This window comes from Polypterus senegalus, chromosome 4, assembly GCF_016835505.1.
Source record: "Polypterus senegalus isolate Bchr_013 chromosome 4, ASM1683550v1, whole genome shotgun sequence".
Taxonomy (NCBI): Eukaryota; Metazoa; Chordata; class Cladistia; order Polypteriformes; family Polypteridae; genus Polypterus; species Polypterus senegalus.
Window position 1 is genome coordinate 253,679,981 of NC_053157.1, and position 72,089 is coordinate 253,752,069.

General features: G+C 43.4%; 2 protein-coding genes across 3 annotated transcripts in view; both read left to right on the top strand.

Annotated features, from left to right (window-relative positions):
* Positions 1 to 13,776: 13,776 nt before the first annotated feature.
* LOC120528507 (tripartite motif-containing protein 16-like) lies at positions 13,777 to 41,168 on the top strand. 2 transcript variants are annotated; one of them, XM_039752683.1, is made up of 6 exons: positions 13,777 to 14,376; positions 16,222 to 16,317; positions 17,986 to 18,219; positions 24,760 to 24,919; positions 29,282 to 29,347; positions 39,331 to 41,168. In XM_039752683.1, the coding sequence occupies exons 1-6, from the start codon at positions 13,798 to 13,800 to the stop codon at positions 39,870 to 39,872; spliced, it is 1,677 nt and encodes a 558-aa protein (XP_039608617.1). In that variant the 5' UTR covers positions 13,777 to 13,797; the 3' UTR covers positions 39,873 to 41,168. The 2 variants fall into 2 exon arrangements, with proteins under 2 accessions (XP_039608617.1, XP_039608618.1); XM_039752684.1 differs by lacking the exon at positions 29,282 to 29,347.
* A 26,129-nt stretch (positions 41,169 to 67,297) lies between these two features.
* Positions 67,298 to 72,089, top strand: part of LOC120529054 (E3 ubiquitin/ISG15 ligase TRIM25-like) — a 15,646-nt gene continuing 10,854 nt past the window's right edge. Inside the window, exon 1 of the mRNA XM_039753114.1 lies at positions 67,298 to 67,902. Within this exon, the coding sequence (XP_039609048.1) occupies positions 67,321 to 67,902 (582 nt within the window). The 5' untranslated portion in view covers positions 67,298 to 67,320. The remainder of the gene's footprint in view (positions 67,903 to 72,089) is intronic.

Genomic DNA, 72,089 nt, shown 5'->3' on the forward strand with positions numbered 1-72,089 from the left:
CTCCAGCTCAGTCTGCTTCCTCCCGACTTCCACCAATGACTGGAGGGAGGCGCCCTAAATAAGGCTCCCGGATGAGCCCCAGGTGTTCGTCTTTAGCCACGCCCAGCGTGGTGGAAGTGTCGGCTGTCTTCCTGGCAACCTCCGGTGCCACACAGTTTCCCCGCACTTCCTGGTGTGGCGGAAGTGCCGGGCTCCCGGATAATTAGGCACCGGGCGCCGCCTGGCGGTGGCCACGGGTCCCTACAGGGCTGGGCTTCAAAGCCCTGTACCCGAGGCCCCCTGCCTAACCAGGACGGACGACCCCACTCTGTCTGGAGGAGGCACTCGCCTCCTCCGTCCTCCAGGCGCCCCGCCGGGCTCCTGCCCCGACCGCAACCGCGACGGGATAAACCGCATCGGGCGCCGCCTGGCGGTGACCACGGGCCCCTACAGGGAAGGGCTTCCATGCCCTCAACCCGTGGCCCCCAACAGAACCAGGACGGACGCCTCGCGGTCTGGAGGAGGCACAAGCCCTCCTCACGCCTCCTACGCCCCGCCGGCTCCAGCCCGCCGGGGCCACAGTGCCCCACCGCTAGCGAGGACACGTGGGTCCAACGGCACAACCCGAAAGGGCAGCACGCCCCCAGCGAGGGTCCTACTATGTCCCCAGGGCCCAACACGCACCCTGGGACATCTGTTCGCGCACCCCGGGCGCAAACGCCCCTGTGGTCTGCGCCGCTCCGCCTCGCTGTTCCCCAGCGGGTCACCGTAGTCCTCCCGGCGTGGAGCACTCCCGCTGAACGCCCGCTCCAGGAGGGCAGGTCCCTGTCGACGCCGGCCTCAGCGCCGCCGGGCTGTGCCTGTAAAATAAAGGAACAGAGGGCCAGAAGCACAGCCAGGACACTCACCCCGAGCCCCGGCCGGTCTCCGTGACGACCGTGCTCCTGCCCCTCCGACAGCCCCCAACTTGCCTGCTGAAGTCCTCCGCCGCAGGTTCCATGCCCGTCCGCTCTTCGCCTCGCACTGCTCTCGCAGGCAGCTCGCCCAGCCGCCCAGGGGATCTCCTCTGTCCATCCAGAGGACGGCCCTTCTCCGACGCCGCACACCAGCGCGCGTCCTTCCTATCGGAGGAACCGCATTCACCCTTCGTTCCTCCTTCTTTCTTGACGCGCTGACGGTCTGGGTCTGAGCACAGCTTAAAGCTCAAATCCAGCCCCGCTGCGCCCAGGCAGAGCGACAGGAGACAGCTGCAGGCTTGAGCGCAGGGCGCCAGGACCCAGGGCACTCAGCAGCCCCGATCCTACCAGCCCCTGCATATTCGGCTCCTCGCGCGCTAGCCGCCTGCACCGCTGGCGCCTGCTGTCGGGAGGTTGCTTACTTGAGCTGATCGTCCCGTGAACGGTCACAGCCATGTTCGGCAAACCCCCCCACTTGCTTTACGGGGACGGTAATACTCACCACCCCCGCCGTGTTCTGCCGCCTCCGGTTCCAGCGCCGCGCCGATCCTCCGCCTCACGCGGGCGTCTCCCGACGCGACCGCTTTCCCGTCAGCTGCTCACACTGAGCGGCGAGAACACGTAGCAGCTCTCTAAGGACGGCTTGACGGGCCGAGGGACTCCTCCGACACACGCCGAGCCGCTGGTGGAGAGAGAGAGACAGACGTCGGTGGGCTTACCTGTCCATCAGCTCCACGCGACGCCTGCCTCCTCTGGGCCACTCCCTCTGGCCCAATCGGGTCTCGGTTTGGCACGAGACTGGCGTTCCTTGGGCCCGCCTTCTATCCAATCATCGGCGGGCACACAAGACACACCGCCAATCCCGTGCCTGTCAGCGGCGGGACCTCCGCCCGCCCATCTTGCCTCCCCTGCTCCGAGTGCGGAGACGCGCTCTTCGCCACGCTGTGGTTGCGGCGATTCTTGAGCCGCAGCGCTCACTCCGCAGCCTTCTTTGCTGCCGCCGCCGCCGCGCTGCCGACAGCCCGTGGCCCGGCGTGCTCTGCCACGGACGCGATCCGCTCCGCCCCTCCCTGTAGGAATGAAGGTAAGACCACCCGAGGGCCGGCGATTGCAGGGCAGGGCACTTACCTCCCGGATCCCGTCATGCCGCAGGCCCCGCCGGTGTGGCCTTCGTGCTGCCACGCCGCCTGGCTGTCCGCCTCGACAGCGCGACTGGAGCCCGCTGCGCCCGGCGATGTCGGGTTCTCCTCCGCACTGGGAAAGCTATTCCGCTGTCCGGGCGGCGGTTTCTGTAAACGCCCCCGCTGGTTGTGTAAACGCGCCCCGCTGCCAAAGTGTGGGTCCGCTGCTGCGCCGGGCCGCTCACAGAATATTTTGATTTAATAACACAGGTCCCTCGCTTTGAACCAGGCGGAGCATCCTGCCGACTACGCCACTGTGAACGCTGGCCCCGGCACAGACAGACGGACATCATGTTTGCACCCACACACCGTTTATTTACACTTATTTACAATATACAAATGTCACGTGCACTCACGAACCCCAGTGCCTCTAGCACTGATTCCCCCAAGTCCAGGGCCCACAGTCTCTGTGCCTTTGTCCTGGCCGCCTCCTGTCCTCGCTCTCCAGCTCAGTCTGCTTCCTCCCGACTTCCACCAATGACTGGAGGGAGGCGGCCCTAAATAAGGCTCCCGGATGAGCCCCAGGTGTTCGTCTTAGCCACGCCAAGCGTGGCGGAAGTGTCGGCTGTCTTCCTGGCAACCTCCGGGTGCCACACAAAGCCTTCCGCACTTCCTGGTGTGGCGGAAGTGCCGGCTCCCGGATAATTAGGCACCGGGCGCCGCCTGGCGGTGGCCACGGGTCCTCTACAGGGCTGGGCTTCAAAGCCCTGTACCCGAGGCCCCCTGCCTAACCAGGACGGACGCCCCACTCTGTCTGGAGGAGGCACTCGCCCTCCTCCGTCCTCCAAGCGCCCCGCCGGGCTCCTGCCCCCACCGCAACCGCACGGGATAAACCGCATCGGGCGCCGCCTGGCGGTGACCACGGGCCCCTACAGGAAGGGCTTCCATGCCTCAACCCGTGGCCCCAACAGAACCAGGACGGACGCCCCTCGGGTCTGGAGGAGGCACAAGCCCTCCTCACGCCCTTCCTACGCCCCGCCGGCTCCAGCCCCGGCCGGGGGCCACAATATATATATATATATTTACACACACACACACATATATATACACACAAATACACATATATATATACATACACACACACATATATAAACATATATATACATATACATACATATCTACATATATACACACACAGCTATTTCGTATCAGTGCAATACGCTGTTTGTTAAAACGGATGACACCCGCTCTTACGCAAGTCTGCGTGGATATTATGAACTATCAGATTTGTTCAAGTTCTATTTAAATTTTAAATAGAAGGAATTTTTATTTAGTCGACAGAAATATCTTTGGTAGGAATGGTAAAACAGACAGGAATATTATTCCTGAATAAATCAACTCAAACCTTAAACAACTTATAATATTTTGCTCTCCATAAAAATATATCCTGTCTAAATTATACAAGTTAGAAATAAAGTAAACGTTAAAAGAACAAACATTCAAATTTCTTTACTCTTATGTAATTTTATATAAAAAATAAACTTAGATTTTAAATATCCCAAAAGATTTTGCTCTCCATAAAAATATATCCTGTCAAAATGATACAAATTCAAATATGAACATGCTGCATAACAAAACCTGGAAATATAAATAAAATGTGTTCCTTTCAGCAATAACAAATCAAATCATTCAGTTGTCTTTGCTCAGATGTCATTTTAGAGCTGGACGCCTGCCATCTTTTTTTGGCCACAGGTTCGTTTGTGTTTGGTGTGAAGTTCTGTGTTGTGGAGATTCTCAGGATGGACTGCAGGTGCTCATCAGTGAGGCGACTCCTGTGTGCTGTTTTGTTAGTCTTTATCACTGAGAAGAGCTTCTCACACAGATATGTGCTACCAAACATGCACAAGGTTCGAGCCGCATGTAGACGTACTTTTTTTGTTCTTCAAAGTCACCAAAGCGCCGTGCAAACTCAGTGCGCTCAGTTTATCAGCAAAGTGCGTATTTGGGAACACCATAGTGACGACTTGGTTTAACATTACTGGGCAACAGGGAAAGTGGGGCAAGGTGAACTGGTGCATTTGTGTCTCCCATAAAAGCAGCTTCACTTGAAATCACTTTGTGATTGTGCACGGGTAAAAACGTCCGCTGAAGTGTCAGATTCTTATTTAATTCTTCTGCTTTCTGTATCTTCTGCATTGCATTCAGGTTACCCTGATGTTTTGTCTCATAGTGCCGTCTTAGATTAAATTCTGTAATTACAGCCACATTAGCTCCACAAATGAGACACACGGGTTCAGTAAACATATACTCAGCCTCCCATCGGTTTTTAAAGGCTCTATTTTCAGAATCAACTTTTCTCTTCAGCATCGTGTGAGCTAGCTTCGCAATAACTTGCAGCATCATAAGCTAGACTTGATTAACACGGTAAGTGTTTGGCAAGGCAGCTGAAGCGCTGCATTATGGGATCTGTAGTTTATTGTGTTACCAGCGCTTCATATACCCGGCTTTAATAACAATAATACAGTATATAAAATGATCTCGGGCGGATATAATTACACGCCGGCGGATGTGGCCCGGCCCTTGAGTTTGACACATATGGAGTAAATAGAACTTGAAAAGATATATTTTTTAAATGTGATCGCTAATTTAGATAGAGTTGACGCCAAGACTACAGCCTGCATGCCTCAATGAGTCATCCTCCCCTCGCTCTTACTTTTTTACCGTTCATCTAATGAATACACTGAGTATGGCTTTACCAAAACAATCATTGATGGCGAATAAAGTATCCATTATTCGAGTATGTAGTTCGGGATATATATATACATATATATATACCCGCGTATCGCAGCGGAGAAGTAGTGTGTTAAAAAAGCTAGAAAAAGAAAAGGGAACATTTTAAAAATAGCGTAACATGACTGTCAATATACAGTATACTGTGACAATATGGCATTTCTCGTAATTCTAGAATTTTGTTTTTAACAGTAGAATCTCTGAAGCCTGCACATGTTTTTGTGGTCCCGGACCACCTTATCACCGCTTCATGCCAGGCTGTTACAGACTCAAATCAAATGTGTGTTTTAATTATATAATAATAACATCTCACTACTCAAAGCACTAAATTCAGAGAAGACCCAGGATTCAAACCTGAAACCTTTTCACTGCAAAGCAGCAGCTCTACCTCTGCACCAGCTGAGTGGATCTACGAGGCAGGCGCGACCGCCAAATCAGCAAACACACACACGCATTCAAACGTCTAGCTATGCAATGCCCTACAACCCATCACCACCTGAGTGGTGAGAATTTTACTGTGCGGTGACTTCATCTGGCTGAATGGAGGACGGACCAGTGAGCGCATTCTGCACAACAAAAGTGCTCATAACTGGGCAGAGGGTGCGGTGATCAGGAGCTGAAAGGAAAATGAAGGTGGTCTGTGAAGATTTGCAGACTTCAGGGATTCTAGTGTTAATTCCAAAAGATTCTGTCCAATCAAATGAGCTCTTTACTATTAGTTTCTCATCAGCGCAGTTCCTGATTGGTTCTTGTTAATTGTGTTGTGCTCCGCCCCCAGTCCCGTTACACATTCCCAGATTTCCTCACTTGTTTTTTCTCTCCTTTCAGACTTCTGTCCCCTCACACTGGACATCAACACGGCAAACAGATGGCTCCGTCTGTCTGAAGGGAACAAGAAAGTGAGATGGCGGAGGACAAAAGCCGAATATCCTGATCATCCTGACAGATTTGACGAGTGGGAAGAGGTTCTGTGCAGAGAGGCTCTGACTGGGACTCGCTGTTACTGGGAGGTGGAGTGGAGTGGACACCTCATAAGGATTGGAGTCGCATATAAAGGACTGAGCAGGAAAAGAGTGGAGAGCGGCCTTGGATACAACGACAAGTCCTGGAGTTTGCAGTGCTCTCCATCCCAGTACTCTGTGTGGCACAATAACAAGAAGACTGTAATCAGCGCCCCCTACAGCCCCACAATAGGTGTGTATCTGGACTGGCCTGCTGGCTCTCTGTCATTTTATAGCGTCTCACACACAATGACCCTCCTGCACAGGTTCAACACCTCCTTCACTGAGCCCCTCTATCCAGGGTTTAGGGTTGATATTCACTCCAGTGTAACAATCAGCCATCTGACACCATGTGACCACTGACCAGTACTCTCCACCGGTCACTTGATGTCCCCACAAGCTCAGGTCCTCTTTTTAATATTAGTAGTTTTGGTTCAATACACTTTTGAATTTGGAGATAAAAAAGCAGGGAGAGTGCCGCCATTATATTTTTAGTTTGAATATTCAGTCGTGGAGAGAGAGAGGCTGACATGTGTGGCTTATGAGGGCCAATGAGATGCCAGGGGTCCTTCTGGAATGTACCCGTTGAAAAAAATGTAGATGTAGATTACCGTGTATACTCAACGTATAAGTCGGGTCTTGAAACCTGAAAAAATCGATCATAAAATCAGACCCTGGCTTATACACCCGTTCAAAAATGCAACGCTTACATTTTCTGTTTTTACATCATCTCGCCTCCTCCAATCTCGTATCAGTTTCTCAGGCGCATGAAATTTTGTTGCAGTTACCAATTTCTTTCGCTACTTCAACGATGTTTAATTTAAAACCAGCTTCATATTTTCTTGTCATAGATAAGAGATGCTCTTACGATAAAAGTGTATGAAGGTGTGAGATACAAAAAACACAAAACAGTGCAAAAGTTGTTTTGGAATAGTTCGGGTATTACTGTGTGGTGACGTAGGCACAATAGAGAGAAGACAAAAGGCCGTGTGCTGCCCTCTCTCAGGTGGGCGTTAGCATGTCGTAATATTTTGGACCAATAGCATGAGTTTTCGCATTTGCATTATAAAATACCAGAAATTATACGATCAAATCAAGTCTCGACTTATCCACGGGAGAGCTTATCCGCGAGTATATACGATATGTATCCTAAGTCATTCTCAAGTGTCCACACCTGAATGTAAAAGCACAGAAGTGACGTCTCTAGAGATCACTTAAGGGGTCTGCAGCTTCTGAAGTAATTCTTTCCAACTGTTTGAACATGAAGACTCACAAGTTAGTTAACACTAGAATTACCAGAGCCTACGAAAAAACTCGTAATTCCGTCCCACCTTAAATCGCTTCTTAAAATCGTTCACAGCTCTCCACAAGCGTCTTTTGTCATCTAAATGTGCTGATAAAAATCAGGCTGCAAGCAGCCGGCTATTCCATCCCCCCACCAACTTAGAACGTGCACAGACTTCTCTCAGCTCAGGCCTTGATTGATTATCTGGGAGTGAAGTGGAGTTTTAGAGTGGAAATAATAGATCATTATTTGGAACACACGCATTTCACGTGTGTTCCGTTTCTACAGTAATCCGTGTAAACACATTTTTAAAACAGAAACGTTTTTCATATTGTAGTAGTAAATGACAAAATGTAAGCATAAACTATATAATGTATGAAGCCTGAAGTCCAAATATCAAACACTTTCACAAAAGGTACACATATAACAGAACAAGTATGCTTTTATTCAAAAATATAACTGCAGAAAAGCCACCTTAGCATGCCACATTCACACATATTTACTACAGCTGCCACGATAGTGTAATGGTATCAGCTGCTGACTAGTATCCAAATCGTCGTGTGTTCGATTCCACATGGTTCAGTTTTGAGAAGTAAACTGCTCTTATTCTTACTATTTTAGAATAAAAACATGCATTTGATTTCAGTGTGTAACAGCCAGTAATTTATGATACTTGTAAAGGTTAGTTTTTTTTTTTTTATTCACTTTTCATTCTCAGTCTCAGTCGTATTCAGGATCCTTCCCTACCCCCATCTGAGAATGCTGTTTTCACATAAAGACGCGCTGTAGCTCTGCAGCGTACTTGTGACTGTATTCTCATACCAATGATTGCAAACTGAAGTGCCTGCGTGCACTTTTCGTGGCATTACACGTCTATTTTTTTGAGCATGCCCGTGTCGCTCAAACACGGGAACATATGTTGGTGTACAAGAATAAAAAACAAGTGCACTTTTATTCTAGACTATAAGTGAAGAAAAAATAAAGCAAGTTACAGTAGGCGGTTGATACGACAGCTTGCGGGGTGCAATGCTAAGAACTGCTGATTTCTGATCCGTGCTATATAAAATCATCACATTCAAATATTAACAATTTCCACACACCCTTCCTACATTCACGACACGTGTACTTGTTGCAGTGTACACATCTCTCTGTGCTATGGTTCCTATTACACTGAATGAGCACCTGACATTGTACTTTCTTCCCTATATAAATAACATTCGAGTATAGCGCGTCTCCAAATAAATCACAGCAGTTTCAACGCACAGTACATGCAATATTATTTGAAAACGAACAGCGTCAGATTGAGCACATATTCAAACCCGATCTGACACTGTTCATTTTCAAATAATATTGCATTAGTTCGATGATGTTTTTACATATATTGTCTCTTTCATTCATCTTGCGGTTTGTAATCAGTGACCGCGTGTTTTTTTCCCGATCTTGCCAGTTCGCACATGTTGCTGTAACGGTGGTGTTTCTTTGTACTCCAGGACATGCAGAGGACAGAATAGTACAGAGCAGTAAGTTCAGCGCTATATGCAATCAGACAGACAGACAGACAGGCAGAGAAGACACTAGATTTATAAATAGACAGGGAAGGCACTGTATAATAGATATATAAAAAACAGCTAAGGGGATAGATATATAGATAGGTAGGAATATAATAATAAAATTATATATCTATCATATAGGAGCTTCCCTGTTTGCCTATCATATAGTGCCTTTCCTTCCTACCTATCTATATATCTATCCCCTTAGCTGTTTTTTATATAGCGGTCACTGATTACAAACTGCAAGATGAATGAAAGAGACAATATATGTAAAAACATCATTAGATTATCGTAATATTATTTGAAATGAACAGCGTCAGATCGGGTTTGAATATGCGCCCGATCTGACGCTGTTCATTTTCAAATAATATTGCATGTACTGTGCGTTGAAACTGCTGTGATTTATTTGGAGACGCGCTATACTCGAATGTTATTTATATAGGGAAGAAAGTACAATGTCAGGTGCTCATTCAGTGTAATAGGAACCATAGCACAGAGAGATGTGTACACTGCAACAAGTACACGTGTCGTGAATGTAGGAAGGGTGTGTGGAAATTGTTAATATTTGAATGTGATGATTTTATATAGCACGGATCAGAAATCAGCAGTTCTTAGCATTGCACCCCGCAAGCTGTCAGTATCAACCGCCTACTGTAACTTGCTTTATTTTTTCTTCACTTATAGTCTAGAATAAAAGTGCACTTGTTTTTTATTCTTGTACACCAACATATGTTCCCTGGTTTGAGCCGTGCATTACACGGCATGCTCAAAAAATAGACGTGTAATGCCACGAAAAGTGCACGCAGGCACTTCAGTTTGCAATCATTGGTATGAGAATACAGTCACAAGTACGCTGCAGAGCTACAGCGCGTCTTTATGTGAAAACAGCATTCTCAGATAGGGGGTAGGGAAGGATCCTGAACACGACTGAGAATGAAAAGTGAATAAAAAAACAAAAAACTAACCTTTACAAGTATCATAAATTACTGGCTGTTACACACTGAAATCAAATGCAAGTTTTTATTCTAAAATAGTAAGAATAAGAGCAGTTTACTTCTCAAAACTGAACCATGTGGAATCGAACTCATGACCTTTTGGATACTAGTCAGCAGCTGATACCATTACACTATCGTGGCAGCTGTAGTAAATATGTGTGAATGTGGCATGCTAAGGTGGCTTTTTTCTGCAGTTATATTTTTGAATAAAAGCATACTTGTTCTGTTATATGTGTACCTTTTGTGGAAGTGTTTAATATTTGGACTTCAGGCTTCATACATTATATAGTTTATGCTTACATTTTGTCATTTACTACTACAATATGAAAACGTTTCTGTTTTAAAAATGTGTTTACACGGATTATTGTAGAAACGGAACACACGTGAAATGCGTGTATTCCAAATAATGATCTATTATTTCCACTCTAAAACTCCACTTCACTCCCAGATAATCAATCAAGGCCTGAGCTGGGAGAAGTTTGTGCACGTTCTAAGTCGGTGGGGGGATGGAATAGCCAGCTGCTTGCAGCCTGGTTTTTATCAGCACATTTAGATGACAAAAGACGCTGGTGGAGAGCTGTGAACGATTTTAAGAAGCGATTTAAGGTGGGACGGAATTCCGAGTTTTTTCGTAGGCTCTGGTAATTCTAGTGTTAAATGTCTGCAGAGCTCTGACGCAGTTTGGTGTTGTACACTGGGAGGCAACTCGTGTCACATTAGAAATGAAAACTTCTCCCCTCCTTCCTGATCTCATTTGTGTTTCCTTCGCCATTTTGACGAAAGCAGATGGATTTCACTGTCAGGATTTACAATGGAAATCGCAGTTTATGTTGCCGTTCCGCTGACACACACACACATTCCTCTACTGATTTCCTGGCCCAACAAGACCTCTGAAGGAGTGGCATTGTCAACCTGACATCAGAGTGAATGGCCAGCTTGACGGCCTCTCCGTCGTGCATTACAATCTTCACCAGCAGGTCATGTCACATGTGTAGATGTGACCCCAAGAGAAATTCCTGTTGTCTGGTGATAAAGTTCAATAAATTCAATTCATCTCAATACAGCAGTCATCCTGGTGGACCCCGAGTTGTTAAAAACTCTCAGCATCCGGGAGAGTTGGAGTTGGAATAGTTACTCAAAGAAAGCAGTCTGTTAGAAATGGTCGACTGCTTCTGTCAAATTTTAACAGGGTCACTTGTTGTTTCCTGGAAAAAGGTCATCCCACTTCTCATTACTGTACCTTTACCACACTCTGTAAATCGTTCAGATATGTGACAAACACAAGGTGACACAGCACAGGTTCTGGAATTTTTAATGAAAGCTGTTGTGGAAGAGAAGATGGTGGCAAAATTGGCAAAAACCCCTCCAGGAGGTGCTGTCTTGGAGCACTTCTAGCCACTGGCTCATCCCACCATGTTGTGCAGAGATGCACCGCTGGGGGGAGTTTTTGCCCACAGCTGTCAGGCAATTCATTGCTTCCTCCTGGCATCCAAACTTAATACTTAATAATCTTTGAGTTAACTTGTCCTGCTTGTACTATCTCCTGACATCTGACCCCTGCTCTGGTTTGAAGTTGCTATACCTATTGCTGGTCATTTGTCCCTGCTGTAATATTTTGAATCCTAATAAACGTTTGAATATTAAAAACACCTCTGTTTAGTTTTCTTGGGCCACGTTTTGTTTTTTCATTTTTCATTTTTTTCTCTTCTCAATTTTTGGGCCTGTGCAGACTCTAAGCCGCCTTTTGAGTTTGGGGCCAGGCTGCCTTTGATAGTGAGGCCTACTCTGTGGAGTGCTGGCCTGCAACAGTTTTTGAGATTTTATTGCCAATAAATAAAGGCCTTTATTTCACTAAAATGATTATTAATACAAAATTGTTACTTGAATACTAGCCAATTGTGAGTTGGTAAATGATAAAATTATTGTATATTGAGTGGAAGCAGTGATCTGCAGTAGCAGCAGCAATATGTCCCTCCCATCTTGGTGTTCTTTACATTATCTAAAAAGGCAGGTAACAATTCAAAAGAAATCTGTTATATTTTGAAATAACCTCTCTTACATTCACTGACAATTTTGGTAAAAACCAACTCTAACCAACCGTGCACAGATTCCTTTGTTTTTGAGGCAATTTTAAGGGGATGTGACAAAAGGAAAAAATGCAAATCAAAACGCCCATTGAGATGCGGCACTGTTGCATGTCTTTAGATTTGTAGATTGAACTCCTTAACACTAGAATTACTAGAGTCTACAAAAAACTTAAACCTTAAATCTGTTGGCACCTCTCCATCGGTGCCTTTTGTCCTCTAAATGTGCTGATAAAGACAAGCAGCAAGCAGCTGGCTATTCCATCCCCCTACTAACTTGGGATTTTCACGAACTTCTCCCAGTTATGCCTTGATTGGGTGAAGAGGAGTTTTAGAGTGGAAATAATAGATTGCTATTCAAGTGTGTTCTGTTTCTACAGTAATCTGTGTAAACACATTTTTAAAACAGAAATGTATTTCATATTTTAGTAGTAAATGACAAAATGTAGGTATAAACTATATAACGTATGAAGCCTAAAGTCCAAAGATCAAGTAAACACTTTCACAAAAGCAAAAGACATCAGCTTCCGTGGCATAGCAGTAAGATTTGCTGATTTGTAATCCAGAGTCCCCGGTTCGGTCCTGACTGTTTCCTATATATGCTGTTTTTCAAATATCATATAATATACCTACATCTGGTTTTTGAATTTTTTTTTTTACATCATAGGTGCATACTAATTTTGCATGAGCAGTAACACTCAATAAAACTGAATAAAAAAAAACAAAGTGACAGTGAGATACGAAGAAGGAAGATTCACCAGCGTTTGTGTGTCAGCTTTTATCTCTCCAGATCAGAGAATGTCAACAACAACAACATTTATTTCTGTCGCACATTTTCATACAAACAGTAGCTCAAAGTGCTTTACATAATAAAGAATAGAAAAATAAAAGACACAATAAGAAAACAGTCAACATTAATTAACATCGAATAAGAGTAAGGTCCAATGGCCAAGGGTTACAGAAAAACCAAAAAAAAACTTCAGACGGCTGGAGAAAAAAAATTAAATCTGTAGGGATTCCAGACCACATCTCCAGTTATTCCCAGTTTCAAATAAATACTTACAGTGTCAGATCCCTAGGGCAGTAGTATGTATGGTGATCGTGACTTGAGAGAATAAACGTGAAAAAAAGGTAACTTTTACAAGTACAGTACTATAAATGCTACAGACGCAAACCAAATGTATGTGTGTACTGTATAATATTAACAGAGCAGCTCACTACTGAAAATGGCAAATATAGAAGGCAGTCAGGATCAAACTCTTGCTTACAAGTCAGCAAATCTTACCGCTACACCACAGAAGCTGTTGTATCGTCCTTGAACCTTTTATGAAAGTGTTTATTTGATCTTTGGACTTCAGGCTTCACACATTCTATAGTTTATGCTTACATTTTGTAACATTTATTACTAAAATATGAAAAAGTTTCCATTTTAACAATGTGTTTACAAAGATTACTGTAGAAACAGAACACACATGAAATGCATGTGTTCCAAATAATGATCTCTTATTTCCACTCTAAAACACACTTCACTCCCAGATAATCAAACAAGGAATGAGCTGGGAGAACATTGTGAATGTTCTGCGATGGTGGGGGAATGGAATCGCAGGCTGCTTGCTGCTTGTCTTCATCAGCACATTTACAGGACAAAAGATGCTGATGGAGAGGTGCAAATCTGTTTTCTTTTAATTTAATTTAATTTGTAAATGTGCACTGAGCTCTGAGTCTGTCTAATATGGACTGCAGTGTATGATAAATAAATAAGAAATACTGATGTGAATTAAACTTTAGCGCACCCCCCTGTGAGAGGTCATCACTTCTGTCACTTTGTGGTCTTCACTCTGAGTGAAGCTCCTGAGCTCCTTTCTGACATTAACTGTTCACCTTCAGTGTCTCCTCAGATGTTCTCTCTGTGAGCGCTCAGCTTCCTCTTTCAATCTCCTCACTAACCACACACAAACTTTCACTTTCGTTTCTTCACAAGTCACTTCCTTGTTTGTCTGACTGATTCTCTCTGCCTGCCTCTCCTTAGATTGAAGATGGCTGAGGCCCAGCTGTTTGTGTCACAGGACGAGTTCACCTGCTCGGTGTGTCTGGACACCCTGACTGACCCAGTGTCACTGCATTGTGGTCACAGTTTCTGTCTGAAGTGCCTCACAGACTGCTGGGATCAGAGCCAAGTGTGCAGCTGTCCTCAGTGCAGACACACCTTCACCACAAGGCCTGAGCTGAACAGAAACACTCTGCTGAATGAAGTCATCAAGAAATTAAAGAAGACGGCACTCAGTCCTCCTTTGTCTCAGAATTATGCTGGTTCTGGAGACGTGGAGTGTGACTTCTGTACTGGGAAGAAGTTCAGAGCGGTGAAGTCCTGTCTCACCTGCTTGGCCTCTTTCTGTCCGACTCACCTGCAACCTCACCTTGAAGGAGACGCCCTGAAGCACCACAAGCTGGTTGATCCTGATGGAAATCTGAAGGAGAAACTCTGTGAGAAACATCAGAAAAGTCTGGAGATGTTTTGCATAACTGATGATTCCTTTATCTGCATGATGTGTGCTGTGACTGGACATAAAAATCATGAAATGCTCGAGCTGGAGGCTGAAAGAGAAGAAAAACAGGTGAGTGGAGTTTAATATTTAATAGAAAATAACTAAATTACAGGAGTTAAGGTGTTTGTAAATATGGATGGATGGAGACATCTGTTCATCCATCTTATAACCTGACTTTCAAGTACAGGAGAGTCCTAAGCTGGAGGATATCCTGCTGACACGGATAATTTTATTTTATTGTAGAATCAACTCTTGGCAGCAGGGTGGTGTATGTGTATGGGCACCGTTCTCATTTCCTACCAGCTTCACCATCACTTCCTCCACCTCTTCATATCATAAATCATTCTTGAGGCAGATTGACGACTTAAGCCCCAGCTTAAATGAAAAAAAATTAAAGAAACCGTACAAACTGCAACAAAAACATGGACTTTGTCAGTTTTAACGTGAAAAGATGCTGACAGAAGAAGAGAAGAAGGGCTGCTCAGGAAGTAGACAGGCAGGCTTTCTTTGGCCTCCTCAGAAAGTAAAGTTGTTGTTGCACATTTTTAAATAGACTGGAAGTGTTTATTGTCCAAGAAAGGTCCTCTGAGATTTGGACATCCCAGGAATGTGAAGCTAGAAAGCGCACTCCACCTCAGCCCCGTTTACATGGACAGTAGCGTGTCTGCTGCCTTTAGTGTTCTGGTAATCCACAATGAGCTCTTTAGTTTTATTGGTGTTGAGGGTGAGGTTATTGTCAGCACATCAAGTTGCCAGGTGCTTAACATCCTCTCCGTAGGCTGACTCGTCATTGTCACTGATCAGTCCTGTTACCGTAGTGTCGCCTGTGAACTTTATCATGAAACTGGAGCCATATAACACACAGACCTGTGGAACATCAATATTCAGGATCAGGGTGGAGAATGTCTGGTTGTTTAACCTGACAGACTGGGGATCAGTGTCCACTTACAAAGAGAGGTGATGATGCTGAGGTTGCTGAGTTTAGTTACCAGATTGGAGGGGATGATGGTGTTAAATGGGGAGCTAAAAGTAACAGATAGAACCCTGACATAGCAGTTGTTGTCATCCATGTGTGTCAGGGAAGAGTGACGAGCCGAGGATATGGCATCCTCCGCTGACCTATCGGGATGAAAGGCAAACTGGTAGGGATCTAGTGTGGAAGGTAAACTGGATTTGAGGTGGGCCAGAACCAGTCTCTCACAGCACTTGGTGATGATAGGGATGAGTGCAACAGAGAGGTAGTCTTTCAGAATTTAAGGCAGGCAGAGACAACAGCCTGGGCCAAAGACTGACTGAAGATGTCATTGACGACCTCAGGTAGTTGCCCAGTGCAGGTCTTAAGCACTCGCCCAGGTATGGCAGCAGGACCAGCAGCACTGTGTGCATTCACTTTTCACAGTGCAGATTAAACAGTGGAGGTGGTAAGTCTGAACGGCTGGTCGTCTGCCAGAGGGGCAGTTCTGGTTATAAGTGTTTTATTATAAAAGTTGTTTAGATCATCAGAAAGGCAGACATTACTTGATGTTGAAGTTGTATTTACCTTCCTGTATTCTCTGATGGTCTGGATGCCTTACCACATATGTCTGGGGTCTGAGTTTCGAAATGATCCTCAATTTGTTGTTTGTATTTCTGTTCGGTTCACCTGATGTCCTTTTTCAGGTTGACCCTGGATGTGCTGTGGTGGTCAGGGTCACCAGATCTGAATGCTTTGTGCAGGAGTTTAACCTCTCTCTTCATCCAAGGCTTCTGGCTTTAGAACGTCTTCACCTGTTTGTGATTTCATTAACGCTTGTATTGATGTATTCTACGACAGGAGAGGTGTACTTCATTACTTTTCACCAATGAGAGTAAAAATCCCAAAGTGGAAGTGAATTCTGATAAGACCCCCATGTGTCCTCTTGTGTGTCCAAACAGAAACATCTGGGAGTGACGCTGAGTGAAATCAGGAGGAGACTTGAGAAGAGAGAGAAGAAACTGAAGGAGACGAGGAGGGTAGTGGAGCAGATGAAGGTGAGTGGAAAATTAAAGAAATGAGAAATAAAACTAGAAGAGCCGACAGAACTTCACTGGTGATGACATGTAGGGGCAGGAAAAGGTAGAAGACATTTTATTATATCCTTCATGACAATTCACTGTCAACGGTGTTTCTTGTTATTTCATTACAGATTCAGTTAAATTAGTGAAACATCAGCTCATCGGTGTAAACCCATGCTGACTGCTCACTGAGACTTCTTTTCTTGACTTGTGGTGCTCAATCTTTTCCTTAATAATTTAATTATTGTTCCTATGATACGTGTTAAGCTTACACCTCTGGTTGAAATGTAATTCACTTTATCCTACCCCATTATTTCAGGTATGCGTTAAGCGTTCTGATCTCCTCAGTTTTATCCGAAGTGCAGCATCACACAAGAGGACCTCCTGAGATGATCACTTTGTCAGTTCTGTTCCTCAACTTTGCTCTTCTTTAGTCTTTGAGTTTATACAATAGGTCTGGCACACTCACCTTACTTATGTCACTTGTTCAGTGGCAAGTAAAGAACAATAAGAGGTGTGTGGCAGGAAAGTAACACACCATCTGAGTCTCTGGAGCAAACTGTAATCTCAGTTCCCCTACTAACTGAATCCCTGATCAGCACTTCTTCCCTTTTCCTGGAGAATGAGGTCAACCTTTATGGTGTTCCATTCCTGCCTAGTATGTCAGAGTTATAAGAGTCACCACACGGCTAATAAAGGTTCTAAAAACAGGTGGACATTTACAGCTTTGGGGTTGATGACCGTGGGCACCTCACACTTACATCAGACTGTGACACACCTGTCACTACCCCTAGCTGCTCTCTTGGCCCAGGCCACTTTGGGTTCAAACTAATTCCCCGACACCCACGAAACCAGAATGAGCCATACAAATAAAAGCCATAAGAGCAATGCTAGAGTTAACAGTCACAGTGAAAAATGAATGAATTAGAAATACAGCAACATGGGAAATGAAGACTCACAACACTAATTATGACATTAGATTAAAGATGGGGGACAATAAATAAAAAAAAAAAATAGTTAATGAATTTAAATGAAATCAGAACATACTCATATGTGATAACTCAATTTAACATCTGGCATTTTGACCGATGGGTTTGACATTGTGTCCAGTTGGTCTCCCACCAAACTAGAACACAGCTACGAACTCTTTTGTTTTCCCACATCTGCCTTACAGCACAGATGCTTTTTTCGAAAAACTCATCTTATTCTTCTTTTTCTCCTGCCACCTTCCTCCTCCTTTTTAATCCTAAGCCCATTTCACAGGAGAGACTGTTTTTAATAACAGACCCAGCACATGATAGAAACACCACACATGCTTTTCTGGGTTAAAGTCCTCATGGGATAATGGAGTAGACCCCCCTGTAAATACTTCTAAAGCACCTCAAAAGGCTTATCCTTCAAACTGCATATCCCATCCACCTTTGGTGGCACACAATTGGGAGCACTGGCAGAGAGAATCTGACACCCAGGATACTAAATGATCGTATTGCCCCATCTCTCACTAACCCTCCATTACTCTGGTCTCCTGTTTGGGTGAGGTACCAGCAAACTATCCTTTACAACTTCAAAATGGCAACAAAATTATCTAATGACCTGTAAGTCTTATTAGGTGAATCAATTCAATGTCTTTCTTCATTCAATCAGATTTCAGTGAAAAGAGAGGTAGAGGAAAACGAGAAGAGCTTCACTACTCTGATACGGCGCATTGAGGAAGCCCACAGAAAAATGACTGAGAGGATCAGAGAACAAGAAAAGAGAGAAACGGAGAAGGCTGAAGGAGTCATTGAGCAACTAGAGAAGGAGATTGAGGAGCTGAGGAGGAGAGATGCTCAGCTGAAGGAGCTTTCAGAGACCAAGGACCATCTCCACTTCCTACAGGTGAGAGCGACACTTCACATGGAGATTGATCAGACTGGGGTGTGTGGGACCTGAGAAACATTAGAGTCAAATTTAAAAGATCTGAGGAGTTTGTACAACATGACAAGAATGGGCCATTTAGCCCAACACAGAATGTCTTTTCATATTCCCCTAATATTTTCAAAGGTACAGTACCAAGTCTCTGAGTTTCTGCTTCCATTTGCACTTTTTTCATGTATCTACCCTTGTCTGTGTAAGGAAGTCAAAATGTTTGAAATTTACACTCAACTATTCATCTCCCAACCCGCTGACCCTAACTACAGGGTCACGGGTGTCTGCTGGAGGCAATCCTAGCCAAAACAGGGCAGGAAACAATCCTGGGCAAGGTGCCAACCCACCGCAGGACACACACAAACACACCAAGCACACACTAGGGCCAATTTAGAATCGCCAATCCACCTAACCCACCTAAGTACTTCGAAGACCTCCTCAATCCCACTAACATGCCTTCCAATGAGGAAGCAGAGCCTGGGGACTCTGAGGTGGGCTCTCCCATCTCTGGGACTGAAGTCACTGAGGTGGTCAAAAAACTCCTTGATGGCAGGGCCCCAGGGGTGGATGAGATACGCCCGGAGTTCCTTAGGGCTCTGGATGTTGTAGGACTGTCTTGGTTGACACGTCTCTGCAACATCGCATGGACATCGGGGACAGTGCCTCTGGATTGGCAGACCGGGGTGGTGTTCCCCCTCTTTAAAAAGGGGGACCAAAGGGTGTGTTCCAACTATAGAGGGATCACACTCCTCAGCTTCCCTGGAAAAGTCTATTCGGGGGTTCTGGAGAGGAGGGTCCGTCGGATAGTCGAACCTCGGATTCAGGAGGAACAGTGTGGTTTCCGGCCCTGGTCGCGGAACAGTGGACCAGCTCTTCACCCTTAGCAGAGTCCTGGAGGGTGCATGGGAGTTTGCCTGACCGGTCTACATGTGTTTTGTGGACTTGGAAAAGGCATTCGACCGTGTCCCTCGGGGAATCCTGTGGGGGGTGCTCCGGGAGTATGGGGTACCGGACCCCCTGATAAGAGCTGTTCGGTCTCTGTACAACCGGTGTCAGAGCTTGGTCCGCATACCGCAGTAAGTCGAGCCCGTTTCCAGTGAGAGTTGGACTCCGCCAGGGCTGCCCTTTGTCACCGATTCTGTTCATAACTTTTATGGACAGAATTTCTAGGTGCAGCCAGGGTGTTGAAGGGGTCCGCTTTGGTGGACTCAGGATTGGGTCACTGCTTTTTGCAGATGATGTTGTCCTGTTTGCTTCATCAGGCCGTGATCTTCAGCTCCTCTGGATCAGTTCGCAGCTGAGTGTGAAGCGGCTGGGATGAGAATCAGCACCTCCAAATCCAAGACCATGGTCCTCAGCCGGAAAAGTGTGGAGTGCCTTCTTAGGGTTGGGGGAGAGATCCTGCCCCAAGTGGAGGAGTTCAAGTATCTCGGGGTCTTGTTCACGAGTGAGGGAAGAATGGAGCGTGAGATCGACAGGCGGATCGGTGCAGCACCCGCAGTGATGCGGGCTCTGCATCGGTCTGTCGTGGTGAAAAAGGAGCTGAGCCGTAAGGCAAAGCTCTCAATTTACCAGTCGATCTACGCTCCTACCCTCTCCTATGGTCATGAGCTATGGGTAGTGACCGAAAGAACGAGATCGCGAATACAAGCGGCTGAAATGAGTTTCCTTCTCAGGGTGTCTGGGCTTTCCCTTAAAGATAGGGTGAGAAGCTCAGTCATCCGGGAGGGGCTCAGAGTAGAGCCGCTGCTCCTCCGCATCGAGAGGAGTCAGATGAGGTGGTTCGGGCATCTGATCAGGATGCCTCCTGGACGCCTCCCTGGTGAGGTGTTCTGGGCACGTAAAACCGGGAGGAGGCCCCGGGGAAAACCCAGGACACGCTGGAGGGACTATGTCTCCCGGCTGGCCTGGGAACGCCTTGGGATTCTCCCGAAGAGCTGGAAGAAGTGGCCGGGAGAGGGAAGTCTGGGCCTTTCTGCTTAAGCTGCTGCTCCCGCGACCCGACCCCGGATAAGCGGAAGATGATGGATGGATGGAATCCACCTAACCTGCATGTCTTTGGACTGTGGGAGGTAACCCACCCAGACACGGGGAGAACATGCAAACTCCACGCAGGGAGGACCCGGGAAGCGAACCCAAGTGTCCTAACTGCGAGGCAGCAGCGCTATCACTGCGCCACCATGCCGCCCTACACTCAACTAACTTTATTTTAAAAGATGCCACCTGACAATTGGTGACATAGACTCCCTTTATATTATTAAACACCAGTAAAACTTGAGGGTTGGTGGCCTGATTGGCACTCCAGCCACTGTAAAAACTTGACACTGTACCAGTGTTGTGCTGAGATGTCACCCACTGCACTCAGGTCCCAATCCAGGTGGTGGGAGTAGCACTGTGCCATCAGTGTATGCTCCCAAACTGTCTCTTTGTCTGTCAGGTCACCTCCTAATGTGTCTTGTCTCTCGTCTCTCGACCTTCTCTTGTGCTGTCAGGTCATTTCGCTAATATGGAGAGCAACAAGTCAAGCTGGGAAGCATGCACTGGTACAGTGCATTGCTGCTCCCACTACATGTTGAAACAGCTCGGGATCCCGGTTGACAACACCCCAGACAGATACACGGTCCACTCCTACCCTCCAGAAGTGACCCTCTATCTGCCACAGCCAGGTGTTACGTGGGAGACCCCTTGGCCTGGTCCAGCCACTCGGGTCCCCAACAATGAGGATCTTAAGAGCTGGATCACTAACAGGGAAATGCGCCACATGGCCGTAGTGCCGTAACTGACGCTCCCTCACAGTGCAGGTAATGTGCCTCATTCAAGACTCCATGAGCAATTCTCATTCGACACAAAGTCAAACCAATGGTACCCAAGGATTTTCTGGAGAGACACAGTACCAAAGGAGTCCAGTCTTCGTCTCAGGTCACTGGTTAGCGTTAATGTCTCCCAACCATGTAGTAAGACAGGAAGCACCAGGACTCTAAAGACTTGGACCTTCATCCTTTTGTAGAGATATCAGGAGCACCACACACCCCTTTCCAGCGACCTCATGACCCACCATGCTCTCCCAATCTGTCTACTGACTTCACAAGAAGAGTCACCAGAGAAATGAATATCACTGCCAAGGTAAGTAAACCTCTCAACAAGGTCAACACTCTCTCTGTAAAAAGACACACTGCTGATGGCCGTGCCCAAGAGGTCACCTCACACAATATTCTTGATGTGGACTCACAAGTGTGTTCTTCAGGTTATGGAGATTCTCTTCTTGATTTTTACTTTGCAGGCGCTATATAACTCCTCTCCCCTCTAGCCTTCTCTACTCTATCTGGTTGAGGATGATGATTAGCACACAAAGGAGTACACGTCTTCATCAGAAGTTAACACTTTCTAGTGCAGACCTTCCATTGTGTAATTATACTGAAGAGCTTTCTTGCTACGTATATAACTGTTGATATTTAATTGAATTAATTTAATGTCCATAAAGAGCACAATGTCTTGCTCTCTGTGCCAAGTCAGTTGGTTATCATGTGCCCGTTGTACCCTGAGCCCCCTTATCTACAGTCTGATGAGTCAACTGTTATGCAGGAAATGCTTATATAAACTCATGTTGATGACGTGTCCCACTGCACTGAAATACTCTGTCATTACTAACCAATAAATGAATGAACGGTGATCTCGCCATTTAAATCATCCTGTTTCAGGGAAACATATAAATAATTGGAAGGAATAAAACAATAGTGAGGACCTTGGAGCAGTACAGTCAGTTGGGATGATTTCTGGGAGGTCGCCATGGTGATAGATGGGGTGGCTCTGAGGCTAGGGATCTGCACTGGCTATCGGAAGGTTGCCAGTTCAAGTCCCATAAATGCCAAAAGGGACTCTGCTCTGTTGGGCCCTTGAGCAAGACGGCCCTTAACCTGCAATTGCTGAGCGCTTTGAGTTGTGAGAAAAGTGTTATAGAAATGCAAAGAATTATAAATGGCGACTTACAGTTCAATAAGGAACACGAAAAAGAAAGAAGGAGCAAAAGGAAACGCAAAGTTGACGGTACATGAAACAGCGGCAGACCATCTAAGACCGGAGAGAAGATTGCCTCACTTGTGTAATTTTGGAGATGGCCACCTCAAAGAAATTCCCAGTAGGGCTGTTTCTGAGCTGAGGCAGCACATCAAGTTATGAACGGGACAGTTTGAAGGATTGAGACTGGCTGAGATGGACACAGTGTTTTTATTATGGGACTGGGGAAGGATTAGTGATGGGAATCGAAAACGGTTGCCACTGTTTCAATTCCTTGGAAATGTTTGCCATTTTTGCAAACGATTCCCCTATCGATTCCAGTTGCCTCGAATGATGTCACCACGTAGCATAGCGTCATTTACCCAGCAGGAAACATGGCGCCTAAGTGGCACAAATGCTCAAAAGTTTGGTTATACTTTACGAGAAAGGATGACAACAGGGCAACTTGCAATAGTTGCAAAGTAGATATTTCATCAACGGGAGGAAACACTACGAATATGCAAAAGCATTTCCTCACAAAACACGAGATAACCTTAAATGAATGTCGTGTTTTTGATCCGCTCCGGACTAGTGCATCTCCACCCAGCAGCAACGGTAATGTTTGCACGTCCTCTCCCATTAATATGGCAGGTAACTAATCAACTAACATTGCATATTATGTTAGCGCAATTTGCCTTATTGCAAAACCTGCTATTACTGTGCATTGCATTTAGATGACCACGACGAGAGAGACAGACAGAGTCTGGTTGGCTCAGATGCTAGCAGTTCTCGCTGCAGTCTACCGGTAGCTTGTCCTTTCACAGAGTGTGTGCAGGCGTCCTCCACCCCATCTGAGAGGGTGTTCTCCACAGCTGGAGAGACCATAAGTCCAGAAAGATCACGAATCCTTCCTGAAAAAGCAGATACAGTATGCTCATATTTCTGCAAAAGAATTGTTAATTCTCCATAGTTGATGGTTGCAAAATTGCACAGTGCACAGTTCCATTGGACTTGAGTTGATTGTATTTGTTGCTGGCTGATGTAGTTTTATTTTTGAGTTCCCAGCTCATATATACTTTTAAGAAGGAGAGTGTAAATGTTACTGGACATTCTTGTGTAATTGCCACAGAATAAATTATGTTATACTTTGTTATTGCTACAGAAGAATATTTATTTAATTATTATTTTACATTTACAAATTTTTTTCTGGGGACCCCATGGCACCCCATTGAGGAGCCGTAGGCTGTGGGTCTCTTAAGATCTCACTGTTAGGTTTGCAAGGTCATGCTACTCCTAAATTTCTATGTTGTTCAAAGATAAGATATAAAACAAAGTTCTAAGCTAATCGACCTGTGTGTTCTCCTTTTTTAAAAATAAGAATCGATAGGAGAATCGATAGGAGAATCGAATTGTTAAACAGAATCGAAAATAGAATTGGAATCGTGAAAATCTTATCAATTCCCATCCCTAGTAAGGATGGTCTGCAACACAAAGGCTGAGGATATTTCGTTTAATCAGTAAATATGTCAATAAGATGGAGCAACTGACCATTTAGGGCTCCACTCGGGCTCTGGCTGTTCAGTCAACAAAAAGACCACCAGTTGGTATCAGAAAAGATAAAACTGTGGGGACGTGGTGTGTTGTCTATTGTCTAACGTTTTTATGTACGTGTTTATTTGTATATTTCATGTGTTGGGGGTGTGGGCTACAGATCTGATTATGTCCATTTATTTTTATGACTATTGTTTTCAATGTATTTATTACATTAAATCTGAGTTTTACAGGAAGTGGTCTGTAAGAGCCAAGTGTTTTAAATGAATATGAATAGTAAATGTACATAAATATAAGTGTAATTTAAATAGAATGTAGCCTTCACATAGATAATCAAATATTCTGCATAACCCGTAAGCTAACAATTTAATGGGATGTTCTTAATGCTCTGCTTTATTTCTGTATTTAGACAATCGAATGCTTTCAGACTGAAGTAAGACGGCCAGAAAGAAACATGAAGTGTTAGACAGAAAGGCATTAGGGGCTCTGAGTGTTCTGACTGTACGTGTGTATGTCTGCAGGTCTTAGTGGAGGTGATGACAGACTTTAACAAATGTAACCTGGACACGTAAACGGAATATTATACCGTAGACAAGAGCTTGTGAGTGTGTGTGTGTGTGTGTGTGTGTGTGTGTGTGTTATCAGCTATCTGTTTATTATCGGTGAGAACTGTCCGCTTTGAATTTCACTAAAACATTTAAAACGATGACACTTGGACTTTCTGTTTGAACAACGAGTCCTAACAACTGCTTGAATATCCTTCTTGTCGCTGAAAACCCTCGACAAGCGCAGTTACAGGGTCTGAGCTCAGTTTGAGGTTAACTTGTGGTTCAAATCGAATGCATCACCTAAAGGGTGGTGTATTATAGTGTCGTCGTCCAGGATGGAGCAAAGTATGGAGTGCTGATTCATTAAAGATCTGTGGGTCCTCTCTGAAATCTCGTCTCCTCTTCTCTCCTGATGCAGACTTTCTCATCTCGCTGTGTCCTTCCTGCTGATGGAGACTCACTGAGTTTCACTGTCACTGCTGATTTCTCATCTGAGGACCTGAGAAAGGAGCTGTCAGGTCTGACAAAGACTGTGGAGAAGATCAGCCAGTGGGACATCATGACAAGGACTCCATCAGGTAAGTGTGAGAGTCTGGTGACATTGTGTCTGCTATTGAGGAGGACCAGAGTGACAATAAGAGGACATTAAGAGGTGAGACGCATGAAGATGACTGACTCGTTAACATGTATCTATTGAGGATGATGTATTATATATCCGCCATTTTATGGTGACTGTCAGAGTGATATCACACGCTCAGGGCACACAGTTGCTGCTAAACGAGAATGTTGACATTTTCAGTAGAATATTATAATTCTTACACTTTTTCTTTATAGTCTCTCTAAAAGTATTTTTATATGACATCATGATATTATTAGTTTGCTTTTTTATTAAATAATAATTAACACAAATTTGATTCAAACCACTCAAGTCCTTTACATTGTGGCCAGTGGATTCCACATTCCACCAGTTGAGCTCCACATTTATAAAGAAGGATGGTCTCCAACACAAAGGCTGAGGATATTTCACTTTATGAGAAAATATATCAATAAGATGGTGTGATTGACCATTTAGGGCTCCACTCGGGCTCCGGCTGTTCAGTCCATAATTGCAGTCAGTTTGTTATGCCAGCCGTCATTTCACTCCAACTTAAACACCTAATCACAGTGAAGGAGCTTAAAACTCAAAATGAATTACAAAAAACAGTTGTGAGGAGAACTCCATGTAGGGTCAGGTCTGCTGCTGAAATCAGTGCCGTTATGATGACAGACCCTCTTGAAAGTATTGAGCCCTTTGTCCTTTAACAACGCACTACTATGTGTGACTCCAGCAGAGCTTGAAAATGGAGCTCAGTGTGACTTGTCAGTGATGAAAACTGAGTAAGGAAAACTCCTACAAGATATTGGAAAATTGAGGAATATCCTGAACCATCAGGACAAACAGATCTGATCCTCAGAAGACCACGTTACATCTGTCAATGCCAAACCTAACCTTGTAAATAGCGGAGCACAAGAGCAGGAGATTTTAGAAGCCATCAGTGACTCAGCATGTTAAAGCACCAACACGGGGTGAAGTCTGTCTGGGTTTAGTATTCTGTGATAATCAGGACAGAACTGAGGGTGTCGAGGTGATTGGACCATCAGGGTCACGTGACCAGAATACGACACAATTCTCAGGGTTTTGGAAAAGTGCGAGTGCAAAGACTAAAATTGTTAAGTTGAACTTTGGTAGGGCAAATTTTGAGGAGATAATAATAATAATAATAATAATAATAATAATAATACATTTTATTTATTTGTAGGTGCCTTTTCTAAACACTCAAGGACACCGAACAATAGATAAAACACACATTATAAACAAAACTAAAATAGAAAAATTTAAATCAGACATAGCAATTGTAATCAAAGAGAAAAAGAATTCTGAAACAAATGAGTTTTAAGTTTAGATTTGAGAAGTGAGAATGATTCAATATTTCTAAGCACAGATGGTAGTGAGCTCCAGAGCTGGCGAGCAGAGCATTCAGTTGGTAGTTTTAAGACAGACGAAGGGGACAGTCAAGTGGATGGAGGACGAGGATCTAAGGGTGTAGGAGTGAATGGCAACATGGAGGAGGTCAGACAGATATGGAGGGGCGAGAGTGTGGAGAGCCTTAAAAGTTAGCAGGAGAATTTTGAATTGAATGTGGAACTTAACTGGAAGCCGGTGAAGCTGCTGCAAGACAGGAGTGATATGGTGAATAGAGGGGTCTAGTAATGATGTGACAAAGTCTAAGGAGGATGGACTGGGATAAGCTTTTAAGTGTGGAGACAGTCGAGGAGCAGTCGTACAGGTTTAAAAAACATTTTAAAATATTACATAGGACAGGTACATATCAATTCAGCAGGAAATTGAAAAAATAAAAACTCCACAGTTTTTTAGTAAAGAGTTGAAAAAGAAGTGGCAAAGGAAAAAACAAATGGATAAGGTGTAAAGGACAAATAACTCCATTGTGAATATGAGAGCATCTGCTAACACTAGAATTATGAAAGCCTATGAAAAACTCGTAAATCCGTCAAACCTAAATCCCTTCGCACCTCTCCGTCAGCGTCTTTTGTCCTGTAAATGTGTCAATAAGCAGCAAGCAGCCTGCTATCACACACCCCCCACCGCCACACAGTTTTCTCAGCTCAAGTCTGTTTACCTGTGTGTCAGTTGCTTAGAGTTGTATAGAGTGAGAAGTCAAGTAAAATGACACCTTTTATAAATACTATATCATATCTATATCATGTGTGTTCTGTGTCTACAACAATCTATGTAAACACATTGTTAAAACAGAAATGTTTTTCATGTTTTAGTAATAATTGACAAAATGTAGACATGAAGTGCATAACATGTGAAGCCTGAAGTCCAAATATCAAAGAAACACATTCATGAAACTATAGACCAGTAACTTTAATGTGCAGGTGCCACATGAGAGTCTGTGCATCAAACTAAATGAATTTGGGAGTTCATGGTGATGTTTTTAGATGGGTGCAGAATTGTCTCAGACACAGTAAGCAGAGGGTGATGGTGCGAGGAATCTTCTCAGAATATGCTGATGTTAAGAGTGGTGACCACCAGGGGGCAGTGCTGGGGCTGCTGATATCTATATCCATCCTTTATCCAACAAGCTATATCCTAACTACAGGGTCTTGGGGATCTGCTGGAGCCAATCCCAGCCAACACAGGGCACAAGGCAGGAAACAAACCCTGAGCTGGGCACGCGCGCGCACACACGCAGGACAATTTAGAATCGCCAATGCACCTAATCAGCATGTCTTTGGACTGTGGGAGGAAACCCACGCAGACACAGTGAGAACATGCAAACTCCATGCATGGAGGACCCGGAAAGCGAACCCAGGTCTCCTAACTGCGAGGCAACAGCGCTACCCATGGTGCTACTGTGTCACCTATATATATCCAAACTGTATATATTTATAATATCCAACGTCTGTCTGTCTATCCGTCCACTTATCACGAGAGAACTACTTCACAAATTTAGATCGGGTTTATTTCTATAATTTGCTTGAACATTCCGGTTGATTTTGCGACTTCTCTCATCACAGTTCACTTGCAGCAGTGATTTATACGTGCAAAGTGAAGAGAGAGGCTGAGGGTCGAGGGGAGGGGAAGGCATAAAATGAATCAATTGGTGCTCAAATTATTTGACATGCTGTCTACACTTCAATAAATGCCATTTTAGAACACAATGAATAAGTTATTCCTACAGAATTATTAAATTCCATTAATTCTCCAGGCATGCCGCCCCACAACTTTAGCATTGAAAGTAGGAGCACCTTTTGAGAAATCTGAGCCCACCCAAACTTTGCAATGGTGCCCGTCTCCAGGTCTGTCAGCTTCAGAACAGCATCATAGAGGTGATAATCATCACAGGATGTGACTCTGGCCAGAGGCTTTTAATCCCTCACATTCCTCTAATCGCGACAGACTTACTCCTTCAATGCAAGAGATTACAGTTCCTGGTGAAACTTTGCTTTGCAATGCCAATTAACGAGGCGCAGGGACAGACCTTCAAGTTGGCTGTGGTTGATCTTCGCTCACCAGACTTCTCGCATGGTCAGCTTTATGTTGCTTTCTCCTGAGTTAGTTCCCAAGAAACCTCAATGTCCTCGCCCCTGATAAAACCAAAAATATTGTATGCCCTCGGATAGGAAACCTATAAATACAAATTGTTCTCAGTACAAATTACATTTTTAACTGATTTTTAAAGTTTGTCCTGTTTCACCACGACCAGGGGTTATTTAATTGTAGAGGTTTATACTGATTGATGGAATGCTGCTGAGATGGTTGTCCTTCCTACAGATCTTCCAATCACAGCAGAGGACTTTGGGATATTTGTTAGAGTTACCGTTGGGTTGTTAGTCAGTTCCCTGACCAAGGCCCCTTCTTGCCCGGTCAATTAGTTTGACAATTCTTGAGACCAGTGTGTTTCTGGGAACACTCAAAGCTTTAGAAATGGTGTGATCCCATTTCCCTGATCTGTGCCTTAACACCATTTTATTGTGGAGGTCTAAAGGGAGTTCCTTGGACGTCATGGCTTAGTTTTTTTCCTGACATACAGTGTAAACTGTGGGACCTTCTATACACAGGTACACGTGGGACTTTCTGAATGATATCTAATCATGTTGGCACAAGTGGGCTCTAATCAAGTTCTAGAGACATCAGAAGGATAATTAAAGCAAACAGGATGAACCTCAGCATTATCTGGAGTGCCACAGTAAAGGTTCCGAGTACTTCTAAGAAGGAGAGACTTTAGTGTAGTGGTAAATTTCATTACCTTTCAGAAAACATGTCCTCACTTGGCACATTTAGCTATTTAACATTTGCCTACATGCTTTAAGTTGCTAGTGAAAATCTTGCCATCTTCACAGTTTCTAATCTTCTCTTTTCTTTTTCTTTTCAGGTTGTAAAGCTCAAAATTTCACCCTACACCCTGCTGAACCTCAGAGCAGAGAGGAGTTCTTGCAATGTAAGTTTGTGCTTTGACTGAATAGATTGAAGAAATAATTTATCTTTAACACTAGAATTACCAGAGTCTACGAAAAAACTCCCAACCCAACTTTAATCCGTTCGCACCTCTCTGCCAGCGTCATTTGTCCTGTAAATGTGCCGATAAAGACAAGCTGCAAGCAGCCTGCTATTCCATCCCCCCACCAACTCAGAACGTGCTCAAACTTCTCCTAGCTCATGTCTTGATTGATTATCTGGGAGTGAAGTGGAGTTTTAGAGTGGATATAATAGATTGTTGTTTGGAACACACGCATTTCATGTGTGTTCCGTTTCTACAGTAATCTGTGTAAACACATTGTTAAAATAGAAACTTTTTCATATTTTAGTAATAAATGTTACAAAATGTAGGCATAAACTATAGAATGTGTGAAGCCTGAAGTCAAAAGATCAAATAAACTCTTTCACAAAAGGTTCAAGAACACTACAAGAGCTTTTGTGGTGTAACACTAAGATTTGCTGACTCAGAGTGCAGCAGCCCTGCCATGTCTCAGAGACCCGCATTCTATTCCCCGCTGGGGAGAAGGTGTTTATTTTTTTGTTTCTTTTTAACCTCAAACGGTCATAAAATGTATATATTGGTATGCAAGGTAAATCGTTAAGTTTAAAATGTCGATTGCGGTCATATTCTGTTGATTAATTCATGCTTTTAACATAAGAGTTTGAACAGGAGCTTATTCAGTGCGTGCAATAACATGCAGGTGGCCATTTGCTGTTGCAGTTGCTCCACTGTGGACCTTCTGTAGACAGGTGTGTGCCTTTCCTAATCTGGTACAATCAAGAGAATTGACCACTGGTGGACTCCAAACAAGGTGTAGAAACATCTCAACGATGACTGAAACAATAGGATGCACCTGAGTCAAAGTTCAGGGGCCTCATGTATAACGCCGTGCGTAGAACTCGCACTATAAAATGACATAAGCACAAAAGCTGAAATGTGCTTACACACAGAAAAATCCAGATGCAGGAATTTGTGCGTACTCCAACTTCCAAGTTCTTCCGCTACATAAATCCCAATCAGCATGAAAAGTAACGCTCGTACACGCGCTTTATGTAATGCTCCAACTCCTCCCAGAATTACGTCTCTTTGAATATGCAAATCAATATAAATAGCCCTTAAGCTCAGCCTTCAGTGAAAAGACAATGGGAAAAGCACGGGGAAAAATATACGAATTTCAGCGAATGTGAAGGCAAAGGAAAAACATACAATTTGTTCAAATAAACCGTGGTATAATCAACAAAAGGAAGTTGATCGAGTGACATAGCGTGTTGGAGAAACTTGAAAGCTCACATTCACAAAATCGCATAGTGCCGGAAATAAAAAAGAAGTCACATATCAAAGTCGCCGTGAAAAGAAGAGTTGTAAGCCCACTGTCTGAGTGTCATATGAAAGCTTATTAGGGTACAGAGAAAAAAGGCACACAGTGAGGAAAAAGCACGAAATGTCAACTTCAATCTCGACATTTCCACTTTAATCACGTAGTTTATTTTGTCATTAAAGTAGAACATCATAAACTTCATCTTAAAATTGTTTAATTAACCAGTTTCTCAAATCACATCGTAATTAAAGTAGCACGTTAAATGCTTTGTTTTGTATTTGATCTTCTATGTGCTCTATGTGTGTGAATCACTACTTGCTTCTTAAACCGGCTCTCTTCCTCCGACTGCACAAAGAATCCATTACATTCGTGATATTACAGCTATCTGAATAACTAAAATACTGAGATGTATACGTGATATAATTTTCATGATGATAGGAGTTAAAGCACGTTATTAAACATGGGAACATGGTGATTGTGTGCGACCTTCATTGAAATAATTTATTGCAGCAGTACTCAGGGGCGGCTCTAGGCTTTTGGTGGCACTGGGCAGAGGAAGAATCGGTGTCTCCTTCGCCCGCCAATGTCAGTGAGGTAGCTTATCACGGTGCATAGCCGCCTCGTGCTCATGACACAAGCATTTAACTTTTGCCGAAATTTGTCGCTGCGTTTTTAGCTGTGTTGTTATTTTCTCTTTCTGTTTTATATTCAATATATATTGGCGTGGCCACCCCAAGAGTCCTTGCTTTTCTTTCTCCAAGCAACCGATCGCCACACAATCAGCTCTGTAATAGATGTTAAGCCATCTATAAGCTTAGAGCGCCGATTCTTCAAAACGTTTAAGGAACATTGAAATATCTTCGTAGTACATGTTTAATTATTCTATCCTTAACGACAGTCCCAGTGAAGAATATAGATTATTTAAATGAAGTTAAAGTTTTATCTGTATAATATAATAAACATATTTTGCTGCATTTCACCTTAAAAATGATATCGTCATCATATTTAAATACACGCTTTATAAAGTGGCACTGGTTGTGCGATATTATAACTGTAGTGCAAGTTTACAGTGAGGTGATTGTACTTTTAAGTCCTAACAGATCTACAAGGAGCACTTGATTGACTGCATTTAAAGTTCTTGGGATGAAACTGTTTCTGAACCGTGAGGTCCGTACAGGAAAGGCTTTGAAACGTTTTGCAGTGGCTGAGACAGCGTGTCCTTAAAGCTGTATACCGATAATTCTCTTTCCGATCAGCTGCTGCTGTGATTCACACTCAGATACAGTGATATAAATACTCCGAGTGGTGCAGTGAGAGTAATATGGAAAAAGATGATCCGCTGTGGCAACTCCTAACGGGAGCAGCTGAAAAAAGAAGAAGAAGAATAAGAAGTAGAAGAAGAAGAAGGTGCAGTAAAAGTAACAACACTGAAGCAGTTATGGTATTTGGAATACTATGGCTGTTCCCTGGACCATTATATTGTTACAAGTTAATTACAATCAGATGCGTTACATTAATAAACAATATGCGGTTAGTTTCTGTGTATTTATAAAGCCGCGTCAGGAAAATAAGGTGTAACCATACAGGAACAGTAGCACTGCTTTGACGCTGGGTGCCGCCAGTCTGTAAAACCAAGCAGAGAACTTGCGTACGACAAGCTATGAGGTACCGTGGAAAAGTGCGTGGCTTTACGCCAAGTGTATGTTTTATACATCGCGATTTGAACGTGGAAAAGTTCTTACGCAAGATTTCTGTGTGTACGCACCGTTTATACATGAGGCCCCTGGTGTCCCAGCAAAGAGTCTGAATCCTACAATCAATGGGATATTTTAGTTGTTTTTAAGTAAATTTACAAACATTTCTAAAATGCTGCTTTCTCTTTTTCATTATGGGTTGTTAAGTATTGTATTTTAGCACAAGGGTACAGTATAAAAAATGTGAAAACGTGAAGGAGTCTGAAGACTTTGTGAAGGCCCTGCATGTTAAAAATAAAATCCACGTCATGGTTATCCTTTATACACAGACACAGTATTAGCTTAAAAATGAAGCACAATTGTATGTGAAATAAGTTAAAGATGACAAAAGTCCTCATCATCCTCCATTCTTCAGTCCACAGAGCAGACACTTTGCTTTGAGTTCTCGACTTCACAAATATTAAACACTAGCAAAATACCCGCGCTTCGCAGCGGAGAAGTCGTGTGTTAAAGAAGTTATAGAAAAGAAAAGGAAACATTTTAAAAAATAACGTAACATGATTGTGAATGTAATTGTTTTGTCACTGTTATGAGTGTTGCTGTCATCAAGGATTTGATTCTCATTATTTCTTTTAATCAGGTTCGTATTTGGAGGACGTGTTGTTTTGAAGTTGCATTCCGTGTTTGTCAGCCGTTGTAAAGATAACAGGTTTCATTCATCGAAGTGTTCGCTACCCAAATCTCTACTCTTGAGTGTAAGATGTTTAACAGGCATTCCCGGTATTAACTTGTGCTAAACGTACCATGATGTGACGTAAGGGGAGCTGGCTGTAAAAAGACAATGAGGCGCGTATTTTGAACGAAAAGGGAGAAGACAGCAAAGGAATGGAAACGTGAGAAGGAAAACTGTTTAAATAAAGAGCTAGGAAGGTGAATGGAAAGAAGCAGCCAGCGGTAAAGCAAGGAAGACTCCGTAATAAAGACGGTTTGGTGCACGTAGAAGGTGTAACAATAAGATTGTTAAGCCTTATGATAATGTCACCGCACGGAGGATTTAGAGAGACGCACTGGGAGAAGTATAATAGCCACAATAAATGCCTTTATTGAATAGACAAACCAGGGTGAACAAGTTCCTTTCTACTGCAGCTACAGCCGCGACACACATAAAAAACATCAATAATAACTCATAAACTTACAATATTATTTAGGAATATCGCAAAATTTTACTCACCAAAAATTCTGATTATTTGTAAACAAAATCCATCCTCCTCTCTTTCCTCAAAAACAGTTCAATTCCTGTGTCGTACGGATTATCCATGTGCTTCTGTTCCATCAAAAAGTCCCTTTCTATTGCCATCGAAGCTAATGCTGAAAGTCGAACCTGCCCTGTCGTATTTCTGGCATAAGTTTTCACTTTAGGGCTGAAAATGTCCGCTCAACAGAAGCAGTGTACACAGGAATGGTCACCACCAAATATACTAATGTGAACAGCTGCCCCTCATTCAGATTTTTCTGATGAAGGAAGTCAAGGAGATCAGTGGGAGATTTTCCTGCAAAATCATCCATGGCATACATTACAGTCAGTTCTGTTTTTAGCCGAGACAGATCAAAAACGCTCCGTGGCTCTGTGTTAAAATGGAGAAGGCTGCATGCGGGAAATTTTTCCTGTATTCCCGAAACTTCTGGGGCTCGAGGAGCGTGACAAACATCCATTTTTCGTGGTCTTGAAATCTGGTCTGTGTCTGGCAAATAATATTGTCCAGAATCCTGCCATGGAGTTGGCGGTTGTGCGCGTGAGGATCTTGTGCTCGGAGCACCTGCGGTGCATTCACTCGCCTCGTAGAGTTCCTCATATCGGCTTCTATCCAATCAATGGGTCTGAATACGGTGATGTTGCCGTACGCCTGCTAGAGGGCCCTACTGACACCAACTCAAAATCTGACTGGTTGAAGCAACAGGTTAATCGACATTTATTCTGGGTTAGAGGGCCTGCACAACGGATTGTGAAGGCCTCTCTTCCTGGCAACAAATGATGGCTGAAATGTGATTGGTTAAATGCTTTAATACGAAAATACGTGTCTGGAAGCAGCACAACCATCAGAAAAGCTATGAAAGGAAGCGGACAGACTATGACAGAAAATGTCAATGTCAAATTTATTTATATAGCACATTTAAAACAACATATGAATGCTGTGGCCAAAGGGCTTTACAATAAAAGAAGAAGAAAAACATACAATTAACATAAATAACATAAATAGAAATAAAATAAATAATAAATGGAAGTAAGATTACATAATCACAAGGAGTATTACTGAAGGTCACTGAAACCAAGTGAACAGAAATGAGTCTTTAATCTCGTTTTGAATTGTCGACGACTCCTTTATGTGACGAGGTAAAGAGCTCCACAGGCGAGGCGGCACAAGTCCTGTCTGTCCCCCTTGGTTTCACATTTGGTACGAAGGACAACAAGAGACAAGTGATCAGAAGATCTAAGCACTCTGGATGGCTGCTGTAAAACACACAATTCAGATCAATAGGCAGCAGTGAGCTCATGTAAAGATTTAAAAACTAGCAACAAGATTTTAAAATCAATTTGAAAACTGACAGGCAGCAATCACTGTAAAGAAGCTAAAAGAGGAGAAACAGAATCAGACTTTCTTGCTCAACCAGAAAGCGAGCGGCAGCATTTTGGACCAACTGTGACCTGCGTATCAGAGATTTGTTAATCCCAGAATACAGCGAGTTGCAGTAATCAAGGCGAGAAAAGATAAAAGCAGGAATAGCTTTCTCAAGATCTCTAGAAAATAAAAAAACGCTTGATCTTACCTAATAGACGAAGCTGGAAAATGCAACTCTTGACTACAGAATTAACTTGTTTCTCAAAAGAGAGGTTACTATTAAAGATAACACCAAGATTGTGGACTTGAGGTTTGGAAAAGACAGAGAAAGAGCTGAGAAGTCCAAGACTAATGTAGGCTTTAGCTGGTGGACCTACTATGAGCAGATCAAGAAAATTATTAGCCATCCAGGATCTCAGTTCAGAAAGACAGTTGTGGAGTTGACTCATTGCAGAGTTGCAGACAGGAATATAAACCTGAATATCATCAGCATAGCAGTGAAAAGAAATGATAAATTTCCTAAAAATCACTCCAATAGATTGAAGGTATATAGAGAATAAAATAGGACCCAAAATGGAGCCCTGAGGAACATTTAAGAGGAGCAGTAGACGAAAAAGAGGAATTTAAAGTCACTGAAAAGTGTCTACCAGTTAGATATGACCTGAACCAGTTAAGAGCCGACCCTTTAAGCCCAACAAGATGTTCAAGCCACAACAACAACGTCTCATGGTCAATAGTGTCAAAAAATGACAGGTGATATAAAAGAGAGATGGCATACAGACATGAAAGACACTAAGAGAGATGTGAAAGGCACTATATAACTTATGGATAGATGTAAAAGGTGCAAGATAGATAGATAGATAGATAGATAGATAGATAGATAGATAGATAGATAGATAGATAGATAGATAGATAGATAGATAGATAGATAGATAGATAGATAGATAGATAGATAGATAGATAGATAGATAGATAGATAGATAGATAGATAGATAGATAGATCATTTTTAATCTAAACTTTATTTTCCTCAACAATAGAAATCATGAACACGTCAATATAAATAACAATTTCTCAATAAATACTAATTACATTACACACCTTCACTGCTCCCCAGTACACGTCTCCTACACCGCACACAAATTGAAATACTTTAAACCGATGAGTAAATCGATACGTATTTAACCAAGAATAAACTCCTAATCGTTTCCCTCCTCCACTACTCCCGGTCCCCACACATTAAGTCGAGTACTCAGGTCTGTATTTAGTATTCAGTTCTCTTTCTAATCCTTCTAACATTTAACATCACAATCGCACTCCCGCTCTTCTTCGTTATTCCAAATTGATTTTTCGTCGCCCCTCCTCAATGGAGCTCAGCACCCCCTTCACTCCCCACACTTTTTCAGACTCTTTGATATTACACATTGATTTATAATATGTAAATTCCAGCTTAATTCTCAAAATAACATAAAATCTGAAAATAACGAGTACATCATCTGGTGACGTACCACTCTGTTTATTATTACGGCTTTTTAAAATGGCTCACTTTGCTTGCCCAAGTCAATAATCTGAAAGTTTTAATTTTGATGTTTTGTTATATTTCTTGCCCCAAATAAATCTCAGATCATCAAAAGAAACAGTAAATGTTTCACATATTCTCTGAAAGTACACGAGCAGAGTTTGCTCATACAATATAAGAATAAATGACAAACAGTCTCCTTCTCCCCACAGAAGGCCCATTTATCGCTCACATCACTCGGAAGTTTATTTACGATCACATTTGTTACGATTCTCTGTTGTAAATCGCCTGCTCTCTTATTATTAGGGGGTTTATAAAATTCTCTCCATGCCGGCCTGACCTCGTCTTTTATATTTAATTATTCAGTCCAGGGTGTCATGATGGTGTTTTTAGATTTGAAAAATGGAAAACTTTGATGAAGTACACATACACATCTTTCTTATTTAAAGATCAAAAACATCCTTTTCCTGTTCATCAAGCCTTCAAATCGAGTCGTCGCTCACACCATTCATGTCCAATTTGGGTTCCACCTGCAGATCAGAAAAGCAGCCCTCATCCTCCTCATCCTCCTCTTCCTCATCCTCCTCCTCCCCCTCATCCTCCCCCTCCTCCTCCTCTTCTTCCTCCTACTCCTCCTCCTCTTCCTCATCCTCCTCCTCCTCCTCCACCTCCTCCTCCTCATCCTCCTCTATCTTTTTGCATTGAGGTCGAGTTCCCCTGACTTAGGGTTAGGGTTAGTGGACGTGTGAATAAAGAATTCAAAATGAGGGGTTCATTGAAGAGCAAAGGGGACGTGGATGGCACTCTCTGAAGAAAGGAGCTCCAAGTCAGTAAAACTCCTTATAGAATTTGGGTCACGGCGTGAGATCTAAATCACTCAAGTCCAGTAACAAGAACTGCACATCAAAACCCAAATTTTCAATCTTATGATAAAAATAAAAGAGCTGTTCTTTTAAAAATTAGGGGTTCTAAAGAGAACAAAAGCTGCGTCTAAACTATCAATCTGAGACTAGCGGCCATACAGCGGACATCAATCAGCCCTCGTCCTCCTTCCTTCACCGGTAAACAGACGAGTCCTTTCTTGAGTCAGTGCACACCATTCTAACAAAGTGAACTAATAATTTGTGTTTGGAGTGTAAGAGTCCTGATGGCGGGTCAACACTCACCAGTCTGTGCCACAGCATGTAGGCAATGGGATTGTTGATGTAATCAGAATAGACATTTAAAATGGGCGGCACGGTGGCACAGTGGGTAGTTTCCCGGGTCCTCCCTGCGTGAAGTTTGCATGTTCTCCACGTGTCTGCGTGGGTTTCCTTCCACAGTCCAAAGACATGCCAGTCAGGTGGATTGGTGATTCTAAATTGTCCCTAGTGGGTGTGTGTGTGCCCTGTGGTGGGCTGGCGCCCTGCCCGAGCTTTGTTTCTTGCCTTGAACCCTGTGTTGGCTCCAGTATGCCCCCGTGACCCTGTACCTAGGATATAGCGGGTTGAATAATAGATGGATGGATGGAAGTTTAATATGTCACTGTGTCCTGTGTTCATATTTTAAATCTGATTTTCTTTCCACTCACAAAGCCAGCTTTAGCACACAGGAGCTCATCATCTAGAACTGCTAGGCAAGCGTTAGAAGACAAGCTAAGGACAAACTGACATGGACATTGTACTATTTCTGTGTCAGAGTCAGCATGACATTGGATCTTCTCTTTGTCTTGTTTGGAATAGCGTGATTCACCGAAGTGGGGGTCTGCATAAAGCCTTGGCACATTACCTGGCACACCTTTGAAGTCGATGGACAGATGGGTGATAACGTCATCCAATCCTGAAAATCCATCAAACACAGCGACATAAATGTCAGACTCTGCACATCGGACCCCCACTACCCGGCAGGTCTTGTCATGGCGTCCCCGTCTGTAATAATGTAAGCCGTCAATAAAGAAAGCTGTTATTTCTCCTGTGTGATTTCTTACCGCCATATCACTACGAGAGGGGTATCGCCTTTTAATATCTTATCTGTGTAGTTTGTGGTTATGTAACATGACACAATTACAGAAGAACTCATTCCAACAAGGGAACTAGCAGTGAGGATGGGATTGTGGTAAATTACTAACCGCCTCATATTTATAATGTATCATAAATAAGAAATACGCTTCTGCTTCTTTACTCCTTCAGCTCACTCCGTGACGACTTTCTTCATGAACTTCATGTCTCTCAGCACTCGATGGCCGTCTTGTTAGCTGGCCAGTAAATCATCGAGCCGTCAGTCACAAGTTTATGACAATTCATTACAAACATTTCATTCTCAGTCAGTTCTTATTTTATTTTTATTTTTTATTTTCATATTCCGTGTAGCTCTGACCTGCAGGGTGTGACCCCTAAACGTTTAGTAAGCCACTGGAAATGAAAGAACAAAAGACTGGGAATGGACGGAGGAGATCAGGGATCAGGGACTTATTGTGAGGAAAGGAAAATCAGTTTGTGATGAAGTGTGACAGTGGATTGATTTTAAATTAAAGAGGTGGACTGTGACAATAAAAAGTGACATTTAATAAAGCCAGCGGTCCGTGTGGTCAGTCCATTTGAACTCTGACCTTGACAGTGACCTTAAGGTGTTTATCATAATTTCAGAATTTTATTTTTAGTCCCCACAGATTCTGTCCAATCAGATGAGCTCTTTACTATTAGTGTCTCATCAGCGCAGCTCCTGATTGGTTCTTGTTAATTGTCTGTGCTGTGCTCCGCCCCCAGTCCCGTTACACACGCCCAGATTTCCTCACTCGTTTTCTTTTCTCTCCTTTCAGACTTCTGTCCCCTCACACTGGACATCAACACGGCACACAAACGCCTTCGTCTATCTGAAGGGAACAAGAAGGTGACATGTGAGAGGACAAAAGCCGAATATCCTGATCATCCTGACAGATTTGACTACTGGGGTCAAGTTCTGTGCAGAGAGGCTCTGACTGGGACTCGCTGTTACTGGGAGGTGGAGTGCAGTGGAGACTTCATGAGGATTGGAGTCGCATATAAAGGACTGAGCAGGAAAGGAGATGGCGTGGAGTGTGGCATTGGATACAACGACAAGTCCTGGAGTTTGGTGTGTTCTCATTCCCAGTACTCCGTGTGGTACAATATGAAGAGGACTCTAATCAGCGCCCCCTACAGCCCCAGAATAGGTGTGTATCTGGACTGGCCTGCTGGCTCTCTGTCATTTTATAGCGTCTCACACACAATGACCCTCCTGCACAGGTTCAACACCTCCTTCACTGAGCCCCTCTATCCAGGGTTTAGTGTTGATCCTCACTGCAGTGTAACAATCAGCCATCTGACACCATGTGACCACTGACCAGTACCCTCCACCAGTCATTTGATGTCCCCACAAGCTGAGGTCCTCTTTGTGTTTGTAGTTTGTGGTGACATTAAATTTACAGGATGGGTGGGTTTGGCGGGTCAGCACCTCTGTGATTGAATTTGTGGATGAGAATGCGGGGCGAGTGCGGCTGTCAGGGTCTCCATTATCATTGGGTTTGAGTAGCCAATCAGGTGTGAGTGTGTGATAATGAGGGGCGGTGACACCTAAGACCTACAAATACCAGTCTGACCAGCAGGGGTCACTGTTGATTCACAGCCACATGTCCTTCAGGCTGACACCCCAACATCTACTGAGGCCCCCAAGTGTCACTGAATGTCACTTGTTAAGTTGGACAGGCGTGTGGTCCTTCTAGATCAGCACAACTGAAAGGCGCTATACAGACTCAGTATGGAGAGCTCTTGAATAGTGACTATATGTAGGAGCAGAGAGTGACAGATGGGACTGGAGTGTTGTCCACTCACCAGACATGTTGTGACCCTCCATTGGTCACTCAAAGGGTCCTTCACTTCAAAATGAATTCACTGTGAATGTCTGAAGACGAGGACTCACAAGTCAGTCAGATGTCAGCCATACTGACAGAGTTTGGTGTTTAGTTGATGTCACATTAAACTTTAAACTGCACCTCCTCCTTGTCCCCAGATTTGTCACTCTTGGTACCCTTAAAGCTCCTACATCTTCAAAAATGAGTTCCTGGTCAGTTGGCACACACTTGACATGGGTGCACTTTTACAAGAAATTGATGGAGATTTTCATGGGGAAGGGTAGGTGTGTGGACTTCATTTAGAAGTAATACATTTGAAGGCTGCAGAGCAAATGCGCTCACTGTGCTCTCTCTCGCCGCTGTAAATGTAACGTTCTTTATTAGTCAATTGTGAACCTTACCGATGTGTGTGTAAAAAATGATGAAGAGATATGAAACATAACAGTAGGCAGTGTGCATGATGCCAACTGAAGAGTGAATAAGCTATATTTGTAAATCTCACTCTGAAGGAGTCTGTGCCTCACCAGCCATGAACCTCACCACACGTCACTGGTCCCCACAAATACGTATACTCCCATCATACTTTGGAGCTGCCCATTCGGCGTACGACACTGAGGTCGATATACCTTGTTATACTGAGAGGTCCAACTATTAATCCACTGCACCTCCAACTGCACAGGACACAGGGCTTGCCTTAGAAAACTTTGGAACAGCACTGCCAGATACAATACATTTAATAAACCTTTATTCCTTTATACCTTTAATAAACCTTATTTCTCCATCACAAACACAACCGGATTTTTGCTGCAATGTCTCAAGTTACTCTTTTTACCTTTAGATGCTAAAGCCAGTTTCATGCTATTAAAGGACTCCTTTTACAACCAGTAGGGACAACTAAACAGGTTTCCCCTCAGTTTCTATATTTACAAGCAGTTCACCCAAAACTATTAGATTTTCTGAGGTATGAGGTTCTACCCCAACATCCGCTGGACACCAGGGAAACCTGCGAAATTACACACACGGCAGCATCTGTGTCAGTTTGCAAGCTGATTCTTTTATCAGATCATCATAGGGTTTTACATGCCATCTGTCCATCACAAACAGTTTGTGTGACACAGGCAACCATCCTTGATGTCCATTACCATGCATTACTTAACGTGCTGCTTCTTCAGAAGAACTCTTTCAAGTAACTTAGCTCAACACGATCACATTTCCTGCTCTCCTGGGAAACGCATCCGATTGATAATTAGCCCTAGGTACACCATCTCTACCAATCACAGCCATGTTGTTTATCTCCCAGAAGTCTATCAGATCCTCTGGCCTCTCCTCCAGTAAGTCTGGCAGTTGATCCACCTTCAGTCTCACACCAGTCGAACTCTGCACATGAAGATTTGGAGATGACATCACTTGACCACACTGATTAGACTTATGGTCATTCCCCAAATAATGGAAACACTTCTCCTTATTATTATTATTAGCAGACAATTTGGAATCCGTTATATCATCACAGAAGGACTTGGACAGCAGACAGGCTTGGGCAGATTTGTGGCAGATGAAATTTAATTTTATGACATCTTTTAGTGCACAAAGTTCTTTGTCTCAGTTACATTCAGGAACATCACCTTTTTCTTTTACTCAGCAATAGCTTTTGCCGTGAAGAAATTTCCAGGTCTCTCTTCAAAGTTAGAAAGACTCTCCTCCGACTCCTTAAACTCCACTGCTGCAGTAACAACAGCAGCCATTTTAACACTGCCCACAATACCAATCGCCACTCAGGTAAGTCGGGCAGCACTCACAACAATTAATGGGACAAGGACAAGGACAAGTCTAATTGACAGCTGCTTTATTTCAAACATGGCCTTCAGTTTATATAAGAACAGACTCATTCAATAAAAGAACAGTCCGCTCCAATCAAATTACTATTGTATAGAGACAGGGACACAACTGGAACTTGAACAACACTAATAATATTAAAATAAAAGTCTCTATTAAAACAGACAAAACAATAAAGATGTCCTACCTAAGAACAAAGATCACACTGCACACGAAAACTGAAAAAGCAGCAGATGATTCTGTCAAGAGGAATACCAGAAACTTCAGCAAGAGGTCGGAAAAATTTGAAACATCCAAAGATGAACCAAAATTAAAATTGCTAGAGAAGCCAAAACGAACAACAGGCATTATTTTAGTGCAAATCCAGTTAAAAGATGATAAAAGAGAATTTAAGAAATATTAGGTACACAAGGGGAGAATTCATTGAAAACGAGGCAGAAATAGCAAATGAAGTGAATACAAATGTCACCCAAATATTTATAAAGGAAGAAACAAGTGGAATATCTCATGCAGAAGTAAAGCCAAACTCAGAGGTTGTAGATTTTAAAAGAGAAGAGTCAGATGTGCTTTAGTCAGTCAGTCATCGTCCAACCAGCTGTATCCTAACTACAGGGTCACAGGGGTCTGCTGGAGCCAATCACAGCCAACACAGGGCACAAGGCAGGAAACAAACCCCGGGCAGGATGCCAGCTCACCGCAGAGATGTGCTTTAATTATCCATCCATCCGATTCCGCTTATCTGAGATTGGGTTGTGGGGGCAGCAGCTTAAGCAGAGATGCCCAGACTTCCCTCTCCCCAGCCACTTCTTCTAGCTCTTCCGGGGGAATCCTGAGGTGTTCCCAGGCCAACTGAAAGACATAGTCCCTCCAGCATGTCCTGGGTCTTCTCCAGGGCCTCCTCCCGGTTGGACGTGCCCGGAATACCTCGCCAGGGAGGCGTCCAGGAGGCACCCTGATCAGATGCCCGAGCCACCTCATCTGACTCCTCTCGATGCGGAGGAGCAGCGGCTCTACTCTGAGCCCCTCCCGGATGACTGAGCTTCTCACCCTATCTTTAAGGGAAAGCCCAGACACCCTGCGGAGGAAACTCATTTCAGCCGCTTGTATTCGCGATCTCGTTCTTTCTGTCACTACCCATAGCTCATGACCATAGGTGAGGGTAGGAGCGTAGATCGACTGGTAAATTAAGAGCTTTGCCTTACGGCTCAGCTCCTTTTTCACCACGACAGACCGATTCAGAGCCCGCATCACTGCGGATGCCGCACCGATCCGCCTGTCGATCTCACGCTCCATTCTTCCCTCACTCGTGAACAAGACCCCAAGATACTTGAACTCCTCGACTTGGGGCAGGATCTCTCCCCCAACCCTGAGAGGGCACTCCACCCTTTTCCGGCTGAGGACCATGGTCTCGGATTTGGAGGTGCTGATTCTCATCCCAGCCGCTTCACACTCAGCTGCGAACCGATCCAGACACAGCTGAAGATCACGGCCTGATGAAGCAAACAGGACAACATCATCTGCAAAAAGCAGTGACCCAATCCTGAGTCCACCAAACCAGACCCCTTCAACACCCTGGCTGCGCCTAGAAATTCTGTCCATAAAAGTTATGAACAGAATTGGTGACAAAGGGCAGCCCTGGCGGAGTCCAACTCTCTCTGGAAACGGGTTCAACTTACTGCTGGCAATGCGGACCAAGCTCTGACACCAATTGTACAAGGACCGAACAGCCCTTATCAGGGGTCCGGTACCCCATACTCCCGGAGCACCCCCCACAGGATTTCCCGAGGGACACAGTCGAACGCCTTTTCCAAGTCCACAAAAAACATGTAGACTGGTTGGGCAAATTCCCATGCACCCTCCAGGACCCTGCTAAGGGTATAGAGCTGGTCCACTGGTCCACTGCTCAGCTGAAAACCACACTTTTCCTCCTGAATCCGAGGTTTGACTATCTGACGGACCCCCTCTCCAGGACCCCTGAATAGACTTTTCCAGGGAGGCTGAGGAGTGTGATCCCTCTGTGGTTGGAACACACCCTCCGGTTCCCCTTCTTAAATAGGGGGACCACCACCCTGGTCTGTTAGACTTTTTTTTGGACACATACACCACGCTAGTGTTTAGATGTGGATGGTGTAGCGTTGGCGAGCTCTGTAAGGCGTGCTGTTTCTTTGAAGTACAGGTGACTGGCAGGATGACGCCAGACTTTGTCCTGTATTTAAACGGTGCCATCTTTCTCGTTTACGTCAGGTGCAGCTGCATTGTTCTCTTTCTCCGATTCAAGTTCACCTCTGTTATAGCGCATCTTTATTTGAAAACAGCCTTGTAGTAAATAATATTCGACCTGGCTTTTATGTAAGTAACATAGTAAAAAGTCAAGGAAAATGACCCGTTTATTGGCTAACTAAAAAGATTACAATATGCAAGCTTTTGAGGCTAATCAGGCCCCTTCTTCAGGCGAGATGTAAGTAACATAGAAATGTTAGATGTGTGGATAAGCAGCAAACAGCAAGCAGCCTGCTATCACATCCCCAACTCCGCACAGTTATCTCAGCTCAAGTCTGTTTACCTGCATGTCAGTTACTTAGAGCTGAGTTAACATGCAGCTCTCCTCCTTGTACCCCCAGGGATAGCGGTGGTGGCTCAAGGACAGAGCAGGTGGCCCTAGCTCCCTAGCTGAGACAATCCTACTAATTTAAAGTGACTGGTCATATTTAGGGTGGCACGGTGGCGCAGTGGATATCGCTGCTGCTTCGCAGTTAGGAGACCCAGATTTGCTTCCCGGGTCCTCCCTGCATGGAGTTTGCATGTTCTCCCCATGTCTGTGTGGGTTTCCTCCCACAGTCCAAAGACATGCTGGTTAGGTGCACTGGCAATCCTAAATTGTCCCAAATGTGTGTAGGTGTGTGTGGGTGTGTGTGTGCCCTGCCTTGCTGTGATAGCTGGGATTGGCTCCAGCAGACCCCCGTGACCCTGTAACTAGGATATAGCTGGATGGATGGATGGATGGTCATATTTACTCTAAACACAGTCATTTACCTTCACTTTACAGTGAATTTTTGGGAATACCCAGGAGACACTGGTCAGCAGAGCTACAGATTCAAACTCCAGTAGTGGTTGTATTGTCATCTGCATGTCGTACCAAAAACAGCGAGCAGCACGACATACTCCAGCGTGCTCTGTGGACAGAGAAACAGAAGCATGCCAGGTGAGATGGTGGTGGGGCGGTGAGCATGCTTGCCTTACATGTTTGATCCTTGTTCAAATATTTCATTTTAATTAAGTTATTAATAATAGTTAAGCACAAAATGCAAGAGTGTTAAAGGTAATAAAATCAGGAATTCCTCTCACTCTATGTCTCGGCTGTTCCTCTTCACCACAGACAGTTGTCTTCAGGTCCTCTTGGTCAAGAGTTCAGCTGCAGAGCCCACCCGGAATGAGCAGAGCACAATGTGCTGAGTGTCTTTAAAGGCTTTAGTCATCGTGTGCCTGGGGGTCTCTTTGTGTCTGTTGTGTCCAAACATAACTTGTAACAGAGTTTCACTTTCTAGAGGCTTCAGGCCTACACAAAGTGAGTAGCTGACCGACATTGTCCCTTCTGTCACAGGGCCTGCCTTAACAGTTGTGAGTAGCTGTTTGGTGACGGCCTTGTGATATGACATTCGGTCACCCTTTGGTCATCACACACGTATATTTGAACATTTGATAAATGTGATGTGTCTCCCAGTTTCTTTCCTTCTTCTCTTGTTTCTGTTGAAGTACCTCAGCCTGGTTCAGTCAGCTCATAATGCTGCTGATTATTATTTAGTGTCTCTTGGTTACATTTGGTTGAAGGCATTAGCTAAGTAAGCAGATGTAAAATCATAAATTTGACAGGAAAAGGAAGGTTTGGATGATGTAGAAAATGAAAATCTAGATTAAAATGAAATATCTGTACAGTACAGTACAGTAATTCTCATGGAGAGCATACGCAAATATCAGCAGAGTTTCTTTGCAGCCTTTGTCGATTTTTGTAAAGCGTTCGACATCCTGAGGGTTCAAGGGATCCCCTCGAGGTTGCTGGATATCATGGCTGGCCTGTACACTGGTACTGTGAGTACTGTGCAGAGTGCAGATAGGACTGCATTTTTCCCAGTTGATTCTGGGGTTCTGCTCCTACTCTGTTCAATGCTTGTATGGACTGGGTGGTGGGCAAGGTCATGGGGTTCAGCCGCTGTGGGACATCTGTTGGTGAAGAAAGATTCTCTGATCTTGACTTTGCTGACGATGCTGTGATCTTCGCGGAGTCAATGGAGGCCCTGATCGGGACGCTCAAGAAACTGAGTGAGGAGTCTGAGTGTCTGGGCTTGCGAGTGTCCTGATAAAAACCAACATCAGGCCCTTAATGACCTCTTGGGCACAGCCATCAGCAGTGTGTCTTTCAGTGGAGAGTGTGTCAACCTCATCGAGAAGTTTACTTACCTTGGCGGTAACCTTCATGTCTCTGGTGATTCTTCCAAATGAGGTCAGTAGACGAACTGGAAGAACATGGTGGGTCATGAGGTCGCTGGAAAGGGGTGTGTGGTGCTCCTGATATCTGGGCAAAAAGGACAATGGTCCAAGTCTTTAGAGTCCTGGTGGTTCCTGTCTTGCTATATGGTTGCGTGACATGGACGCTATCCAGTGACCTGAGACGGGACTCCTTTGGTATTGTGTCTCTCCTTGGGTACTGTTGGTTTGACTTTGTGTTGCTCATGAAGTCCCAAATGAGACACATTACCTACATTGTGAGGGAGCGTCAGTTACGGCACTACGGCCATGTGGCACATTTAGCCGAGGGTGACCCGGGTCATAAGATCCTCATTGTTGGGGACCCGAGTGGCTGGACCAGGCCAAGGGGTCGTGCACGTAACACCTGGCTGTGGCAGATAGAGGGTCATTTCCCGAGGGTGGAATTGGACTGCTTGTCTGCCTGGGGGGTTGCAAATTAGGATCCCGAGTTGTTTCGACGTGTAGTGGGTGCGACAACGCGCTGTACCAGTGCATGCTTCCCAACTTGACTTGAGTTGTACTGTACCTGAATGCTTGTTCACTCTGGACCTAAATGTGTCCACAGTCCTGACCAACATTTCCATTTCACAATGGTCTGTTTTTGTAATCATAATCTCTAAGAGCATTCAACGTCAGCATGAGATGACCTCAAGCAATGCAATCATCCACATGGCAAGACAACATTATTACTAGCTGGTAGAGTTCTAATGGCTGTGAACCTGAGTGACCCCAGAGACCAGTGGATTCATGAGGTCACACAGTGAGGACAGAAGCAATAGATGACGTAAAATCAGTGAGAATAGAGGGCAGCAGGGTTTAGGTCAGCAGTGAAGAGCTCATCATGTGATGACCTGTCTGCTGTAAGAACCATTTAGGTTGTGTCACAACAACTCAGACACGATCAGCACGTTCGTCTCTCACGGTCATTCACCTATCCCTTCATCCCCTTAACACTCTTCCTTATCACCTTCACCACTCACTCCTTTACCACTTTCTCCTTGTCCTTTTAATTGTTCAGGCTCCATTAAGATGACTGATTTAGTCCTCACAGTTGCACCTACTGGTGATCACCGTGCTGTCAGCCTGGGCCTTCATTTCTCTCTTCATACATACATCCCTCCTTCAGGGCAATGCAATTTAATTCTGGGAATGTGGGTGTCAAAGGAAAGATAAAAGTGTTCACAAGTGTCAGATCTGAGTGGAACTTTACATTCGGACAGTGATGGTGAGGTTAGTTAGCTGACTCATGTCCTCAAGTTTGGGTGACATTGACAAACTGGATGGAGGAGGGAACAAAATGTCTGTCACTATGTCTTTCAATATATAATCACACTTTATGTATTTAGTGCCTTTCAGTAGAGCTGTTAAACGAGGACCACATGCCTGTCCTACTTAACAGGTGACATTAAGTGACACTCAGAGGTCAAGGCAGTTACTGGCAAGTCCAACTGAAGCACATGTAGCTGTGAATCAACAGTGACCCCTGCTGGTCAGATTGATATTTGTAGATCTGAGGTCTCACACACACACCTGATTAAATTAAGATTCAATAATCAAACCAGTATGAGGATGGCGCAGATGTGACTGACCAACTTCATCCATATTGGGCTGTTTTGTTTTTTGACTATCCTGTTTATGTTCATTTTTATCCACTATGTCTTTTCTTTGCTACTCTATTACTGTCAAATTCTTTTAAGCATACGTTCAACAGTTGAAGAACTTTTTAATTACAATTGAGCAGGCCAGAGTAGTTGCTCTCCACCTGTGTATACTGGAGTACGTTTGCCGTAAGCTCTGCCTTTTGCCCTAAAGGAAGTGCCGCAGAAGACGAAGCAAACTTGTGAAGCTTACAACTTCCCTGCCATCTTCTCCACTGACTGATCATGGCTACTGTCTGGATTATGGTCGGTTAATCTCTCTGGAACCTGTATAAGAGCGGATTCTGCTTGTTGATTCGAGCCACATCTCCACAAGGTTAGAGTGGTTTCTGGGACCCACATCCTGCTGGGTCGTGTGCCCCATGCCTCCAGAGATCTGACTCGATTAAAGGTGGCTCTGCTCAATGCTGGATCTCCAGCTAACAACTCATTAATTTAATTGATTTCTTAACCTCGTGAGGATTGGAATTTTTGTAACTAAACCTTGGCTTTCTGTCAGTGAGTTAGTCCCTTCCACTGAACCCCCTGTTTGTCCGTTTCTTAGTTCCTGTTTGTCTGTCGTTGGGAGTGGTGGATCAGCGACAATATTTAAAAGCCGTTTTTACTGTTGGCAGTTGACAACTGACCGTTACTCCTGCTTTGAACTCCAGCTGTTAGAAATGGACCGATATCATCCTTGGCTGTGTGGAGTAGCGTGTCGACCACCGAAATTTAATAAGGATTTTGTTTCTGAGTTCTCCGAATTTCTGGTAGGAATTACGCCGAATTACAACAGACATTTACTTTTTGGAGATTTTATGTGTGCTGTCTGAGTAAACCTCTGGCTAAATTTGTCCCACACATGAACATGGACACTGTCAATAAGTGGAAGCTTGAGGGCACTGTTGCCCCATGAAACCCAACAGACAGATGCAGACTCTGGTTTAAAAGTACCAAGAAGTAATTTAATTTTCTTCTCCAAAGTGCCCCAAAGCACCTCCGCGACCATAAACAATAAATCAATACTCACAACAATACAATAATACTCCTCCTTTCCTCCCAGCAGCTCTGTCACACTCCCTCCCAACTCCGGCTCGCTTGCTGGGTCTCCCATAGTTCTTTATATAGTTCTTGACCTAGAAGTGCTCCTGTCCTTCTGTCCATGTGATTCATTAGCACTTCCAGGACAGATGGAGAATTGTATTTTTCTTCATCCTGGTAGTACTTCTGTTCTTCCATTCCCGTAACTATGAAGTACTTCCAGGCTATATGGGAAATAAAACTCCCCTGTGTCTAACTGCAGCGTCACACAGCGGCACCCACGGCACCCAACAGGGCTGTGATACCGAACTCCATCTTCCATGGATCCCTGTGGAAATCCGGGGCACCACTAGGCTGCAGGGAAGATGCCATCTAGCGTCATGGATGTCTTGTCCAGGATGAGCTGCCGGACGTCCATCACAACACACATCGGATCTCAATTTATCATATGGTTTACCCATCTGTAACAGTGAAACTGGTGATGCCTGCTTTTCTGATCCCCATCCCTGTTATAACTGAGGCTTCTTAATCCTGCCAAGCGGTCAACATTTGCAGTCTGACTCACTCACTGCTCTCGCACAATAAATGATCTCCATGGTTTTGATGGATGCTGTGAGATTCTTCTCACCTCAGCTGAGCACTCATGGTCTAAATCTTTGTTTATTTGTCACTTGTTCTGACATTTTAGATTATGTTGGTCCATTAAAAGGTCAAAACCTCAACCTGGTTAAGTGATGCCACAGGTGGGCATGTAGGCAAGCAGAGCATAAGTGGAAAAAAGAGAAGCTTCAGGTGTCTTTTGATGCTTAAGGGACAGTCGAGTTGCTAGAATGTTGTGAAATCTGCTGGAGTAAAGTATTCTTCAGATATTATTGTGAATAACCTTTTTAATGTAACACTATAAACACTATCCCTAATCCTTCCATTCCTATGTGTCCTGACGTGACGTCAACGCTCTGCGAGGATCTTCTTTGGTTCCTGACCTTTGATCCCACTTTACAGGCCCTGTTGATGGCCCTTCTGTCCTTCCTATGCACTCAGCTGTTTTTCTGTCAGTTTTAGCCTAAGTCTCTCAGAAGTTATTGCTCACCTTAAATGCACAGCTTGTTATCTTTCGTGTTTTTGAAGTGGTTGGCCTCTCGTTTTGGACATCATAAACAGCTGTCTTAACCCTTTCAGCCCTGCAATCCTATTACTAGTACATAAATATGCAGCTGTTTTTGTAAAGCACAGGTACGTTTGTAGCCGTTGGAACCGGGCGTGGAACCATTAGCGCAGACTGGAGAGACGGGCATACAGTCTGCAAAACCAAAGGTGAAAATGGATGCTTCTGGACTGTGCACACCACTTTCAATTTAATTTCTTCCAGAAGACTGAAGTGGCTATTGTATTATAATAGTGATCTTTTTTTTTCTTTTTTCATTTTTGAGCTTCCTAGATACCACAAAGGTAGAATAACTGACAAAATAGTGTTTCCCATAAAAACAGAGGATCCGGGGCTGAACGGGTTAAGACTGGTTAAGTCCCAGCTCATTTCAAACATGTTGTGGTGTTGTAATGGTTGCTACATATTTTATGTGCTTTATCGGTTTCTGCTGCTTGCTACCTTTGGAATATACTGTATGTCCGAGGGAATGATTGTCTTGGAGGATATCTCTGTAAGGGGAGCAGGGGGACAAACCACACCTGTCGGTCCTTGTATTAACATGCTGGTGTGTGTCGTAAGGGAAATAAAACGACTTCAAAGGGACAAGGAGGCGCACATTTTAAAAGGAGGATTGGGAAGGAGCTGGGAAAGGAAAGATAAGAAAGGAAGAGATGTGTAAGGCAAGAAACACTCCGCCGCGGGTGAACGAAAAAAGAAAGAGTGCTGGCTGACCAAGGAAGGTCATCGGAGTGCACGGCTTTGCCTTTTATTTGTGACTCTTTCGTCTTCCATGGAGGGACCTTAACACCCGTGGGAGGCAGGCTTCAGCATTCAAGATAACAGTCGTCGTCAAGCTGGGGAGAAGACTTCTTTTATATCTGTAGAAAGCAAATGAGTCAGTGGGACATTTGACAAGTACGCTGGATTTATCTGCGGAATTCCCAGCCCGGTTGGATCCACAGCCAAATCAAAGTTCAGTATAAAAGGGTCTGGGAAATGCATGTGGAGTGGAAGTTTAATTTATATTTGTGTATATAGTTTGTATTTTCTGTGAATATTTGTGTTCTGTCTGTAAGTGTTCAGATTTCTTTGTTGTTTTTATTTTTGTCTCATTTCTTTTTCTGTTTCGATGTTTTTCTGGGGAGTGCATTATAATATTAATTATTATCTGTTTGCTTGTTCCTGGTTTGTGTAGGATTCTTTAAAGGTTATTTATACTTCTGTTTGGGTGTTTTAAATACATATTCTGGTTTGTTTAATCGACTTAATTGTTTGGGTCTTTGTTTTATTTATAATAAAACAGTCGTGAAGACTGAGTCGTGAAGACTTTGGAGTGCCTAGTCAAAGTCCTGACCTGAATCCAATTGAGATGTTATGGCATGACCTTAAAAAGGCGCTTCATGCTAGAAAACCCTCAAATAAAGCTGAATTACAACAATTCTGCAAAGATGAGTGGGTCAAAATTCCTCCAGAGCGCTGTAAAAGACTCATTGCAAGTTATCGCAATCGCTTGATTGCAGTTATTGCTGCTAAGGGAGGCCCAACCAGTTATTAGGTTCAGGGGGCAATTACTTTCTCACACAGGGCCATGTAGGTTTGGATTTTTTTTTTTCTCCCTAAATAATAAAAACCATCATTTAAAAACTGCATTTTGTGTTTACTTGTGTTATATTTGACTAATGGTTAAATGTGTTTGATGATCAGAAACATTTTGTGTGACAAACATGCAAAAGAATAAGAAATCAGGAAGGGGGCAAATAGTTTTTCTCACCAATGTATATATATATATATTTATGTTACAGCCAAAACCTGCAGTTAGGCCAGTTCTTGAATTGGCCGGCCATTTTGCATTTTGGTATGGCCAAAGTCTGAATTACTAGTAATTACCAGTGTATATGCTACTTTGACCGGCCATTTTGTGAAGTGGCGAGAACTCCCTGGCCCAAATTTGATGTGCTGATGTAAGACTGTCCGCTCAAAGTGCGAAGATGCTTAAAAACTTTCAGATGCAGAATCAGAAGTGAGTTTCCCATTCTGCACAAGAAACTGCTCACACTGGAATCTGTAGGCAGAGAAGAAAAAATCACTACGGACCGTCACGTCTTCCCAATCACTGACCGGAGGCCAAGGCTACGCTCGATGCAATTGCACTACTAAGTGCACAGCAAATTGCTGCTCATGCCTTTTTTCTTCCGACTTTGGCCAATCACCCTGGCTGGCCAAATCCCGAAATCGAGGAAAAGATCAGACATTGGCTGGTCAATTTACAGCGACATTGGCCATTTCCCAATTTGGCCGATTTTTCGAATTGCCCGTAACATTTACATAAAGGGTACCTCCATCAAAGGGGATCAAATTGGGGCTGAGGTTCTGTCTGTCTCCGTTCTAATATAATTAGTTCCTTCCTCGTACGTACCGGGCTCCTCATCTTACGTTAAGAGGAACTCGCTACAGTGTGGCCTTTACTAAAAAGCCAATCTGGATTATTTGGAATATTCAAACTTCAGACCCATTTCTAAATTGCATTTTATCTCTACAATTCTGGAGAAGGTTGTCTTTCTGTACCTGCAGAGCTTTTTGAATGAAGATGGCATCCCTGAAGTATTTCAGTTTGGTTTTCAGGCACACCGCAGCACAAAGTAAGCACTTTTGGAGGTTCTAAGTCATCTGTCATCAGTAGGAGATTCTGGTGTCCTCCTCTTCATCTCCTCTCACCTGGTGTGTCCCTCAATGATCTCCCGTTGGGTTTTTCTTTCTTCACTGCACACGCTGCCCTTAGGATCCATTTTTGAAAAACATAACATTTCCTTTCATCAGATGACACAAAGATCCGTCTTCCACAAATTCTCTTAAACCCCTACTGGAGTCTCTAAAATCTAAAAGTCGTTAAATGATCTCAGTCAGAATGTCAAACATGCTGAGATTGTGTGTTTTGGACCGTCTGACCTCAACTGCGCTCCTGCAAGTAACTTTGGCTCTTTGACAACCCACTGTGGATCCTTCACAAAAACTCCTGGTGTGACCTTTGACAATGTTGTTGGAAAATTGTGTCTTTTGTGGACGAAGGTTTCAGACCCGACCGCAGGTGTGGTTATAAAGCAGCTTTATTTTTCAGAGTCACGGTGAGAAGAGTTTCAGAAAAGCAGACAATCAAATATACATGACAGCGTCAGGGCTCTTCTGAACCCCGTCTGTTGGGTGGGGTCCAGTTTTATACCCCTAGAATGTGTGATTTAATATCATTATAAAATGTAACAGTCAACACATTTATTATGCACAATCCTTGAGCCCCTTCAACGCCCCTTCTAAAACTTGATTTCTTGGCTCCTTTTGTTATGGCGTTCAGATGTAAGCTAAGGGACAACGTGATAAGGCAGACTCATGTGTGGAATGCTCAGACTTTGAGTCCTTTGCACAAACATTTTTCTGTTTGCTAAAACAAAGCATGCTGTTACTTGGTTTCGTAAAGCTTACTTCTCAGACATGAATTAGTACAAGGGAACGAAGAGAACATTCGTCTTCCACACTTTACAGTATGCTTGTCAGACTGAATGTGTGTGTTTTGTGTTTTTATTTTGGAATAATTTAACTTGTGGGGTCAGAGTTCACGTTCTGGCACTGAGGTAGCAGGCCGGTCCAGATGACCTTATCAGCTCATTAATATTCATAAGGTTGTTTTCTAAGCCTGTCACATCGATAAAATTCTGGGCTGTATGCAAAACAGACATAGACAGGAATTCTGGGAAAGTAAGCCTCAAATGTTTAAAGTGCGTTTATTAGAATTGTGTGTTTAAGTTTAGATAAAGTGATCAGTGTAAGAATATGTGAAGTGGAGGCCTGGGACTTTAAGATGAACAAGCTTCATGTCTCACCAGAAGTAACTTAATTAACAATAAACCAGACCATGGGAACTTATTGGTTATCCGGCATTTCAGACAAGTGCACCATTATGCACAGGGCAGTCAGCAAAGGATTTAAAAAATAAGGATAAGGAAGCAAAGGGCAGAGAGAGAAACAGCTGGTATAAAACACAGATTTCTGTCAACTTTTCCGCTAACTAGAAGTGGTACTTTAATTCATGCCACTGCAGAGTCTGATTTATTCAACTTTACTTTTATAATAATAGTTCAATATATTATGAATTTGATTTGATTTGTTGTTGATGCTTCTTTAATGTACGTAATATCAAAATATAATCACTGTCTTGAGGTTAACTCCTCAAATATCCAACCCCATATCTGAGTATACGAGAAAGTCGAGGGGAGACCACTCTCGATATTGTCAGAACAAGCCGTGCGCCCTGTCGCTCTTTACTTTCCTTCTGCTCCCTCTGTCCACGCACTGTAAGCAATCGCTTTGATTTGATTCCCACCTCAAGACAAAAATCACTGCGTCAATATCATTAATCATTCTCATTCATTTATCTAAATGCGTCACAGTCCTAACAGCACCGTCACTAGGTCTGGGGCTGGACTGTGGTTGTTGAAGCAGGCTGACATGGCAGGGGCGCCCTCAACCACCAAAGACGGCACTCGGAGACTTCAGCACAGACAGCAGAATGAAGCTTTATTGTATGGCGTGCATACAGACTCATCTCAGATGGAACAATGAGCGTCCAGCAATAGGCACCTTTTCTTTTATTACAATTCTTGTCTTTTAAGCCATTATTCTTCCTCATCTCACTCCTCAATATTTCAGTGCTCAAGTCCTGCCCCTAATTAATCCACCATTATCTCTCGGCTGGGTGGGTGTCAGACTCTTTGTTGTCCATCAGATCTTCCTGCACTCCCTTCTTTCCCAGAGCCTTCCCATTATTTACAACTCCTCTTCTTATCAAAGGGCCCATCTCTTCTCAACTCTCCTGCATGTCCAGACTTTAACTTGAGAGATAATGGTGGTCTGTGGCTTATACAGGGTCATAAAAATATATAGTGTGGGCGCTAGGGGTTACTGTTGCCCCATGAAACCCACCATACAGACGTCCAAGACACACTTGTAAAAGCACCAAGAAGAATTTTAATATTATTTTATTCCATACAGTGAACAAAGCACCACACACTCCACAATTCTCTAAAACTCAATAATAATACAAATAACAATAAAACTCCCAGCAGCTTCGTCACCCAAATCTCCCAACTCCGGCTCTCCTTGCTGGGTCTTCATCAGTCCTTTAAATAGTCCATAACACAAAGTGTTTCTCACGGGTTCAACACCAAATCATCTGTTTTTAAGTAGCCTGGAAGCACTGCGGGCTTCCGTCCTCGTGACTCCAAAGTACGTCCGGGTTGTCGCAATAGTTGGAGACCCCAGGTTCATTGTGAGCTCCCACTGGCGGCACCCATGGCACCCAACAGGGCTGAGGAAACGGACTTCTCATCCCAGGATGCTTTGAGGAAATCCGGAGAACCGTTTCCATCCAGGGGAGCTGCCACCTAGCGTTCCGGGGGATGCATTGCCCTGAAAAGGCTGCCTTCTTACATTCTTTTTGTTGCATACGATACGAGAGCGTACAGGTGCAGTTTTTCTCAGAAAGGCGTTTCTTTCCGAACCACCAATCCCGCCAGACACTCAACCTCTAACCCCAAACACTTTACGGCCAACAAGAACACGCTGTCGTAAAATGAACATATTGCAAACATAACACTTTTCTCTCAGGGATGTCCCAGCCGGACTGAACCGCTAGCCATCCATCACAATAGACACAAGCTTTTTAACTCCTAACCATTACAACTTAATATTTAATAAAATATAGTGTCTACTTTTCTTCTATGCTTATAATACCTTTCTAATACATAGAGATTTCCAGTTTTAAGAATATAATTTTCTATATGGTCTGCCATTTAGTGATGCAGGTTCAGAGCAACATTTGAGTTGATCTTTTGGTGTAGTTTTCCATCACCTGCTCTTTGTTGTTTTTCATTGCCTTTTATTGTCTTACCTGCTCATGATGTCAGCTCCATTGGCCCTGCAGTGTTCTTGGTGTCCCCATTGGCTGTCTCTGCTCATGTGGCTCAGCAATGGGCCTTAAGATGGAAAGTCCCCTGTTCTCATAATTAAAGTGAGTACTTTTTTATTATTTTTATTAGTTTTCGCACTTTCAGTTTGAGTCAAAACTGTGTAGAGCAGGTCAGCAAAGATGACATATGAAAAGACCAGGGGCCTCATGCATAACGCTGTATGTAGAACTCACAATATAACATGGAGTAAGCACAAAAGAGGAGATGTGCGTATGCACAGAATAATCCAGATGCAGGAATCTGTGCGTACGCCAACTTCCATGTTCTTCCACTACATAGTTCCCGATCAGCGTGAAAAGTAACGCATGTTTACACGCCTGCTGTCCCGCCCCAACTCCTCCCAGAATTACGCCTCTTTGAATATTGAAATAAATAAATAGCCCTTAAGCTCAGCATTCTGTGAAAAGACAATGGTAAAACCACGAGGAAAAATGGAACAATTTTAGTGAATACCAAGTGGAGGCAAAGACAACCTTACTATTTGTTAGTTTAAACAGTGATATAAACACCAAAAGGAAGTCAATCGAGTGACATGGCGTGTTGGAGAAACTTGAAAGCTCAAGTTCACAAAGTCACACAGTGCCCGAAATAAAAAACAAGTTGTCAGATATCAAAGTCACCATGAAAAGGTGAGTCATAGCCCACCGTCTGAGTGTCATATGAAAGCTTATTAGGGTGCAGACAAAAAAAAGACAATAGGGACACAGTAGGAAAAAAGTCCGAAATGTCAACTTGAATCTCGACATTTCCACTTTAATCACGTAGTTTATTTTGTCATTAAAGTAGAACATCATAAACTTCATCTTAAAATCATTAAATTTACTTGTTTCTCAAATCCCATCGTAACTAAAGTAACACATTAAAAGCTTTGTTTTGTATGTGATCTTCTATGTGTTCTATGTGTGTGAATCACTACGTGCTTCTTAAACCGGCTCTCTTCCTTCGACAGGACACAGAATCCATTACATTCATGATATTACAGCTCTCTGAATAATTAAAATACTGAGATGTATACCTGATATCATTTTCATGATAATAGGATGTTATTAAATGGGAACACGGTGGCGCAGTGATTGTTCGCGACCTTCGATGAAATAATTTATTGCAGCAGTGCTGTCTCTTTCAAACGTACAAACCTCCAATTCCTGTCCTTACTTTTCTTTCTCCAAATACCCAATAACCACACAATAAACTTTGTAATAGACGTTAAGCCATCTGTAAGCTTATAATGACAATTCTTCAAAACTTTTAAGGAACATTGAAATATCTTCGTAGTACATGTTTAATTATTCTATCCTTCAACAGTGAAGCATACAGTGTGAGTCAGGAACAATCCATGAACAGAGCGCCAAATCCTTGCTAGCGTAGCGACACAGTGTCCTTTAATTATTAACAATATAGATTATTTAAATGAAGTTCAAATTTAATCTGTATAATATAATAAACATATATTGCTGATTTTCATCTTAATAATGATATTGTCTTCATATGTAAATATGTGGCTCAGGTTGTGCAATATAACTGTAGTGCAAGTTTACAGTGAGATAGTTGCACTTATATGTTCAAACAGTTCTACAAGGAGCAGCTGATGGACTGATGGAGTGCGTTTAGAGCTCTTGGGATGAAACTGTTTCTAAACCGCGAGGTCCGCACAGGAAAGGTTTGAAGTGTTTGTCATATGAGAAGCAGTTCAAATAGACAGCGTGGCTGAGGCAGCGTGAGCTTGATGTTGTATTCTGTATATATCTTTTTCCTATCAGCTGCTGCGAGTGGTGCAGTGAGAGTAATATGGAAAAAGATGATCCGCTGTGGCAACACCTAACGGAAGCAGCTGAAAGAAGTAAAAGAAAGTGCAGTGAGAGTAACAACACTAAAGCAGCTGTGGTATTTACAATAGTTTGACCATTCGGTGGACCATTATACTGTTACAGATTAATTACAATCAGATGAATTAAACTAATAAACAATATGCAGTTAATTTCAGTATAAAGCTGCGTCAGGAATGTGGATCTAAGAAATAAAGGGTAACCACACAGGAACAGTAGCACTGCTTTGACGCTTGGTGCCGGCAGTCTGCAAAATCGAGCGGAGAACTTGCGTACACCAGGGTATGAGGTACCGTGAAAAAGTGTGTGGCTTTATGCCAAGTTTAGGTTTTATACATTGCGATTTGAACGTGGAAACGGTCTTACACAACATTTCTGTGCGTACGCACCGCTTATACATGAGGCCCCAGGAGTGAGTGACGTATGATGTCACCAACACAACACAATGAGGTAAAGCTCACCATTGTGCACTTGCTGGCTGTCTGAGATAACAGATTATGGATTCTTGTGACTAGACCTCCAGTTAAATGAAGAACTCTGACCTTGTATTCATTTTAATACACTTTTTGCCTGATGACTGATTGTATGTCTTCATGTATTGTTTTGTCTTGGTCATAACGAACTGCTGACAGGACACACTACTACTCAACAGCCTCAGAGTCTTGTGTTCAGGCCACGGCATGTGTGTAGTCTGCGTGTCCTTTCTGTGTAATTGTGGCTTGTCCTTTTCCACCTTAAAGTCATTCACTCCTAAACGTCAAGTAGTTCACCGCTTCCCAGTTTTCTTCATGTTTCAATCTCTCTGTCTGTGTTTGTCAGATGGTGACATGTCAGAGAGTCTGTGCAGGCAGAGCAGAGACAGGCAGAGACATCCCATTGTTTGATTGATTTTTGTGATAGTGTGTGAGCCTACACGTCTCGCTAGAAGGAAAAACACGATTAGTGAGTTGAGGTCATGTGAATGTTACAGAAGTCTGCACACAAAAAGGACAATTCTGGGATGGCCCCATGTTGTGGTGTGAAACATCTGCAGAATTTTGTCTATATATTCATTATACAGTGGAACCTTGGGTCACGACCGTAATTTGTTCAAAACTCTGTTCGTAACCTGATTTGGTCGTGACCCGAACTAATTTCCCCAATAGAACTGTATGTAAATACAATTAATCCATTCCAGACCGTACAAACTGTATGTAAATATATTTTTTTAAAGATTTTTAAGCACAAAAATACTTATTTATACCATAGAATGCACAATTTAATAGTAAACTAAATGTAAAAACATTGAATAACACTGAGAAAACCTTGAACAGAGAAAACTAACCTTGCAAGAGTTCACGCTACAGCCTTATGAACCGCTCTCTGTAAACACCTTTTTTAATGAGTTTTAAGCACAGGGAAAAAATTTACATTTGAAAAATCCGTAATTTATACGAAAACTAACCATAAACAACCAAGAAATCTAACCTTGCATGAGTCGAGTTCTGGCATGAAGGAAGTGAAGAGGAACTGGGTGGAGAGGAGATTACAGTTTTGAGGTAAAGTCTATGAAGATGCAGGTTCGCTGCATGCTCCCATCTCACTTCTGGGAGCCCTTAAACCCATCACCTTCGGTAATGTTACTGATGAGCACAACAGTGAGGCACTACAATCGAGCAATCGGATGGTGCTAAAAGTGCCAAGTGCTTTTATTAAATCAACAAAACAACAATAATAAACAATGTCCAAATTAAATAAAGTGCAGTGCTTTCAGAATCACAATTCAGAAAAAAGTCTTCATTAAATACGAGATTAAAACAATGTTCGAAGCATTATCTTTAAAAGCAAGCCCAGTGCATTCTTTAACTGCCTTCTCATGCCCTGTCTCTCTCTTGCTCACTCGCTGCACAGGGAATGTACAGGGAGAGACTGAACACGTGCAGAAATCATCAGCACGTACGAACCGGAAGGGAAACTGGCTTGTTTGTCACCCAAATGTGTGGTTGTGAACAGATGCAAAAGTTTGGCAAACTTTCTGGTCATAACCTATTTTGTACGTGGTCTGAGACATTCGTAATCTGAGGTTCCACAGTATTTTGCTCAAGACAACACTAGATGAACTTAAGCACAGGACTGTGGTGTTATGGGTCCACAGCTCGTTGAGCAAAGGCCATTTTTAAATAAATAATCGACGCGCACGCGGCTTAGCGAGGAGTCGTTTGGCCATAACGAGCCGCGGGGCGATCCATAGGGTGTGGGCGTTTCTCACCTAGTGCACAGGTGAGGAACTGCCCACATTCGTGATTGTCCCGTGGCTAATGCTGCAGCTGCTGTGGCCCTCGTCATTTTAAAAGAAGCGTGAGTCGGTTGTGGGGGAATGAAAAAAAGAACGAGATGAGGAAAAAAGGATGGAAAAAAAAAGATTGAGATGAAAAAAGAGAGGAGAAAAGAGAGAGAGGAAAAGAGGATGGAGGTTACAGGGAGCGAGGAAGCAGGCGGTGCGTGCGTGTGGTGAGCGCGCGATCGAGCGCTCGAGGGCAGCTGTGAGGAAGCTGGGTGTAAGGACGTCACCCAGGTGTTTGAGTGGATGTTGCTCCCGCTGAGCGACCATGTAGCGGGAGTGACCTGGTGAAAGCGATGAGCCGCAGAAGGCCGCGGAAAGGCAGCGGAAGTCGGGAGACTTGGTGGTGGAGTCCCCAATGTGTGCGTCCTGGCCATTGGGGTAATCAGGTCTCGGGGACTGGGATGAAAGCCAAACCGAAGCCAGGGATCGGGAGGTCTCCAGTCTCGAATGTGTAGAGGAGGGCAGCTGCAGAGAGCGTCTTGCCTGCTGCTAAGCCCAAATGGGATAAGCAGGTGAGACGCAAACAGAAAAGAAGCACCGAGCTTGTTTGTTGTTTTTAAGACTGCTTCCATGAGAAGATTTTAACCTCTGGTTTTTAAGGATTGTTTTTTTCTATTTATTGGTTTTACCTCCATGTTCATTTAATGGATTATTTATTTATTTAAAGAACTTTGAGAACTGCACTTTATTTATTTGAACACCTGTTTTGTTGACTGTTTTAAATAAAAGCACTATTCACTTTTTGCACCACCCCTTGTTACGTTATCGACGGTGTTGGGTTCAAGTGCTTCCAAACATCAAAGGGAGTGTAGAGCCAGAACCCACATCGTCAAAAGGACACATAAGAGCATATCCTCTTCCTGAATTCCTCATTTTTAAAACAGCTCTTCAGACAAAAAGAGGAAGACATGACGATACCTCAGGCTATCAATTACTTTATAACCTGAGAAAGGATGGGCATCTGGGACAACAAGTTGCTAAATGGGTTTACAGCCTGGGAAAGGAAGACATGCTAGTAGGTACTAAGTAACATCAAAAACTTTATTGTCTGTGAAAAAGGATGTGCTGAAACTGATTAAAGAGTTTGAGCAAATTCATTCATCATATTGACAGCCAGCCAATCAGGTGCATGTAGCAATCACATTTTGTGAAACTCATTTAATACAAATACTCCATATTGTAGTTGAAATCCAGCATTAAATGGGCAAAAATACCAACACTTATTTCAGAATTAACAATACTTGAAGGAGTTCAGTCCTCATCCCTGCTTAGATACAGTGTTATCTCTTTTATGGCACATAAGGGACTGAGTTAGAGTAACTGAGGACACCTGCGCTCTGAGCAATTATGGTGTACCTCAGCGTCTTAGGGACACATCTTAGTGACCAACATAGGAAATGATAAAGAAAATCAACTACTTTAGAAAACTTAATTAAATAATATAAAAGAAAAAAGGACAGAAGAAGCCATAGATGAAGATTAAATCCCAGGGTCCGGTGAGGTCTTTATTGGGGGCTTCATGCCTCGCTGCTTGGGGATGGCTACAAAGAGAGTGGGTGCCTAAAGCTGTGTCACCTTGAAGACAGCCTCCAGTTCCTCCACTGAGGACTCCTCCAGATGGTCAAATATGAAAAAGGACAAGGAGCAGTGATGTCCCAGAGATTTTCATGGTGGGGACTTCCTTCGGTCGTAAAGTTACACTTCAAGAACTCTGTGCTGCCATTATGAGGAGGGTGGACATTGTGACATTTTTCCCACATCGATTCACTAAAGGAGTGGAGTGGACAGGGAGGAACATGGCGGGGAACCCATTGACCTCGTGTTTTCTCAGAGCCTGTTTGGCTCTTTTCATGGGATGCCAGACACACCGTGGACGTTTGATATACTGGGGAATGACGCACCTTATTGGCAAGTGTCACAAATGACTGGCGCCTGCCGGATTCTATTTTTTCACTTCATCGCTTAGGGCACAATTCCAAGAAATTCATCACATAATCAGAAATTGTTGAACGCGATTGGTCGCTAACGGGTCGTGACAAACATTTATAGCTTAAATAACTACAATTCACCAGCTCCACTTGGCTGATTGACATTCACATGACTTTCTAAATGTGTTAAAAAGTGTGCCATGTGTGTGAGTACTCCATTCGGAAGACTTTGCGTGACATTGGTTTTCCTTTTTTTAATCCAGCTGGATCCTTTAACAGGAAACTTAGTCTGAGCATAAAAACAGAGCAACCAGCACAATGTAAAAGATGGCTTTTTTCTTCCTATACTAAGGCTTGCTTTGCTTTCTTGCTATAAAGTTACTTAAATGCCTTTTGTTAATAATTGAAGACTTCATCGTGGTGAATATTAAAATAACACCTTCAGCCTATAAGCACAAGCTCAGAAGAGGAATATGAGAGTCAAACACAAACCCAACAGATAATTAAGCTGGGATATTCCTTCTAACAGTGTGCCTGCTTCACATGATTAGGTGCACATCGATCCGGGGTTCAAATTCAACTCCCACAGGAGCCATTCAGCTGAGAAGTTCCAAAGGGTGGAAGGCAGATCTGTCCCTTCTAGTTGGTGAACCCCCAAGAAAAGGAGCAGCGACTTTGATGATGCTTTACCGTATATAATTAGGAGACGTCTCCAACTCTGTAGGATAATGTGGGCACTGCCTCAGTTTGCTATGCTGTCCGTGGCACACAAGGCCTGCTAAAAGAGCCCACTTAATGGCCCACTGCCTGCTTTCCAGAGTGAACACTAAATCAACGTCTAAACTGCAGCTCCACCAACTCTTTGGCCAGCTCTGTCCTTCATCTGGTGACAAAGCTGTAAATCAAGGATGAGCTGATGTGTCCTTCAGAGACAAAGGTGCCCAAAGGAGACATCTTCATTCCTGGACTGGCTGTGTAGTGTCACGCGTGATGTAATTGTATTGCAATCACATGAGTATTTGTGTTTAAACATGTTTGAACTAATACATGCGTCAATTGCAAGCTGACTGAGCCAGTTGTTAGTTATTGGGAAGGTAATAAACATCTGTGTGTAGACTTTAGCGTAAAAATGGGCGATCAAAATTTAGGGCAACCTACGAGTATTAATATTACATTTTTTGTGAAAAATCAGCAAATGCGCTACTGAAACATTACAGCTGTTGCAAGTGGTATATGGTGAAGTCGAGTGTGTTTGAATGCATAAGAGGTTCAAAGATGGGCGAGAAGATGTGACGGATGATCTCAGAAGTGGACAGCCAAAAACAACCATGACGGATGTTAATATTGAAAATGAGTTCCAGGCCTACTTCCAGACATGGGAACGCCGTTTAGGTCAGAGTATAGACGCTCAAGAGGAGTACTTTAAAGGCAACAGTTGGCGGTGGTGTACAGTTTCACATTTACATTAAATTAAATTGTCACACCTCACATTTATAACTTAATTAATGAATTCTTTGTATTTATATATCACTTTTCTCACTACTCAAAGCGCTCAGTAATTGCAGGTTAAGAGCATTGTTCAAGGGCCCAACAGAGCAGAGTCCCTTTGGCATTCACGGGATTCGAACCAGCAACCTTCTGATTGCCAGTCCAGATTCCTGGCCTCAGACCAACCACTCCGCCCAACTGGGTGCTACCTCGATCCAACCATCAGAATCGACACTTTCCTTTAAATATTTGTTCATGCGTCACTTCTGTCACTTTGAATCATGAAGATGTGTCAATCTCTAAAGAGGAAAAAGCTCACAAATGTCCTCTCCATGGAGCAATGAAGCCCTCAAAGAGCTCTGAGATCCACCTCTCCAGACTCCAGACTCTGTGCCAGCGACTAACTAAAGCAGCCATTACTTCAAGAAGGGAACTTCAGAACCTAAACTGCTGTGCCAGAAAGAGTCACACGTTGTCACTATGACGTTTCAGAAGACACAAGAAAGAGTTGAGCTGAGGAAGACAACAGAACATCTTAGACAAAGAACCACATGGCAGTCACAAAGAGATCAAACAATGGCACACAACTCCACACGACACCAGATGTCATCTTTAAAGACTTGGTGAGGTAAAGCTGCTTATCTGTGCCAAGCAAAATCAGAACTTAAACAGCCAGCCAAAGACCATCTTTGTCACATTTGGCTGTGCCTGCGTAATGAGGTGAAGACGTGGTCAGCTTTTACAAGTCCTGTGTAGCCTGAGGCTGTGTGTTTAACTGAGACATCAGACTAACATTCAAAGTGAACTGCTGGAGTGGAAAACTTGAAGGTCCAAGAAAATCTGAGCTGAGAAGATCCAGCACCTCTGCTGTAGTTGGTGTCTGTCTGTCTGTCTGTCTCGTGGCCCGTCTTTTATGTCAGTTTACAAGCAGGTTTTATATTTCTGTAATCCTCGTGATCATTGAATCGTATCGGTCTGTTTCTTAGACTGAGTGGGCTTCAGTTACCTTGACGGAGTCTAATAGTTGGGGGCTTTACTGAATAATCTGACAATTTTGAGAGGATTAACATCAATCAGTCGATTCTCCTCACCCACACCATTGACACAACTCTGATCGGTAAGAGACGAGAACTTACTATGGGATGGACAATTTGACTATTAAAGAGCAGCAGCATGGCGACGTACAAATCTGTTTTCTTTTAATTTAATTTTATTTGTAAATCTGCACCGAGCTCTGAATCTGTCTAAAGCTCTGAGTCTGCAGAGTGTAATAAATACAGTGAAAAGAAAATATTTGGGACCTCCTCTCAGCCTGCATAATAACTGACTCTCCTTTCAACAGTAAAGATAACAGTGGTATGTCTTTCATTTCCTAGGAACATCTGAGTACTGCGGTGTTTTCTGAACAAAGATTTTTAGTGACGCAGTATTTAGTTGTATGAAATGAAATCAAATGTGAAAAACTGGCTGTGCACAAATGTGGGTCCCCTTGTCATTGTGCTGATTTGAATGCCTGTCACTGCTCAATTGTGATTACTTGGTTGGCTGAGCTCGTTAAGCCTTGAACTTCATTGACAGGTGTGTCCAATCATGAGTGGTCAAAGGTATTTAAGGTGGTCCATTGAAAGCTGTGCTTCCTTCCCTTTGACTCTCGTCTGAAGAGTGACAGACAGCATGGGATCCTCAAAGCAACTCTCAAAAGATCTGAAAACAAAGATTGTTGAGTCTCCTGGTTTAGGGGAAGGCTACAAAAAGCCATCTCAGAGGTTTAAACTGTCAGTTTCAACTGTAAGGAATGGAATCAGGAAATGGAAGGCCACAGGCACAGTTGCTGTTAAACCAACCCAGCAGGTCTGGCAGGCCAAGAAAAATACAGGAGCGGCATATGCAGAGGCAGGATTGTGAGAATGGTTACAGACAACTCACAGATCACCTCCGAAGACCTGCAAGAACATCTCGCTGCAGATGGTGTATCTGTACATCGTTCTAGAATTCAGAACATTTGTATGGCAGGGTGATGAGACAGCAACCCTTCCTGCACTCCCGCCACAAACAGAGTCGCTTGTTGTATGTCAATGCTCATTTAGATAAGCCAGATTAATTTGGGAACAAAGTGCTTTGAACTGATGAGACAAAAATGGAGTTATTTGGTCAGAACAAAAAGAGCTTTGCAGGGTAGATGAAGAACACCGCATTCCAAGAAAAACACCTGCTGCCTGCTGTCGAATTTGGTGGAGGTTCCATCATGCTGTGGGGCTGTGTGGCTAGTTTAGGGACTGAGGCCCTTGTTAAAGTCAACGGTCAGATGAATTCAACCCAATATCAACTAATTCTTCAGGATAATGTTCAAGCATCAGTAACAAAGTTCAAGTCACACAGGGGTTGGATATTCCAACAAGACGATGACCCAAAACACAGTTCGAAATCTCCAAAGGCAGAGGGAGAAGTGCAATGTTCTGGAATGGCCGTCACAGTCCCCTGACTTGAATATCATCGAAAATCTGTGGGATGATTTGAAGCAGGCTGTCCATCAAATTGAACTGAACTGGAGAGATTTTGTATGAAGAATGGTCAGAAATACCTCCATCAGAATCCAGACACTCCTCACAGGCTACAGGAGGACAGCGTCGAGAGGCTCAAAGGAGCAAAAGGAGGCTCACCTGAGTATTGATGTCATATCTCTGTTGGGGCATCCAAATTTATACACCAGTCTAATTCTGTTATGATGCATATAACATATTTTCTGTTAATCCAATAAACTTCATGTCACTGCTGAAATCCTACTGTGTCCTTAAGGCATGTCGTATATTAAAAGGAAGTTGCTACTTTGAAAGCTCAGCCAATGATAAACAAAATTCCAAAGAATTAAGGGGTTCCCAAACTTTTTCATATCACTGTAAATAAGAAACACTGACGTGAATTACACTTTAGCAGACCCCCTGTGACAGGTCATCACTTCTCTCACCTTGTGGTCTTCACTTTATGAGCTCCTGTCTCACATTAACTGTTCACCCTCAGTGTCTCCTCAGATGTTCTCTCCATGAATTCTCAGCTTTCTCTTTAAATCTCCTCCTCCTCCTCCTCACTGAGCAAAGACAAACTTTCACTTTAGTTTCTTCACAAGTCACTTCCTTGTTTGTCTGACTGATTCTCTTTGCCTGTCTCTCCTCAGACTGATGATGGCTGAAGCCCAGCTGTGTAGATTACAAGACGAGTTCACCTGCTCGGTGTGTCTGGACACCCTGACTGACCCCGTCACCATCCCCTGTGGTCATAATTTCTGTCTGAAGTGCCTCACTGACTACTGGGATCGGAGCCAAGAGTGCAGCTGTCTTCAGTGCAGAGAGACGTTCACCATGAGGCCTGCTCTGAGAAGAAATAATCTGCTGAATGAAGTCATCAAGAACTTAAAGAAGACGACACTCACTTCTACTCCATCTCAGAATTATGCCAGCCCTGGAGACGTGGAGTGTGATTTCTGTACTGGGAAGAAGTTCAGAGCGGTGAAGTCCTGTCTAACCTGCATGGCCTCCTACTGTCAGACTCACCTTCAGCCTCACCTTGAAGGAGACGCCCTGAAGCACCACAAGCTGGTTAATCCTGATGGAAATCTGAAGGAGAAACTCTGTGAGAAACATCAGAAAAGTCTGGAGATGTTTTGCAGAACTGATGATTCCTGTATCTGCATGATGTGTGCGGTGACTGGACATAAAAATCATGAAATGGCTGTGCTGGAGAAAGAAAGAGAAGAAAAACAGGTGAGTGGAGTTTAGTATTTAATAGAAAATAACTAAATAACAGGAGTTAAGGTGTTTGTAAATATGGATGGATGGGGACATCTGTTCATCTGTCTTATAACCTGACTTTCAAGTACAGGATAGTCCTGAGCTGGAGGATATCTAGCTGACATGGAGGGTAAGGCTGGGACACTCAGTATTATCCATGGACCACAGATGGTGCTCTCATTAGGCCGAGCTCAGTTTCTTTGTGGTCTAATTAGTTTTTTCTTTAGAGTATCTGAGGCAGTGATGGGAAAACTACAACCAGCAGACCAGAACGTGTCTGTAACACGGGTGCGAGTGGCCCTTGGTCTGTTTGTGGAAATATCTAACACTCTGATCCTGATGAGGTGTTCTTAACAAGAGAATGCTGTTGTTGGCTTGTGTTAGCATAGATGGTCACCACACAGTGTCATCCAAAGCAAGGGCGGAGTGTTGGCTCTGAGGCTAGGGATCTGCACTGGCAATGGGAAGGTTGCTGGTTCGAAGGCCTTAAAATGCCAAAAAGGACACTGCTCTCTTGAGCAAGGCCCTTAATCTGCAATTGCTGAGTGCTTTGAGTAATGAGAAAAGCGCTATATAAATGCAAAGACGTATTATTACTTCAATACCCCAAGGCTTCACAACATGAATAAAATCAATCTGTAGTGCTGCCACATATGGGATACGTGTGTTTAAAGAAAGAGAGTAAGCAGTTGTGGAAGATAAGATGAGCACAGATAAATGAGCAAAAATCTACTCAGTAAACACTGAAGTACCTCTTTGACCTTTCTATGTAAGTAAAACTAAGAATTACTTGCCTGAAAATACGCTCAAAGTATTAAAGTTAAAGTCCGTGTCGAAACTGCTCTCTGATTCAGCAGTGCAATATGGCGTCAGGGCTGCCTACTCGATGTACGTTGTGTTGATATAAAATTAGCGCAGGTTGTGCTGTTTTAATTAAGAACGATGCCAATTGTGCTTGTGACAAAGCCGGATGAAGACCACCATGAGCCCCAGGGTATCCCAATTCAACTGGTGCCTCCCCCTCATCACATGCATTTGACGGTTACTTGTGTTCTCTTCTGTGTATTGTGTTGTATTGACTCGTTTTATTTTGACACCCACTGTACACTCAGCCTACCTGATAAGGGGGTCTCTCTTTGAACTGCCCTTCCTGACCTTTCTTCCATTTTTTCCTACTTGGGGTTTTTAAGGAGTTTTTCCTCATCGTCTTAGAGAGTCAGGGCTGGGGGTCTGTCAAGAGGCAGGCCTGTTAAAGCTCATTGCGGCCCTTCTTGTGTAATAAATAAATTGTATTGTGTTGTGAACATCACATACGTCAACCATAAACCAGGCACAGGCATTGAAGTAGAAAAACAAATCCCAAACATTTTATCGTATCAAAATAAATTTAGCAGGTGGAGCACTTGATTTTTATGGGGGTTGATGTATTATTACGATTAATATTAATATTTTCAATTTATGACTGATAGTGCTTAAGATAGAACTTCATTTTTTGTGTGGCTTTTTACAGAAGCTTTTTAAATAAAGAAATATATAGATAGATAAATAAATATACATAAACACACAAACTATGGTCTGAACATACACCAGAATGGAAGTTTAAAAAGAAACAACAACAACATTTATTTTTAGAGCATATTTTCATACAAACAATGTCGCTCAAAGTGCGTTACAGGATGAAGAAAGAGAAAAAAGAGAAAGATATATAAGAAATAAAATTAGGCAATGCTAATTAACAGAGAATAAAAATAAGGTCCAATGGCCAGGGAGGACAGAAAAAACAAAAAAAAAACTCCATACAGTTGTAAAAAAAAAATCTTCAGGGGTTCCAAGGCCACGAGACCACCCAGCCCCCTCTAGACATTCTACCACACATCAATGACCTCACAATCAGTCCTCATGGTATTCAGGGTACAAGAAATTGCTGTTGGTATAAAGGAGCCCCAGTCGTGCTCCTCAGGGTTAGGGTGTCAAGCCACAGAGATGAGTGCACCTTTGTCACACAAGATGATAAAATAAGTGACACCAGAAACACACAAACTGAACACAAACACAGCTCTGTGTAGCAGGAGATCTTAACTCTTACACCACGCGAACTGGCTATAGTCGTGTCTCAGTGCAATTTGGGAGCATGCAGGGGCCGAGTACATTCGGCGACGTACATTCATTGAACGCCACAGCCGGTTATAGTCAATTCAGAGAGCAATTTGCCAGCACGGCGGAGCTGATCAGTGGGTGCTGTCCATTCGTTGAGCAGCCAGCTCGTGACCACTGGCGCCCCCTACAGCACTGCAGCGTCACTGTCTCTGGGATTGAGTTGCTGAACTAGACTGGCCTGCCAGCATCAGCGCTTACCTCTGTGTGTTTGTGTTCAGCCCGTTCAAGTGCAGTTGACTCTGTGATTTACTGAATCTCATCAATGGCGTCAGTTGCTCCTTGTACAGATCATAATTGATTGTTGCAGTAGTTTTATAAAATAGTTTTCACAGTTCATTGGCAGAGTGTGAAATGATGAGTGTTGCAGTAATTGTGATGCTATTTGCATGAAAAAAAAATATGTGTTCCATTAAGTCCATAAACTGAACTTCAGCTGACGTAAGGTAAGTCATCTCCTCACAGTCTCTCTTTAGGTTTACTTTTCATTACACCACGGGGCTCTCACTTTGAATGACTGTCCATTTTCTCTTTTTGAGCATTCGAACACATCAAATGTCTCATTAAACTAACTTATGAGATGCCTGCTCTGATCCTGCTCAACCCGCTAATGAATTTTGTTTTTTATTGGACAGGTTTATAACCGTGAGGATTGATCGGTGACAGTGGCAGACAGCACGTTGTTGTAAATGTCTGTACTGTCGGTAAAATCTTGAATTTTTGTGTTTCTAGCAAATGCAAAGGCCCCTTTGTGAGCATCTGTGTCCCCCAGTAGACCCAGTCACATATAGACATATTAGTTTAACATTCTGTTTAGATCAGAGTCAACTTTATTGTCATGTCAATGCAGTTTAGCATCTCACCAGGAAGTGCCAACAGTAGGCAGTGGCTGCAAGTAGTTCATGAAACAGTAAGGTACAATAGGGCAGCATACAAATGAGAATATCTGTCTTCTAATATAATACGCTACTGTCGCTGTCTGTTTGTCTGTCTGGGATTTTAAATCACCTGTACTTCACAAAACATTTGACCTGTTGATCTGAAATTTGGTACACATATACTACGTGACATCTACTGTCTGCTTTCTTGGTGATGATTGACCTCCAAGGTTAATCCTCTTTTTATTTTTACTTTATTGTAGAATCAACTATCTGCAGCAGGGTGGTTCATGCATATGGGCACTGTTCTCGTTCCCTACCAGCTTCGCCATCACTTCCTCTACCTCTACATACCATAAATCATTCTTGAGGCAGATTGAACACTTAAGTCCCAGCTTAAGTGAAAAAAATTAAAGAAAACGTACAAAGTAATTGCAACACAAACACGGACTTAATCAGTTTTAACGTGAAAAGATGCCAACAGAAGAAGAGATGAAGTGGGCTGCTAGGGTGGAGAGAAGAAGAGCTGCTCAGGAACGAGCCAGTGTATTAACCTCTGAGCAAACAAATGATAAAAACGTACAGAGAAAGAGGAGGAAGACTAGGAATGATCAAGTCAAGTGGACTCACTGCACGTTATCGTTATATCAGTGATCAGTCATTACTGGTCTACAGTGGGAGCCACGTCAAACAGCCGCCTGGAGCATGACAGGTCCATGACAGGACCATGACAGGACCATGCACGATCCGTGCACGGAATGTGATCCCCCGCGATGACGCAGTTAACGATGCCCCGCCCCATAAACGCCCCCATGCGCTTTCTAAAAAGATGGTTGCAATGCTGTATATTCCCGCCAGATGGAGCATTGACTGCTTCAGTTAACTGCAGTGTCCAGGAAGCCCTATACCGTATCTTTAATATACTGTATAGGCAGTTCTTGTATTGTCAACATAGTTTCATAAATAGATGATGTGGTAAAAAAAACAACAACAAACCGATTAATAAAACAGATTTGTTAAATCACTCAATACACAACCCATGATGATTATGCTATTTATTATTAAATAATGAATTAATAAGACTAGTTAGTAAAATATTTTTATTCTAGACTATAAGTGAAGAAAAAA

What these genes read in the sequence shown, in the direction of transcription:
- LOC120528507 (XM_039752683.1), top strand. Translation starts at nt 13,798, where the DNA reads ATGGCTGAGGCCCAGCTGTTTGTGTCACAGGACGAGTTCACCTGCTCG. An exon ending in CATGACAAGGACTCCATCAG is followed by an intron (nt 24,920 to 29,281) that starts GTAAGTGTGAGA and finishes TTTTCTTTTCAG; the next exon opens with GTTGTAAAGCTCAAAATTTC. An exon ending in CAGAGAGGAGTTCTTGCAAT is followed by an intron (nt 29,348 to 39,330) that starts GTAAGTTTGTGC and finishes CTCTCCTTTCAG; the next exon opens with ACTTCTGTCCCCTCACACTG.